We start from the raw sequence: 72,089 nt of genomic DNA on the forward strand, positions 1-72,089 counted from the left end.
TAGATCGGCAAAGAAGGAGTTCTTGGCTGTGTTATAAGGTATCGGTATTGAGTAAGACTCAAGACCTGACCACGGCAGAATAGAGAGAAAGGACGAAGGTCATCCCCTATGCTTTAGACATAGGCTCTACAGTATGCTATGTTGTGTATCGCACCTGAAGTGTGCCAAGCCATGAGTCATTCAAGGGGTACAAGTGTGATCTAGGAATGGATCACAGGACAACGGTCAAGGTTATCCTTCGTAACTAGTGGACTAAGGAATTTTCTCGATTATGGAGGTGGTAAAAGAGTTCATCGTAAAGGGTTACACCGATGCAATCTTTGACACTAATCTCGATGATTCTGAGTAGTAAACCGGATTCGTATAGTAGAACAGTTATTTGGAATAGCTCCAAATAGAGCGTGGTAGATGCATCTACAAGATGACATAGAGATTTGTAAAGCACACACGGATCTGAAAGGTTTAGACCCGTTGACTATAACATCTCTCACAAGCATAACATGATCAAACCCAGAACTCATTGAGTGTTAATCACATGGTAATGTGAACTAGATTATTGACTCTAGTAAACTCTTTGGGTGTTAGTCACATGGGGATGTGACCTTGAGTGTTAATCACATAGCGATGTGAACTGGATTATTGACTCTAATGCAAGTGGGAGACTGTTGAAAATATGCCCTAGAGGCAATAATAAATTAGTTATTATTATATTTCCTTGTTCATGATAATCATTTATTATCCATGCTAGAATTGTATTGATAGGAAACTCAGATACATGTGTGGATACATAGACAACACCATGTCCCTAGTAAGCCTCCAGTTGACTAGCTCGTTGATCAATAGATGGTTACGGTTTCCTGACCATGGACATTGGATGTCGTTGATAACAGGATCACATCATTAGGAGAATGATGTGATGGACAAGACCCAATCCTAAGCCTAGCACAAGATCGTGTAGTTCGTTTGCTAAAGCTTTTCTAATGTCAAGTATCATTTCCTTAGACCATGAGATTGTGCAACTCCCGGATACCATAAGAATGCTTTGGGTGTACCAAACATCACAACGTAACTGGGTGGCTATAAAGGTGCACTGCGGGTATCTCCGAAAGTGTCTGTTGGGTTGGCACGAATCGAGACTGGGATTTGTCACTCCGTGTAACGGAGAGGTATCTCTGGGCCCACTCGATAGGACATCATCATAATGTGCACAATGTGACCAAGGAGTTGATCACGGATGATGTGTTACTGAACGAGTAAAGAGACTTGCCGGTAACGAGATTGAATGAGGTATCGAGATACCGACGATCGAATCTCGGGCAAGTATCGTACCGATAGACAAAGGGAATTGAATACGGGATTGATTGAATCCTCGACATCGTGGTTCATCCAATGAGATCATCCTGGAACATGTGGGAGCCAACATGGGTATCCAGATCCCGCTGTTGGTTATTGACCGGAGAGTCGTCTCGGTCATGTCTGCTTGTCTCCCGAACCCGTAGGGTCTACACACTTAAGGTTCGGTGACGCTAGGGTTGTAGAGATATTAGTATGCGGTAACCCGAAAGTTGTTCGGAGTCCCGGATGAGATCCCGGACATCACGAGGAGTTCCGGAATGGTCCGGAGGTGAAGATTTATATATATATATATATATATATATATATATATATATATATATATATATATATATATATATAGGATGTCCAGTTTCGGCCATCGGGAAAGTTTTGGGGGTAATCGGTATTGTACCGGGACCACCGGAAGGGTCCCGGGGGTCCACCTGGTGGGGCCACCTATACCGGAGGGCCCCATGGACTGAAGTGGGAGGGGAACCAGCCCCTGGTGGGCTGGTGCGCCCCCATGGGCCTCCCCTGCGCCTAGGGTTGGAAACCCTAGGGGTGGGGGGCGCCCCACCTGACTTGGGGGGCAAGTCCCCCCTTGGCCGCCCCCCCTTGGAGATGGGATCTCCTAGGGCCGGCGCCCCCTAGGGGCCCTATATATAGTGGGGGGAGGGAGGGCAGCCACACCTAAGTCCCTGGCGCCTCCCTCTCCCTCTATGACACCTCTCCCTCTCGTTGGTGCTTAGCGAAGCCCTGTCGAGATCCCGCTACTTCCACCACCACGCCGTCGTGCTGCTGGATCTCCATCAACCTCTCATCTCCCCTTGCTGGATCAAGAAGGAGGAGACGTCTCTCCTAACCGTACGTGTGTTTAACGCGGAGGTGCCGTCCGTTCGGCGATAGGATCATCGGTGATTTGGATCACGACGAGTATGACTCCATCAACCCCATTCTCTTGAACGCTTCCGCTTAGCGATCTTCAAGGGTATGAAGATGCACTCCCTCTCTCTCTTCGCTAGTCTCTCCATAGATTGATCTTGGTGACACATAGGAAAATTTTGAATTTCTACTACGTTCCCCAACAAAGAATATATATAGGCAAAAGAAGTAGGTCAGTGGAGCTACGAGGGGCCCACAAGGGTGGGGAGCGTGCCTACCCCCCTGGGCGCGCCCTCCTGCCTCGTGGCTGCCTCGTTGCGTCTCTGACTTCCACTCCAAGTCTCCTGGATGACGTTTGTTCCAAGAAAGATCCTCGCGAAGGTTTCGTTCCATTTGATATTCCTTTTCTGCGAAACAGTGAAATATGCAAGAAACAACAATTTGCACTAGGCCTTTGGTTAATAGGTTAGTCCTAAAAATAATATAAAAGTGCATATTAAATCCCATTAAACATCCAAAACAGAGAATATAATAGCATGGAACAATTAAAAATTATAGATACGTTGGAGACGTATCAGCATCCGTAAGCTTAATTCCCGCTCGTCCTCGAGTAGGTAAATGATAAAAACAGAATTTTTGATGTGGAATGCTACCTAACATAATTTTCAATGTAATTCTCTTTATTGCGGCATGAATGTTTAGATCCAAAAAGATTCTAGACAAAAGTTTAATATTGACATAAAAATAATAATACTTCAAGCATGCTAACCAAGTAATTATGTCTTATCAAAATAACATAGCCAAAGAAAGCTTATCCCTACAAAATCATATAGTTTGGTCATGCTTCATTCTCGTCACATAAAATTCTCCCATCATGCACAACCCCGATGACAAGCCAATCAATTGTTTCATACTTAGCATTTTCAAACTCTTTCAACTTTCATGCAATATATGAGCGCGAGCCATGGACATAACACTATGGGTGGAATAGAATATGATGATGGAGGTTGTGTGAGAATACAAAAAAGGAGAAAGTCTCACATTGACGGGGCTAATCAACGGGCTATGGAGATGCCCATCAATTGATGTCAATGCAAGGAGTAGGGATTGCCATGCAACAGATGCACTAGAGCTATAAATATATGAAATCTCAACAAAAGAAACTAAGTGGGTGTGCATCCAACTTGTTTGCTCATGAAGACCTAGGGCATTTTGAGTAAGCCCATCATTGAAATATACAAGTCAAGTTCTATAATGAAAAATTCCCACTAGTATATGAAAGTGACAAAATAAAAGACTCTTTATCATGAAGATCATGGTGCTACTTTGAAGCACAAGTGTGGAAAATGATAGTAACATTGTCCCTTCTCTCTTTTTCTCTCATTTTTTTATTTGAGCCTTTTCTCTCTTTTTATGGCCTCTTTTTTTCGTCCGGAATCTCATCCCGACTTGTGGGGGAATCATAGTCTCCATCATCCTTTCCTCACATGGGACAATGCTCTAATAATAAAAATCATCACACTTTTATTTACTTACAACTCGATACTTAGAACAAAATATGACTCTATGTGAATGCCTCCGATGGTGTACCGGGATGTGCAATGAATCAAAAGTGACATGTATGAAAGAATTATGAAGGTGGCTTTGCCACAAATACGATGTCAACTTCACGATCATGCAAAGCAATATGACAATTATGGATCATGTCATAATAAACGATACGTTGGAAAGTTGCACGGCAATATATCTCGAAATGGCTATGAAAATGCCATAATAGGTAGGTATGGTGACTGTTTTGAGGAAGATATAAGGAGGCTTATGTGTGATAGATCGTATCATATCACGGGGTTTGGATGCACCGGCGAAGTTTGCACCAACGCTCGAGGTGAGAAAGGGCAATGTGCGGTACCAAAGAGGCTAGTAATGATGGAAGGGTGAGAGTGCGTATAATCCATGGACTCAACATTATTCATAAAGAACTCACATACTTATTGCAAAAATCTACAGTCATCAAAACCAAGCACTACACGCACTCTCCGACCGCCACTCATAAGGAAAGCAATCAAAGAACACCGCATGCTTCAAATTTGTGACACATCGTTTACCATACGTGCATGCTACGGGACTTGCCAACTTCAACACAAGTATTTCTCAATTCCACGATTACTCAACTAGCACAACTCTAATATTACCATCTTTATATCTCAAAACAACTATCAAGTATCAAACTTCTCATAGTATTTAATGCACTCTATATGAATTTTTTCATCATACCCATCTTGGATGCCTATTATATTAGGACTAATTTTATAGCCAAAGCAAATTACCATGCTGTTCTAAAAGACTCTCGAAATAATATAAGTGAAGCATGAGAGATCAATGATTTCTATAAAATAAAACCACCACCGTGCTCTAAAAAGGTATAAGTGAAGCACTAGAGCAAAATTATCTAGCTCAAAAGATATAAGTGAAGCACATAGAGTATTCTAATAAATTCCGATTCATGTGTGTCTCTCCAAAAGGTGTGTACAGAAAGGATGATTGTGGTAAACTAAAAAGCAAAGACTCAAATCATACAAGACGCTTTAAGAAAAACACATATCATGTGGTGAATAAAAATATAGCCTCAAGTAAAGTTACCGATAGACGAAGACGAGAGATGGGATGCCTTCCGGGGCATCCCCAAGCTTAGGCTTTTGGTTGTCCTTGAATTTTACCTTGGGGTGCCTTGGGCATCCCCAATATTAGGCTCTTGCCACTCCTTGTGACAAAATCCATCAAATCTTTACCCAAAAACTTGAAAACTTCACAACACAAAACTCAACAGAAAATCTCATGAGCTCCATTAGTATAAGAAAACAAACCACCACTTTGAAGTACTGTAATGAACTCATTCTTTATTTATATTGGTGTTAAATCTACTGTATTCAAACTTCTTTATGGTTCATACTCCCTGATACTAGCCATAGATTCATCAAAATAATCAAACAACACACGAAAAACAGAATCTGTCAAAAACAGAACAGTCTATAGCAATCTGTAGGTTTTGAATACTTCTGTAACTCCAAAAATTCTGACAAATTATGAAGTCCTAAATAGTTTGTATATTGATCTACTACAGTTGGAATCGTTATTTTATCACTCTCTGGTAAAAAATGAAAATTATTCTCGTGAGTGCATACTTTCTGTTTTTTTCAGCAAGATCAAATAACAATTATCCAAGAAGATCATAAGGGCTTTACTTGGCACAAACACTAATTAAAACATAAAAACACAATAATAACAGATGATAGATGATTTATTTATTACTAAACATGAACAAAAGGCAAGGAACAAAAATAAAATTAGGTTGCCTCCCAACAAACGATATCGTTTAACGCCCCTAGCTAGGCATAAAAACAAGAATAGATCTAGGTATTGTCATCTTTGGTATGCAATCCATAAGTGGCTCTCATAATTGATTCATAAGGCAATTTAATTTTATTTCTAGGAAAGTGTTCCATGCCTTTCCTTAACGGAAATTGGAATATAATATTTCCTTCTTTCATGTCAATAATTGCACCAATCGTTCTAAGAAAAGGTCTACCAAGAATAATAGGATATGTAGGATTGTAATCTATATCAAGAACGATGAAATCTACGGGCACATAATTCCTATTTACAACAATAAGAACATCATTAATCCTTCCCATAGGTTTCTTAATGGTGGAATCCGCAAGGTGCAAATTTAAAGAACAATCATCAAATTCACGGAAACCTAACACATCGCACAAAGTTTTTGGAATCGTGGAAACACTAGCACCCAAATCACATAAAGCATAGCATTCATGATCTATAATCTTAATTTTAATAGTAGGTTCCCACTAATCATAAAGTTTTCTAGGGATAGAAACTTATAATTCAAGTTTTTCTTCATAAGATTGCACTAAAGCATCAACGATATGCTTATTAAAAGCTTTGTTTTGATCATAAGTATGAGGAGAATTTAACACGGATTGCAACAAGAAAATACAATCTATCAAAGAGAAATTATCATAATTAAATTCCTTGAAATCCAAAATAGTGGGTTCATTGCTATGTAAAGTTTTGACCTCTTCAATCCCACTTTTACCAATTTTTGCATCAAGGTCTAAAAACTCCGAATCATTGGGACGCCTTTTAACTAAAGTTGACTCGTCTCTAGTCCCATCTTTATCAAGATTCATATTGGAAAACAAAGATTTAATAGGAGACACATCAATCACTTTTAGATCTTCAACATTATCATTATCTAGATCTTTCGGTTTAGCGGCCATCTTATTAACTAAGGTGGCTTGCTTATCCGAAATTTGGGCTATTGAGTTTTCAAGATGAGCAAACTGAGATTTCAAACCATAAAATTCCTTAGACATATCATCGAGCTCTTTATTCATGTACTCCATAAAAAAATTTGTTCTTTGAGCTCGTTTATGAAGAAATTATTATGCTCAAATTGCAAAGACATAAAGCTTCTAACATTGTTTTCAATTTATTCCAACCTTCTAAGGTGAGGATCAATGCTTTTAGGCAAGGCCATCAGGGCAAATAGGCACAAAAGAGGCAAGCGGAAAGAGGCGGACGGAAAAAGGGTAGATAAAACGGCAAAAGTGAAGTGGGGGAGAGGAAAACGAGAGGCAAATGGCAAATAATGTAATACGAGGCATAAGAGTTTGTGATGGGTACTTGGTATGTCTTGACTTGGCGTAGATCTCCCCGACAACGGTGCCAGAAATCCTTCTTGCTACCTCTTGAGCATGCGTTGGTTTTCTCTTGAAGAGGAAAGGGTGATGCAGCAAAGTAGCGTAAGTATTTCCCTCAGTTTTTGAGAACCAAGGTATCAATTCAGTAGGAGACTACACGCAAATCGCCTAGTACCTGCACAAACAATCGAGAACCTTGCAACCAATGCAATAAAGGGGTTGTCAATCCCTTCACGGCCACTTGCAAAAGTGAGATCTGATAAAGATAATAAGATAAATATTTTTTGGTATTTTTGTTGTATAGATTGAAAAGTAAAGATTGCAAAATAAATAGTAAACTAGAATTATAAATCGGAAACTTATATGATGTAAAGTAGACCCGGGGGCCATAGGTTTCACTAGTGCTTTCTCTCAAGATAGCAATTGATAGAAAAGTGATATGTCTCCAACGTATCTATAATTTTTGATTGTTCCATGCTATTATATTATCTATTTTGGATGTTTATGGGCTTTATTATACACTTTTATATTATTTTTGGGACTAACCTATTAACCTAGAGCCCAGTGACAGTTTCTGTTTTTCCTTGTTTTAAAGTATCACAGAAAAGGAAAATCAAACGGACTCCAATTGACCTGAAACTTCACGGAACTTATTTTTGGACCAGAAGAAGCCCACAGAGTACCGGAGTTGCACGAGGAGAGTCCCGGGCTGCCCACGAGGGTGGAGGGCGCACCCCCCTGACGTCTACTACACAACCTTCTTCTTGTAGACGTTGTTGGGCCTCCAAGTGCAGAGGTTTGTAGAACAGTAGCAAATTTCCCTCAAGTGGATGACCTAAGGTTTATCAATCCGTAGGAGGCGTAGGATGAAGATGGTCTCTCTCAAGCAACCCTGCAACCAAATAACAAAGAGTCTCTTGTGTCCCCAACACACCCAATACAATGGTAAATTGTATAGGTGCACTAGTTCGGCGAAGAGATGGCGATACAAGTGGTATATGGATGGCAGATAAAGGTATTTGTAATCTGAAAATATAAAAACAGGAAGGTAACTAATGGTAAAAGTGAGCGTAAACGATATTGCAATGCTAGGAAACAAGGCATAGGGTTCATACTTTCACTAGTGTAAGTCCTCTCAACAATACTAACATAATTGGATCATAAAACTATCCCTCAACATGCAACAAAGAGTCACTCCAAAGTCACTAATAGCGAAGAATAAAGAGAATTACTTAGAGAAATATGTTAGGTAGCATTCCACATCAAAAATTCTGTTTGTATCATTTACCTACTCGAGGACGAGCAAGAATTAAGCTTGAGGATGCTGATACGTCTCCAACGTATCTATAATTTTTTATTGTTCCATGCTATTATATTATCTGTTTTGGATGTTTATGGGCTTTATTATATACTTTTATATTATTTTTGGGACTAACCTATTAACCTAGAGCCCAGTGTCAGTTTCTGTTTTTCCTTGTTTTAGAGTATCACAGAAAAGGAAAATCAAACGGAGTCCAATTGACCTGAAACTTCACGGAACTTATTTTTGGACTAGAAGAAGCCCACGGAGTACCGGAGTTGCACGAGGAGAGTCCCAGGCTGCCCACGAGGGTGGAGGGCGTGCCCCCCTACCTCGTGGGCAGCCCGGAAGTCCACCGACGTACTTCTTCCTCCCATATATACCCATATACCCTAAAACAATCGGGGAACACAATATATCGGGAGTTCCGCCACCAGAAGCCTCCGTAGCCATAGAAAACCAATCTAGACCCATTCCGGCACCCATCTTCATCATCCCGGTGCTCTCCATGATGAGGAGGGAGTAGTTCTCCCTCGGGGCTGAGGGTATGTACCAGCAGCTATGTGTTTGATCTCTCTCTCTCTCTCTCTCTCGTTTTCTTGAGGTGATACGATCTTGATGTATCGCGAGCTTTGCTATTATAGTTGGATCTTATGATGTTTATCCCCCTCTACTCTCTTGTAATGGATTGAGTTTCCCCTTTGAAGTTATCTTATCGGATTGAGTCTTTAAAGATTTGAGAACACTTGATGTATGTCTTTCCGTGCGTATCTGTGGTGACAATGGGATATCACGTGATTCACTTGATGTATGTTTTGGTGGTCAACTTGTGGGTTCCGCCCATGAACCTATGCATAGGGGCTGGCACACATTTTCATCGTGATTCTCCGATAGAAACTTTGGGGCACTCTTTGAGGTTCTATTTGTTGGTTGAATAGATGAATCTGAGATTGTGTGATGCATATCGTATAATCATACCCATGGATACTTGAGGTGACATTGGAGTATCTAGGTGACATTAGGGTTTTGGTTGATTTGTGTCTTAAGGTGTTATTCTAGTACGAACTCTAGGGCTGTTTGTGACACTTATAGGAGTAGCCCAACGGATTGATTGGAAAGAATAACTTTGAGGTGGTTTCGTACCCTACCATAATCTTTTCGTTTGTTCTCCGCTATTAGTGACTTTGGAGTGACTCTTTGTTGCATGTTGAGGGATAGTTATGTGATCCAATTATGATATTATTGTTGAGAGGACTTGCACTAGTGAAAGTATGAACCCCAGGCCTTGTTTCAACGCATTGCAATACCCTTTATGCTCACTTTTACCATTAGTTACCTTGCTGTTTTTATATTTTCAGATTACAAAAACCTTTATCTACTATCCATATACCACTTGTATCACCATCTCTTCGCCGAACTAGTGCACCTATACAATTTACCATTGTATTGGGTGTGTTGGGGACACAAGAGACTCTTTGTTATTTGGTTGCAGGGTTGCTTGAGAGAGACCATCTTCATCCTACGCCTCCTACGGATTGATAAACCTTAGGTCATCTACTTGAGGGAAATTTGCTACTGTCCTACAAACCTCTGCACTTGGAGGCCCAACAACGTCTACAAGAAGAAGGTTGTGTAGTAGACATCAAAAAGCGCATAGTTATGAGAATATCTAGGCATGATCATGAACATAGGCATCACGTCTGTGTCAAGTAGACCGAAACGATTCTGCATGTACTACTATTACTCCACACATCGACCACTATCCAGCATGCATCTAGAGTATTAAGTTCATAAGAACAGAGTAACACATTATGCAAGATGACATGATGTAGAGGGATAAACTCAAGCAATATGATATGAACCCCATCTTTTTATCCTTGATGGAAACAATACAATACGTGTCGGTTCCCTTTCTGTCACTGGGATCGAGCACCGCAAGATTGAACCCAAAGCTAAGCACCTCTCCCGTTGTAAGAAAGATCAATCTAGTAGGCCAAACTAAACTGATAATTCGAAGAGACTTGCAAAGATATCAAATCATGCATATAAGAATTGAGAGAAGAACAAAATATTGTTCATAGATAAACTTGATCATAAACCAACAATTCATCAGATCTCGGCAAACACACCGCAAAAAGTATTACATCAAATAGATCTCCAAGAACATCGAGGAGAACTTTGTATTGAGAACCAAAGAGAGAGAAGAAGCTATCTAGCTAATAACTATGGACCCGAAGGTCTGTGATAAACTACTCACACATCATTGAAGAGGCTATGGTGTTGATGTAGAAGCCCTCCGTGGTCGAATCCCCCTCCGGCAGATCACCGGAAAAGGCCCCAAGATGGGATCTCACGGGTACAGAAGGTTGCGGCGGTGGAAAAGTGGTTTCGTGGCTCCCCTGGATGTTTTCAGGGTATAAGAGTATATATAGGCGAAAGAAGTAGGTCAGTGGAGCTATGAGGGGCCCATGAGGGTGGGGGCGCGCCCTCCTGCCTCGTGGCCGCCTCGTTGCATCTCTGACTTCCACTCCAAGTCTCCTGGATGACGTTTGTTCCAAGAAAGATCCTCATGAAGGTTTCGTTCTGTTTGGATTCCATTTGATATTTCTTTTCTGCGAAACACTGAAATAGGCAAAAAAATTGCAATTTGCATTGGGCCTTTGGTTAGTAGGTTAGTCCAAAAAAATATGAAAGTGCATATTAAAGCCCATTAAACATCCAAAACGAATAATATAATAGCATAGAACAATTAAAAATTATAGATACATTGCAGATGTATCAGGAGGCAGCTTAAGTTTAACAACTATAAAACCGTAACCCATGTCCTTATGTGGTACGATCTTCTTTGGTGTGCATAGCTCAAAAATTTGGACCGGCGACCAAACTGATTAGCCTATCGGTTCAGATTTTCATTGATGTACCGCCGAATCACCCATTCGATAGGTGCAATTTTCTTCTTAGTAATACGGAGCATTTCCTTCCATTTTTTTGTTTTCATAAAAACAAGCCCTCTTTATTAGGGGGTCTCCGGACAGCCGGACTATATCCTTTGGCCGGACTGTTGGACTATGAAGATACAAGATTGAAGACTTCGTCTCGTGTCCGGATGGGACTCTACTTGGCATGGAAGGCAAGCTAGGCAATACAGATATGTATATCTCATCCTTTGTAACCGGCCTTGTGTAACCCTAGCCCCCTCCGGTGTCTATATAAACCGGAGGGTTTTAGTCCATAGGACAACATGCAATCATACCATAGGCTAGCTTCTAGGGTTTAGCCTCTCCGATCTCGTGGTAGATCAACTCTTGTAATACTCATATCATCAAGAATAAATCAAGCAGGACATAGGGTTTTACCTCCATCAAGAGGGCCCGAACCTGGGTAAAACATCGTGTCCCCTGCCTCCTGTTACCATCCGCCTTAGATGCACAGTTCGGGACCCCCTACCCTAGATCCGCTGGTTTTGACACCGACATTGGTGCTTTCATTGAGAGTTCCTCTATGACGTCGTCGTAAGGAAGGATGCCTCGTCTCATTGTCAAAAGAAACATTACCGCCGGGGGAGCTTTGGCTGTCGGCCAAACTCTCCGGCTAGGCAGTTTCGTCATGACTGCCTGTTCGGCCGCTGCACCGACGATGACTTCTCGGGTCATCAAAAACAGCCTCCACATCAGCTCGGAAGTCACCGAGCAGATGGATCCAATGGAGCTCTCTTCCCTAAACGAACTCTTGGATCGCATCGCCGCCTTGGGAGTCGCTACGGACTATGATCGGATTGGGCTTAAACCCGATCAAAGGGAGATTAACTCTCCATCGGTCACCCATCACGTTGCGGTGGTGGAGGAACAACGCGACAACTCTTCCTCTATTTTGAGGACTAACTATGTCCGGATTCCTGAGCTCTCCGAGCCGGATACCCGCTTACGGGAGGACATCACCCAAGCCCTGAACCTAGAATCAAGCAGCGGGCCAGACTTATCGGACAACACTCCGGAACCCGAACTTCCAAGATTGGAAACTCCGCGGCCCCTGGGTCTCAGATCGGGTAGGGGTTCGGACTCAAATGCACCCACCCACCCAGACATAAACGATCTTTCCCACATCAGGCAAGAGCCCCATGAAACAGTACATCATTATTGGGCCAGATTCCTCCTTGTGATGAACAAGGTTAAGGACTGTCACGAGGAAGATGCAGTCTCACTTTTCTGCGATAATTGCATGGACAAGGGATCCTTAATGACTTAAGTCGCCATGACATATCACGCTTCGCTGACTTGGTGTCCATAGTACGAAAGTACTGTGCGATGGAAAGCGCCTGGAAAACTGAAACGAAATTTTGGGATAATCCGACCTCGAATATACACCCAGTCCGAAGTAAAAGGGTGCACCATCATAAGACACCCGAGCTAGTTGCAAAGAAACAAAAACCCTTTACAGGGCATGGAACCGTACTGGAGGGATGGCTTAACAGACCCTGCAAAATTCATAGTACAGCGGATACAATACCAACGCACAACCTTAGAGCATGTTGGATACTCCGACAGGTGGCCAAAAGTGGTGAGGATCTTCTTATCCCAAACGCCACAGAGCACCATCCCGTGGATAACAATACGGTGTTAACAGTCTTTGAGACCTTCGCGTCAAATAATAGGCGCAAGCGAACACTCCGCAGCATGGCCGAAATCTGCCACGTAGCAGCAATAAATCCATGGAGTAACATGGCTATTACCTTCAATGCCAGTGACGAACCTAAATTCCGAACAGCCCGAGCACCAGCCGCACTGGTCCTCAGTCCAATTGTGGACGGCTTTCGACTCACCAAAGTACTCATGGACGGCGGCAGCGGATTAAACCTCATCTATGATAAAACTCTTCAAAAAATGGAAATAGACTGGAACCGCATTGAGCAAAGTAGCACAACCTTCAGGGGAATCATACCCAGTCGGGAGGCACGATGCGCTGGGAAAATCACACTAGATGTGGTATTCGGTACGCCCGAGAACTATAGGTCCAAAGAAATTACATTTCAAGTGGCCCCGTTCAGCAGTGGATACCACGCCCTTTTAGGACGTGAGGCGTTCATGATCTTCCAAGCCGTACCCCATTATGGGTACATGAAGCTCAAAATTCCCGGGCCCAACGGAATCATCACCCTCGTCAGTGATCCGGACACAGCACTCCGCGCCGAAAACAAAACAGCCGCACTGGCCCTCGAGGCATTATCCGAAGCCCTCTCGGCCGAGGAATTAACCACGCTACGCTCCATAGTGGACAGGGACGACGTTATACTCGATAAGAGATCCAAGTCCACCTCTTTTAAACCAGCGGATGAAATAGTCAAATTCCAAGTCCACCCAACGGACCCTACAAAAACAGCCTCCATCGAGGCACAGTTAAACCCCGCTGGGGACGCCGCACTACGAGAGTTCCTGCGCGAGAATTGGGACATATTCGCCTGGCATCCCTCAGACATGCCAGGAATCCCACGCAGGTTGGCCGAGCATAGCCTCAATATCCTAAAGGGATTCAAGCCGGTCAAGCAAGCTCTTCGGCCTTTCTCCGAACCTAAGAGACAGGCCATGGGAGAGGAACTAGCCAAGTTATTGGAGGCCGGATTCATCAGAGAAATAAAACACCCGGATTGGCTAGCAAACCTGGTGATGGTACCAAAGAAGGATAAATCCTGGCGCCTTTGTGTCGATTTCAAGGACCTCAATAAAGCTTGCCCAAAGGATCCCTTCCCCCTCCCCCGCATCGATCAAATTATCGATGCTACCGCAGGACACGAGTCATTGTGTTTCCTCGACGCATACTCCAGTTACGACCAAATCAAGATGGCGGAGTCCGACCAAGCCGCAACGGCATTCATCACACCATACGGTCCCTTCTGTTTCAACACAATGCCTTTTGGGCTCAAAAACGCCGGCGTAACTTATCAGCGCATGATTCAGACATGTCTGGAGAAACAAATCGGCAAAACAGTAGAGGCATATGTAGACGATGTGGTCGTCAAAACCAAACACGTCGACTCTTTGATAGATGACTTGAGGCTCACATTCGACAACCTCCAAACATACGACATCAAGCTCAATCTAGAAAAATGCGTTTTTGGTGTACCAGCCAGAAAGCTCCTGGGTTTCATTGTCTCCAGTAGAGGTATTGAAGCTAATCCGGCCAAAATCCGAGCTTTGTCACACTTGGCTACCCCAACAGAACTCAAACAAATCCAGAAGTTAACTGGATGCGTGGCGGCTCTAAGCCGCTTTATCTCCTGCTTAGGAGAAAAGGCTTTACCCCTTTATCGCCTCCTTCGGCGCACCGAACACTTTGAGTGGACGGATGCTGCCACAGCCGGATTGGAAGAAATAAAGGCCATTTTGGCAACCAACCCAATCCTGGTCGCGCCAAACATCGGCGAATCAATGTTGTTGTACATTGCGGCAACTCGTCAAGTTGTAAGCGCAGTGCTCGTCGTTGAACGAGAAGCTGACGGACATAAATTCCCTCTTCAAAAGCCGGTATACTATGTATCCACTGTCCTCACTCCATGCAAATCACGGTACTCACATTATCAAAAGATAGCCCATGCGGTATTCATGGCATCCCGGAAGCTGCGACACTACTTTCAAGAGTGTTCGATTACAGTAGCCTCGGAAGTGCCACTTAATGATATTATAAACAACCGCGACGCTACGGGCCAGATTGCTAAATGGGCCATTGAGCTCCTCCCGTTCGACATAACATACAAACCTCGACGAGCCATTAAGTCGCAAGTATTGGCCGACTTTGTCGCCGAATGGACGGAGGCCGAACTCCCTAAAGAGTACGACACATACTCCAATTGGATCATGCACTTCTACGGTTCTAAAATGCTGGCTGGTCTAGGGGCTGGCGTCGTCCTGACGTCCCCAAGCGGAGATATCGTTCAGTATGTACTGCAAATATTGTATACAGACTCCAACAACGCAGCCGAATACAAAACTCCGTTGCATGGTCTTCGGATGGAAGTCTCCATGGGCATTCAACGCCTGGAGGTGCGTGGGGATTCAAACCTTGCAATATCCCAAATAAATGGAGACTTTGACGCCAAGGATCCAAAAATGGCGGCCTACCAAAACGCCGTCCTAAAAATGTCAGCTCGGTTCGAGGGGCTCGAATTTCACCATGTGGCTCGAGAAAACAATCAAGCGCCGGATATCCTCGCCCGCATCGGCACAAAACGCGATGCGCCCCCCCCCCCAACATATTTCTGGAAAGGCTGTTCAAGCCATCCGTAGTATGGGAAGGGGACACCGGTAACAATAGTTCGGACTCGACCAAAATGCCCGATACCGAACACTCTGACACAATCGGAGGCTCCGCCACCGAAATAACACCTTCAACCCACGTAATAATGGCCATCATAGCCCTGTGGACAGAACCATTCCTGGCCTACCTAACTAGGCAGGAACTTCCGGAGGACCAAAATGAGGCACGCTGCATAGTGCGGTGATCTAAGGCCTACAGGGTCTACGAGGGAGAATTGTATAAAAAAAGCACTACCGGAGTCCTTCAAAGGTGCATCTTCGAAGAGGAAGGGCGGAACCTTTTGGCAGAAATCCACGCCGGACTCGACGGTCACCACGCCGCAGCCCGGGCTCTTGTAAGCAAGGCCTTCCGTACATGATTCTATTGGCCAACGGCCCGGGCAGATGCACAGGACTTGGTCCAACGTTGCGCCGGTTGCCAGCTCTTTGCAAATCAAAGCCACATGCCACCCACCGCCCTCCAAACAATTCCCATTACGCGGCCCTTCGCGGTCTGGGGGCTTGACATGGTTGGACCCCTTAAAGGGGGAACCCACAAGAAAAAATACTTACTAGTCATGGTGGATAAATTCACCAAATGGATAGAGGCCAAACCTGTTAAAATAGCCGAATCTGGACCAGTGATAGACTTCATATCTGGGGTCGTACACCGTTATGGTGTCGCCCACAACATCATCACCGACAACGGCACGAACTTCACTGCCGATGAGGTAAAACTCTGGTGCAGCAAAATGGGCATCAAGCTCGATTATGGTTCAGTCTATCACCCACAAACCAATGGCCAAGTCGAGCGAGCAAACAATCTTATAATGAGCGACATTAAACCCAGATTAGTGCGTTTCTTAATGGAGTCTAACACACACTGGGTAGAGGAGCTCGACTCCATACTCTGGGGGCTGCGGACCACGCCGAATCGTACTACCGGATATACACCCTTCTTTATGGTGTACGGCGCAGAGGCAGTCTTGCCCTGTGACATAATTCATGACTCACCTCGAGTGCGCATGTACGAAGAAAGAGAAGACGAGCTCGATTGGCAGGACAGTCTGGACACCCTGGAGGAGGAGCGCGACGTAGCCAAAGCCCGTTCCACATTTTATCAGCAACAGGCTCGCAGATACCAAAGCAGAGAAGTACGGGCCAAAACTTATAACGTTGGCGAACTAGTTCTACGCCTGCCGAATAAGAAAAAGAACAAGCTCGAGCCCAAATGGGAAGGTCCCTTCATTATTGACCAAGTTCTGACCGGTGGAGCGTACCGACTGCGGGATGCATCGACTAGTCGACTCGAGCCGAACCCATGGAACGCGGCCAGGCTCCAAAGATTCTATGCCTAGCGCCGGACTCTATGTTCGTCCCCTCCCTTTGTCCATTTTTGCATATACATTATCTGTCTTTTTTCTTTCTTTCTTTCTTTTATTCTTTCTCTAGGCCTTCAAGGGCCAACTTGTGCCTCGCTTGCACATTATAGATGCGCTAGCCGTGCTCATCATACCTGGGGGCTTCTTTCACAGAAGCTTAATTATTTATCTGGGCCTCAGGCCCCGCACATGTGTCATGCTTCCACATGTACCTTTTTTCCACATTATATGCATCGATATGACTTAAGTTTTGGCCAAGCTGGGTTGCCTGGCTCTTCTATTTATGCCCTACGTTCCCGTTAATTCGGCTAGGGCATAAGGGGAGCACCTCTGCGATTGTTACTGCCGGGTCAGCCGGATGTGTACCTCAGACTGGGTGAAGCCGAAAGCTAGCATTCTTAAGGGAATATTCGGTCGGTGAAGAAAAGATGATTTTTATTTATTGTCTATATCTGCCCCTAGATGTTTTTTTGCGTTTCCTATCGCAGTCCGGACATGCACTTTAGGGCATGCTTACCCAGGGAAAGGTACCCTTAACAGAACTATTCTCCCTGGAAGATGTTTCTTACTACCCATGTAATATAACATAACTAGTTGGGCATTTATCTGCTCAAGCACTAATGACCCCTACGTCTGGTCTCCACGCATACCCCCGTTCTTATATAACTGAGCGGGTATTCGGATACACTCCGGACTATCGGGTCCCGAGGTTTAAGCGAAAAGGTCCGCCAAGACAAATGATCTACAATCCGGCTAGAAGGCATTATACATGCCACTTTAATTACATAGTCATGCAGACTGACTAAATTCCTCTTCTATACCATCCAACAGGCAGTCTAGCTTACAATCCTGTTGGGAATACTTTGCGGCCAATTCTACTTGCCCATAAACTAAGCTAACAGGGATCTCTTTTCCGTCGGGCCTCACAGGTCCGACCTCGGCCATGTGATTTGGGTCTGCCTTGGTATACCGCGTCTTCACCATGGCCCAGGCTTCTCTGGCACCCTGTCAGCAGGCCGATATCTTCCGTAATTGGAAGCACCGCTATGCTCCCTTGAGCTTCTCCGTAAGCTCTGCAACGCCCTCTGGCAGGGAGACGAATGGCCACAAGTCCTGGGCAACACCTTGCATCACCTGCCGAACTTGTTCGTGCAGATGTGAGAGCTCGGATAGAAGATCACCCCCAGACCCGGGCATTTTCTCCGCGGGACGACCCGTCAGCATACCTACAAACATAACGCTGTTAGTCGGCTTCTTCGCCGAACTCCTTTAAAAGGATTCATTCAAGCACTTACTAAAAATGCCGCGCCGAAGCCGCTTATTCTCCTTCTCGGAGTCTGCAAGCTGGGCTCGAACGTCTTTTAGTTCCACGCTCAGCTTGATATTGGCGTCTTGGAGATTGTTTTTCTCCCGCCTAACCTATTGGGGAACGTTGCAGAAAACAAAAAAATTTCCTACGTTTTACCAAGATCAATCTATGGAGTCAACTAGCAACGAGAGGAGAGTGCATCTACATACCCTTGAAGATCGCGAGCGGAAGCGTTCAAGAGAACGGGGATGATGGAGTCGTACTCGCCGTGATCCAAATCACCGATGACCAAGTGCCGAACGGATGGCACCTCCGTGTTCAACACACGTACGGAGTGGATGACGTCTCCTCCTTCTTGATCCAGCAAGGGGGAAGGAGACGTTGATGAAGATCCAGCAGCACGACAGCGTGGTGGTGGATGCAGCAGTGATCGCAGCAGGGCTTCGCCGAGCTTCTGCGAGAGGGAGAGGTGTAGCAGGGGAGAGGGAGGCGCCAAGACTTGAGGTGTGGCTGCCCTCCCCCCTTTATATAGGCCCCCTGGGGGGGCTCCGGCCCTAGGAGATGGGATCTCCTTGGGGGGCGGCCAAGGGGGAGGCTTGCCCCCCAAGGCAAGTGGAGGCACCCCCCACCCTAGGGTTTCCAACCCTAGGCGCAGGGGGGGCCAAGGGGGGGGGGTGCACCAGCCCACTAGGGGCTGGTTCCCTCCCCACTTCAGCCCACGGGGCCCTCCGGGATGGGTGGCCCCACCCGGTGGACCCCCGGGACCTATCCGGTGGTCCCGGTACAATACCGGTGACTCCGAATCCTTCCCGATGGCCGAAACTGCACTTCGTATATATAATTCTTCACCTCCGGACCATTTCGGAACTCCTTGTGACGTCCGAGATCTCATCCGGGACGCCGAACAACTTTCGGGTTGCTGCATACTAATATCTCTACAACCCTAGCGTCACCGAACCTTAAGTGTGTAGACCCTACGGGTTCGGGAGACAAGCAGACATGACCGAGACGACTCTCCGGTCAATAACCAACAGCGGGATCTGGATACCCATGTTGGCTCCCACATGCTCCTCGATGATCTCATCGGATGAACCACGATGTCGAGGACTTAATCAATCCGTATACAATTCCCTTTGTCAATTGGTACGTTACTTGCCCGAGACTCGATCGTCGGTATCCCAATACCTTGTTCAGTCTCGTTACCGGCAAGTCACTTTACTCGTACCATAATGCATGATCCCGTGATCAACCACTTGATCACATTGAGCTCATTATGATGATGCATTACCGAGTGGGCCCAGAGATACCTCTCCGTCATACGGAGTGACAAATCCCAGTCTCGATTCGTGCCAACCCAACAGACACTTTCGGAGACACCTGTAATGTACCTTTATAGTCACCCAGTTACGTTGTGACGTTTGGCACACCCAAGGCACTCCTATGGTATCCGGGAGTTCCACAATCTCATGGTCTAAGGAAATGATAATTGACATTCAGAAAAGCTACAGCAAACGAACTACACGATCTTTGTGCTATGCTTAGGTTTGGGTCTTGTCCATCACATCATTCTCCTAATGATGTGATCCCGTTATCAATGACATCCCCATGTCCATAGCCAGGAAACCATGACTATCTGTTGATCAATGAGCTAGTCAACTAGAGGCTCACTAGGGACACATTGTGGTCTATGTATTCACACATGTATTACGATTTCTGGATAATACAATTATAGCATGAATAATAGACAATTATCATGAACAAGGAAATATAATAATCATTTTATTATTGCCTCTAGGGCATATTTCCAACAGCCTCCCACTTGCACTAGAGTCAATCATCTAGTTACATTGTGATGAATCGAACACCCATGGAATTCTGGTGTTGATCATGTTTTGGTCTAGGGAGAGGTTTAGTCAACGGATCTACTACATTCAGGTCTGTATGTACTTTACAAATCTCTATGTCTCCATTTTGAACACTTTCACGAATGGAGTTGAAGCGACGCTTGATATTCCTGGTCTTCCTGTGAAACCTGGGCTCCTTAGCAAGGGCAATAGCTCCAGTGTTGTCACAGAAGAGAGTCATCGGGCCCGATGCATTGGGCATGACTCCTAGGTCGGTAATGAACTCCTTCACCCAGACTGCTTCGTGTGCTGCCTCCGAGGCTGCCATGTACTCCGCTTCACATGTAGATCCCGCCACAATGCTTTGCTTGCAACTGCACCAGCTTACTGCCCCACCATTCAAAATATACACGTATCCGGTTTGTGACTTAGAGTCATCCAGATCTGTGTTGAAGCTAGCATCGATGTAACCCTTTACGACGAGCTCTTCGTCACCTCCATAAACGAGAAACATTTCCTTGGTCCTTTTCAGGTACTTTAGGATATTCTTGACCGCTGTCCAGTGTTCCATGCTGGGATTACTTTGGTACCTTCCTACCAAACTCATGGCAAGGTTTACGTCAGGTCTGGTACACAGCATAGCATACATGATAGACCCTATGGCCGAGGCATAGGGGACGACACTCATCTTTTCTCTATCTTCTGCCGTGGTCGGGCATTGAGCCAAGCTCAATCTCGTACCTTGCAATACAGGCAAGAACCCCTTCTTTGACTGATCCATTTTGAACTTCTTCAATATCTTGTCAAGGTACGTACTCTGTGAAAGACCAATGAGGCGTCTTGATCTATCTCTATAGATCTTGATGCCTAATATATAAGCAACTTCTCCAAGGTCCTTCATTGAAAAACACTTGTTCAAATAGGCCTTTATGCTTTTCAAGAATTCTATATCATTTCCCATCAACAGTATGTCATCCACATACAATATGAGAAATGCTACAGAGCTCCCACTCACTTTCTTGTAAATGCAGGCTTCTCCATAAGTCTGCATAAACCCAAACTCTTTGATCATCTCATCAAAGCGAATGTTCCAACTCCGAGATGCTTGCACCAACCCATAAATCGAGCGTTGGAGCTTGCACACCTTGTCAGCATTCTTAGGATCAACAAAACCTTCCGGCTGCATCATATACAATTCTTCCTTAAGGAAACCATTAAGGAATGCCGTTTTGATGTCCATTTGCCATATCTCATAATCATAGAATGCGGCAATTGCTAACATGATTCAGACGGACTTCAGCTTCGCTACAGATGAGAAAGTCTCATCATAGTCAACCCCTTGAACTTGTCGATAACCCTTAGCGACAAGCCGAGCTTTATAGATGGTCACATTACCATCCACGTCTGTCTTCTTCTTAAAGATCCATTTATTTTCTATGGCTCGCCGATCAACAGGCAAGTCAGTCAAAGTCCATACTTCGTTTTCATACATGGATCCTATCTCGGATTTCATGGCTTCCAGCCATTTCTCGAAATCCGGGCCCGCCATCGCTTCTTCATAGTTCGAAGGTTCACCGTTGTCTAACAACATGATTTCCAAGACAGGGTTGCCGTACCACTCTGGTGCGGAACGTGTCCTTGTGGACCTACGAAGTTCAGTAGCAACTTGATCTGAAGTTTCATGATCATCATCATCAACTTCCTCTCTAGTCGGTGCAGGCACCTCAGGAACATTTTCTTGAGCTGCGCCACTTACTGGTTCAAGAGGTAATACTTCATCAAGTTCTACCTTCCTCACACTTATTTCTTTCGAGAGAAACTCTTTCTCTAGAAAGGACCCATTCTTGGCAACAAAGATCTTGCCTTTGGATCTGAGGTAGAAGGTATACCCAACAGTTTCTTTAGGGTATCCTATGAAGACACATTTTTCCGACTTGGGTTCGAGCTTTTCAGGTTGAAGTTTCTTGACATAAGCATCGCATCCCCAAACTTTTAGAAACGATAGCTTAGGTTTCTTCCCAAACCATAATTCATACGGTGTCGTCTCAACGGATTTCGACAGAGCCCTATTTAAAGTGAATGCGGCAGTCTCTAAAGTATAGCCCCAAAATGATAGCGGTAAATCGGTAAGAGACATCATAGATCGCACCATATCTAATAGAGTGCGATTACGACGTTCGGACACACCATTACGCTGAGGTGTTCCAGGCAGCGTGAGTTGTGAAACTATTCCACATTTTCTTAAGTGTGTGCTAAATTCGTGACTCAAGTATTCTCCCCCACGATCTGATCGCAAGAACTTGATTTTCCTGTCACGTTGATTCTCAACCTCACTCTAAAATTCCTTAAACTTTTCAAAGGTCTCAGACTTGTGTTTCATTAAGTAGACATACCCATATCTACTCAAGTCATCAGTGAGGGTGAGAACATAATGATAGCCACCGCGAGCCTCAACACTCATTGGACCGCACACATCAGTATGTATGATTTCCAAGAAGTTGGTTGCTCGCTCCACTGTTCCTGAGAATGGAGTCTTGGTCATTTTACCCATGAGGCATGGTTCGCACGTGTCAAATGATTCGTAATCAAGAGACTCTAAAAGTCCATCTGCATGGAGCTTCTTCATGCGTTTGACACCTATGTGACCAAGGCGGCAGTGCCACAAGTATGTGGGACTATCATTATCAACCTTACATCTTTTGGTATTCACACTATGAATATGTGTAGCATTACGCTCGAGATTCATTAAGAATAAACCATTCACCATCGGAGCATAACCATAAAACATATCTCTCATATAAATAGAACAACCATTATTCTCAGATTTAAATGAGTAGCCATCTCGTATTAAACAAGATCCTGATACAATGTTCATGCTCAAAGCTGGCACTAAATAACAATTAGTGAGGTTTAAAACTAATCCCATAGGTAAATGTAGAGGTAGCGTGCCGACGGCGATCACATCGACCTTGGAACCATTCCCGACGCGCATCGTCACCTCGTCCTTCGCCAGTCTCCGCTTATTCCGCAGCTCCTGCTTTGAGTTAAAAATGTGAGCAACCGCACCGGTATCAAATACCCAGGAGCTACTACGAGTACTGGTAAGGTACACATCAATTACATGTATATCACATATACCTTTTTTGATGCCGACCTTCTTGTCTGCTAAGTATTTGGGGCAGTTCCGCTTCCAGTGACCACTTCCCTTGCAATAAAAGCACTCAGTCTCGGGCTTGGGTCCATTCTTTGGCTTCTTCCCGGCAGCTTGCTTACCGGGCACGGCAACTCCCTTGCCGTCCTTCTTGAAGTTCTTCTTACCCTTGCCTTTCTTGAACTTAGTGGTTTTATTCACCATCAACACTTGATGTTCCTTTTTGACTTCTACCTCTGCTGATTTCAACATTGCAAATACTTCAGGAATGGTCTTTTCCATCCCCTGCATATGAAGTTCATCACAAAGCTCTTGTAGCTTGGTGGAAGCGACTGAAGGATTCTGTCAATGACCGCATCATCCGGGAGATTAACTCCCAGCTGAGTCAAGCGGTTATGCAACCCAAACATTTTGAGTATGTGCTCATTGACATAACTATTTTCCTCCATCTTACAGCTGAAGAACTTGTCGAAGACTTCATATCTCTCAACCCGGGCATGAGCTTGGAAAACCATCTTCAGCTCTTCGAACATCTCATATGCTCCGTGTCACTCAAAACGCTTTTGGAGCCCCGGTTCTAAGCTGTAAAGCATGCCGCACTGAACGAGGGAGTAATAATCAGCATGTGTCTGCCAAGCGTCCATAACGTCTTGGTTTTGTGGGACTGGTGCGTCACCTAGCAGTGCTTCTAGGACATAATCTTTCTTGGCAGCTATGAGGATGATCCTCAGGTTCCGGACCCAGTCCGTATAGTTGCTGCCATCGTCTTTCAGCTTGGTTTTCTCTAGGAACGCGTTGAAGTTGAGGACAACGTTGGCCATTTGATCTACAAGACATATTGTAAAGATTTTTAGACTAAGTTCATGATAATTAAGTTCATCTAATCAAATTATTCAATGAACTCCCACTTAGATAGACATCCCTCCAGTCACCTAAGTATAACATGATCCGAGTTGACTAGGCCGTGTCCGATCATCACGTGAGACGGACTAGTCAACATCGGTGAACATCTTCATGTTGATCGTATCTTCTATACGACTCATGCTCGACCTTTCGGTCTTCTGTGTTCCGAGTCCATGTCTATACATGCTAGGCTCGTCAAGTCAACCTAAGTGTATTGCGTGTGTAAATCTGTCTTACACCCGTTGTATGTGAATGTTGGAATCTATCACACCCGATCATCACGTGGTGCTTCGAAACAACGAACTGTCGCAACGGCGCACAGTTAGGGGGAACACTTTCTTGAAATTATTATGAGGGATCATCTTATTTACTACCGTCGTTCTAAGTAAACAAGATGCAAAAAATATGATAAACATCACATGCAATCAAATAATAGTGACATGATATGGCCAATATCATATAGCTCCTTTGATCTCCATCTTGGGGCTCCATGATCATCTTGTCACCGGCATGACACCATGATCTCCATCATCATGATCTCCATCATCGTGTCTCCATGAAGTTGCTCGCCAACTATTACTTCTACTACTATGGCTAACACGTTTAGCAATAAAATAAAGTAATTTACATGGCGTTTCTCAATGACACGCAGGTCATACAAAAAATAAAGACAACTCCTATGGCTCCTGCCGGTTTTCATACTCATCGACATGCAAGTCGTGATTCCTATTACAAGAACATGATCAATCTCATACATCACATATATCATTCATCATTCATCACAACCTTTGGCCATATCACATCACAAAACACTTGCTGCAAAAACAAGTTAGACGTCCTCTAATTGTTGTTACAAGTTTTTAAGTGGCTGCTATAGGTTTCTAGCAAGAACGTTTCTTACCTACTCCAAAACCACAACGTGAATTGCCAATTTCTATTTACCCTTCATAAGGACCCTGTTCATCGAATCCGATCCGATTAAAGTGGGAGAGACACACACCCGCCAGCTACCTTATGCAACTAGTGCATGTCAGTCGGTGGAACCGGTCTCACGTAAGCGTACGTGTAAGGTTGGTCCGGGCCGCTTCATCCCACGATGCCGCCGAATCAATATAAGACTAGTAACGGCAAGCAAACTGACAATATCGACGCCCACAACTACTTTGTGTTCTACTCGTGCATAGTAACTACGCATAGACCTAGCTCATGATGCCACTATTGGGGAATGTTGCAGAAAACAAAAAAAATTCCTATGTTTCACCAAGATCAATCTATGGAGTCAACTAGCAACGAGAGGATAGTGCATCTACATACCCTTGTAGATCACGAGCGGAAGCGTTCAAGAGAACGGGGATGATGGATCGTACTCGCCGTGATCCAAATCACCGATGACCAAGTGCCGAACGGACGGCACCTCCGCGTTCAACACACGTACGGAGCGGATGACGTCTCCTCCTTCTTGATCCAGCAAGGGGGAAGGAGAGGTTGATGAAGATCCAGTAGCACGACGGCATGGTGGTGGATGCAGCAGTGATCGCAGCAGGGCTTCGCCGAGCTTCTGAGAGAGGGAGAGGTGTAGCAGGGGAGAGGGAGGCGCCAAGACTTGAGGTGTGGCTGCCCTCCCCCCTTTATATAGGCCCCCTGGGGGGCGCCGACCCTAGGAGATGGGATCTCCTTGGGGGGGGGGGGCGGCCAAGGGGGAGGCTTGCCCCCCAAGGCAAGTGGAGGCGCCCCCACCCTAGGGTTTCCAACCCTAGGCGCAGGGGGGCCAAGGGGGGGGGGCACCAGCCCACTAGGGGCTGGTTCCCTCCCCACTTCAGCCCACGGGGCCCTCCGGGATGGGTGGCCCCACCCGGTGGACCCCCAGGACCCATCCGGTGGTCCCGGTACAATACCGGTGACTCCGAATCCTTCCCGATGGCCGAAATTGCACTTCCTATATATAATTCTTCACCTCCGGACCATTCTGGAACTCCTCGTGATGTCCGGGATCCCATCCGGGACTCCAAACAACTTTCGGGTTGCTGCATACTAATATCTCTACAACCCTAGCGTCACCGAACCTTAAGCGTGTAGACCCTACGGGTTCGGGAGACAAGCAGACATGACCGAGACGACTCTCCGGTCAATAACCAACAGCGGGATCTGGATACCCATGTTGGCTCCCACATGCTCCTCGATGATCTCATCGAATGAACCACGATGTCGAGGACTTAATCAATCCGTATACAATTCCCTTTGTCAATCGGTACATTACTTGCCCGAGACTCGATCGTCGGTATCCCAATACCTTGTTCAGTCTCATTACCGGCAAGTCACTTTACTCGTACCGTAATGCATGATCCCGTGATCAACCACTTGATCACATTGAGCTCATTATGATGATGCATTACCGAGTGGGCCCAGAGATACCTCTCCGTCATACGGAGTGACAAATCCCAGTCTCGATTCGTGCCAACCCAACAGACACTTTCGGAGACACCTGTAATGTACCTTTATAGTCACCCAGTTACGTTGTGACGTTTGGCACACCCAAGGCACTCCTACGGTACCGGGAGTTCCACAATCTCATGGTCTAAGGAAATGATACTTGACATTCAGAAAAGCTACAGCAAACGAACTACACGATCTTTGTGCTATGCTTAGGTTTGGGTCTTGTCCATCACATCATTCTCCTAATGATGTGATCCCGTTATCAATGACATCCCCATGTCCATAGCTAGGAAACCATGACTATCTGTTGATCAACGAGCTAGTCAACTAGAGGCTCACTAGGGACACATTGTGGTCTATGTATTCACACATGTATTACGATTTACGGATAATACGATTATAGCATGAATAATAGACAATTATCATGAACAAGGAAATATAATAATCATTTTATTATTGCCTCTAGGGCATATTTCCAACATAACCTCAGTCAGCACGCGTTTGCCAGCCTCTAGCTATCGCATAACATGCTGGTCCTCCGGATTTTCTCCGGATTCATCTCCAACATCTATTGTTAAGATCTGCAGCCACGTCGCACACTATATGGTAACCATCATTTTTTAAAGTAAATGTTACCAGAGGGTGACTTTTTTGGTTCTTGCAATGCGGCAACAGCGGCCCGCATTTGGGTCTTGCATTCCTCTAGCTCCTGTGACAGCCTAGTATTCTTCTCTGTAAGAACCTGCACAATAAAGATGATCCTTAAATCAGTTCTGCTAACTGTTTCAAGTCTCAGGGGCCACAGATACATATAAATCGTCAGATTTACTTACCCGTACATCCTTTACATACTGATCCGTGGCTCTGGCTAGACCATCTTGAGCAGCTCAGAGGTACGCCTCTCCAGAATTGAAGGCATCAAATGCCTCTGGTGAGAAACAAGCGTCACGGAGTATGGCCCGGCGGCGCCTATGATTCATGGCGCTTTCCACTTCTGAGTTTGTAGCGGATAATCTATCCGCATCCTCTGTAGGGGGATTATCCGGCGCCCGCCCCATATCGGCTTCCGCCTCTATGTCCGGTCCTGGCACCCGACTGGTGGAAGCGTGATTAGTAACATCGCCAGACATATTTTGGCGAGCGTTTTTTCTGTTAAAGAAACACGGGCGTCATTATATTTCGAGAAAGACGACAACCACAGAGCAGGGTTTTTGTCATACCTTTGCGTCGACGTCTACGTCCTGACCGCCTTCCTTTTTGGCCTACCCGGCCTCGGTGCCTCTTGTTGGCGAGTTGCTGCGGGTTCAGCAGGGCATCCCGAATGCCTTCCCTGTAAAAATGCCATGTGTATATGGTGGGTGAAGTGTCTAAAAGGGGATCCTAGTTTTTGGAGTTGGGATTTTTGGTTTTTCTTACGTGCGATGCAGGGAGCAGTCCGGGATAGTCGGCCGTAATGGCCACCATGGCATCATCGCAGCTTAACTGATAGAACCGCCGGTCTATCAGCTCCACGAATATAACCGGATCTTCTTCAAGTCCGGAGTCGAGGGCCCGGTCAGGATCCTCTGGTTGTGGAGAAGGGCTGCTGACCTCCTTTATGGCTTTTTGCAGTTCCTGCCGCAAAGTGGCAAGGTGAATACCTACGACAAAGAATGTGGGAAAATGGGAGTAGGGAGGTATAACTTACCCAGCTTGGAGGATTGTACATGGAGGATCCATCCCGTGGCTTGATGCGGGTGAACTCCTCTTCCTCACCCTTGAACAATTCAGACAGAATTTTCGCTAAAGCGACAACATTATCCGGACCCTTACGCCCGCAGCGGGTGGCATCATCCGCCCCGTTAAAAAACCACAAGGGGTGCCCACGATATTGAAGTGGTTGCACTCCCCGCATTATACAAATCGACATAACTTCGATTACTGTCAATCCTGATCGAGCCAATGCTTTAATCCGGTTCATCAGATAGAGGACTTCTCCATTGTCTTCCACCTGGGGGCTCCGTGGGTGCCAACTTCGGCGTTTCTTCAGAGGAGCATTGTTGAACTCAGGAAGACCCCGCCGAACAGGGTTCGGAAGGGGAACATCCTCCATATAAAACCATTCTGAAGGCTAGTCTTCGGATGACTTCTTCGGGGTACCGGGCAGGTATCCGGTATCGGTGATGCGCCATATTTTGGCTCCGCCCACTTGATAAAGTGACCCCCTCTGTGTGCGAGGGACGAGGCAAAATAGCCTTTTCCACAGCTCGAAGTGAGCCTCGCAGCCCAGGAACAACTCACAGAGAGCAACATAGTCGGCGATATGTAGGATGGAGGCAGGGGTGAAATTGTGTAATTGGAGGCCGTAGAACTCCAGGAGCCCACGGAGGAACGGATGAATTGGAAATCTGAGTCCCCTTAATAAATAGGGAACAAGGCAGACCCGTTCCCCCATAGAGGGACAGGGAAAGCTCTCCGCTTGCTCCCCGCCATTGTAGGTGGCAAGCCCGGCTCGAACGGGCACCATATACGCCGGAGGGAGAAATCCCTTAGTCTGCAGTTCGACTAATCGACTGTGCAGGACTGAACACCTCTCCCGATCATCGGGCTTAGGGCTACGGGGGCAGGAGGAGGAGTTGCGGAAGTCGGCCATGCTGGAATGGATCTTTCCGAAACGCGCTCTGATGGATTCTCGCTGGGGGAGGATGGTATGGATTGGATCTAAGGATCCCCATCCCTTTAATAGACAATTTATTTATCTGGCTAGGGGGTGAATGTAAAAACACCCTGGCATCTCGTATTCATTCGACGCATGGGAGATAGCCCTTATTGGGCATAGAAGCCAAGAGGTCCAAACATTTATGGGACCGGACACTGCTTTACAAATGTTCGGAAGATCGAGAAGAACCCGCCTTACAATGCCGAAGACAATACTGTGCGCCGGACTCATCGTCATTGAAGCCTGGTTCGGGGGCTACTAAGGGAGTCCTGGATTAGGGGGTCTCCGGACAGCCGGACTATATCCTTTGGCCGGACTGTTGGACTATGAAGATACAAGATTGAAGACTTCGTCTCGTGTCCGGATGGGACTCTACTTGGCATGGAAGGCAAGCTAGGAAATACGGATATGTATATCTCCTCCTTTGTAACCAACCTTGTGTAACCCTAGCCCCCTCCGTGTCTACATAAACCGGAGGGTTTTAGTCTGTAGGACAACATACAATCATACCATAGGCTAGCTTCTGGGGTTTAGCCTCTCCGATCTCATGGTAGATCAACTCTTGTAATACTCATATCATCAAGAATAAATCAAGCAGGACGTAGGGTTTTACCTCCATCAAGAGGGCCCGAACCTGGGTAAAACATCGTGTCCCCTGCCTCCTGTTACCATCCACCTTAGACGCACAGTTCGGGACCCCCTACCCGAGATCCGCCGGTTTTGACACCGACAACTACGTTCCCCAACAGTGGCATCCGAGCCTGGTTTTATGCGTTGATGTAATATGCACGAGTAGAACACAATGTTGAAATAAAACATTGGGAATACCACAAGCAATATGATAGCAGTCATAAAAATGGCTACTGCTTCGCCAGGGGATCGTCCTTCATTGTTCATCACCTCTATTACATCCATGCTATCTGAGTTTACCAGCTTATTGCAACTTAGATTTTATGACAACTAGACCCTAAACTTAAGAGCCCGAGCTTCTGCGGATAGAGCATCAATGCATAAATCTAGTTTACAATTTCCTCCTCCAATGAAGGTTCCGTGTGAGTCCGTAACAATCGCCCCTGCCGAGACCATCATGGATTCATTATCATATGCAGCATCAATATTAAGTTTCACAAACCCCGATGGTGGTCAAGACCATCCACCCTTTTTTATGCTTGCCTTCGAAGATGTTGCAATCACATAGTTTGCAGCGAGGACACAGTCACACAGACTGCATATGCAATTTGAATTGGGGTTTGAGTCCTTTCTCCATGAACAAACTTGCGACGTTCCCACCAGAGATATCAAGCACCAACAGCTACTGTTTCACCAAAGTTTCGAAGTCCCAACACCGCAATATGTATCTTGATAATTAAGTAGGAATTCCAGCGTTGCTTCTCCCACATAGTCTACTGATCGAGCTCTATCAACCATGTCCTCGACACCCAAGGATTGCCACACTTCCTTAGCATTTCCTTCCATTTTAACACACACTAGTGTGGGCTGTAATGGTTAGGCCTTGTATAATGTAAGGTGTTTAGGGTGGTGCTTAGTAAAATAAACCGCTTTTTTTAAACACCAGTGCTTATCCCTATGAGGGGTGTCTAATGAAGCATTTTCCATCTAGAAATAAATACCAATGCTTAATAAAAAATTGATTTATTTCTCTAAGCACCTTGCATTGTACAAGGTCTTAGTGGGCATGGTTTAACTCCTTTAGCTCGTAACCGGGATGGATTCCCACTGAATGCATTATGTTTTCCAGGCTAAGGAGTGTATGTCTCAAAACATTTGACATTTACGAAGAGTAAAAATATATCTAGTACAATTTCTTTATTATAAACCTATATACTTTCATGCGTTTAAAAAAGTCAAACGGTTGTACTCCTTATAGCTTTCTTACCCAAGGGTGATTAACATACTTGTTAGTTAGGGACAATTTCATTTCCACCCTGAACTCAAATCCATTGTTCAAATGTACCGTTTACTTTTCAAAGTGCTTAAATCTACCCCTCTTCCTTCAAGCCTCCTTACAGAAAGACCCTTCCATGATGGTTCAGTCCGGTCAAAGGCCTTGACCGTCCATGGATGTTTCCTTTACAATTGTGCCCATGTCTCCTTATGTCGCTTAAATGTGGGATCCTCCCCAAGAGAATAAAAATAAAAATAAAACTATCTCTAATCCCTCTATCTATTCTTTACATGTGGTACCAACTGAAGTGTTTCAATTGTGGGCACGTATTGATCGAAGAGCTACTTGGATTGATACGTTAGTTATTCACTAAGCGAAATATTTGTTGCATACTGCAAACCTTACTTCTCAGGACCCCATGTGATATTTACCAAGCATAAAAACTAGCTGGGGATGTGAGTATCAGGGGGCATGTCGTGAGCGGCATTGATACAGGGCATTACGTTTGATGCGCCAATGTGAAGAGCCTCCATCGAGGAGGGAGTTGCATCGATGAGGGCATGGGGTGGTGCAGTTCATGACCTTGGGTTGGGAACCTAGCCCATGGGCTTGTTTTTTTCTTTCTTGGATGACCATAGACGACCCTAGCTTACCCGACATAGGCTTTTTTATCTCCACGGACGAGCGCCCAACTCACTTGTGGTGAAGGTTAAGTGTCCGTAGGTGATAGTGTTTTCTAAAATACTGTGGGTGCGGTGGTTGGATAAAAGCCTTGATGGCGTGAGTGACGATGACATCCTCAGGAATCATTTTCCTCTTCGAGGGAGGGCACCATGTGATATACCTTTCACCATCAAGGCCTTACATATTCACTTGGAAAATTGACTCGAGCTTACCCAATCGGGCGACGATGGGTTCTTTATTGCCACCACCTTCTAAGATTGTCGCTTTGGAATGCGTTTGAAGTCTATTTTAAACCTTGAATTTATACGGCCAATCGGAATTAAACCCTAACATCTCAATCCCTGAAATAGACACCCCTATACTCATTAATCACGATCAATCTAAACTCTAGACCCATTTGGTGCACCGGGAAAAGATCCATCCTGCTCGAGATCACAGTATACTCTCGGTGGCATACATGCCCCACATGTCATATCCATCCCGCATCCTCTGTCCCCAATCCTTTTCCATCTCCTAAGATTAGTGTTGGATCATCATCTCCCTCATCCACCTCCTCCTTAACTGCCCACCGTGACTGCAGCTGGAGTGCCTTGATGCCGCCAATGCAACGCCCAAGAATGATGCCAAACATGCTATTGGACAATATCTTAAGACAGTATAGGCATCATAGCTTCCCGAGCGAGAATGGGATCCCGTCAAAGAGCGCCTTACGCGGGAGGAGGAGCATAGGATCAGCGAGAGGTCCATGATGGGGCCATAGATCATTGAAGTTGAGCACATGGAGGCAGCGTTCTGGAGTTATTTTCTTCCACGTAAATAGGGTGGTGTTGTTCACCAACAAGATTATGTCCCTCTAGAATAAATAATATGATTTTATTTAAATAGGCACAGAAGCAACATAATGAAAACAATAACAACATAGAAAGCAATAAAAAAATCTAACAAGCATGCTACTGGAAAGAGCATTTCAATACAAAACCAATAGAGAAGAAGTAATTCATTTGAAGTTAAAATTAGCAAGATATAGTTAGTCAAAGTTTGATCAAATGTAACCAGTTAAATTTTAAAAGAAAACTAAGCAGGCTAGGGGGCATCAAAGGCGTAAAACCATAGTACCACTGACGGTAAGCCCGCGCGGGTTACTCAACCGTAGGTCGCTGCAAGTGGGGCCAGTCTTGCTTAAGCAAAGGGTTATCCCTAACCAGAAAATAGAACAATGGCGGGAGCTTGCTAGCCAGTGGTCACGACGGTGCTCAGGGAGGTGTTATGCGTGTCAGGGTGAGAATATCTACCAAACGGCGAGTCGCACGGTGGTGGGGCTCGATGGAAGGGATCAACCGCTTCGTCTCCGGTGTTGGTGATGGAAAAACTTTAAAACATCCCTCCATGCACAAAGCAATAGCAAGGGGTCAGCCCCACATAAGGTTCAACATGCTAAGAGGGGCTCAAGACCGGGAAGAACTGAAACATAAGGCGTCAAAGCGGTGACTACCGGTGAGGGTCGGAACACCCTTGTTGAGCTACTCTAGCTCAATGTGATGGAACACAACACTCTCCTTCACTTGATGCAACGATTAAGTGTAACAAGAGGAGTTGGGTGAGTTATGTGTCCGCGAGGCGCCATCTTTTATGCTCGACGCCATGGTCATGGATGACCGCCTGTGTGGGTTGTGCATTCAAGGCGACGGGGTTGCTCCAAGGTGCAATGGTAGGCAAGGTAGAGGCTAGGTAGGTAAGTAGGGCTGCGGCCAGTGAACATGGCCTGGGAAATGGCTCAGGGTTTGTTGTCCAGATGCATTTCCGTTGCGGCAGTCACATCATCAACGAGGATGACAAGCTAGGTGTGTGACCGGGAGGAGAGTGTGAGTGGGGGTGCTTGGGGTGGCTCACGTTGTTGAGTGATCATGATGGAGTGGCTACATGTAATAAATGTAAGCACTGTGGTGTCGAACCGTCATGTCTGCAATGGTGCTGCTATGGTCGAACGGTGTCACCATGCCATCATTGACATGAGGTCGTGGGGTTCTCTCTGGGTCATGGCTTGGTCCAAACTTTGGTATGGTTGCATCACTAGGGATCCTTGACATTCTTGGAAAGTTTGAGAGCAAAAATGGACAATGTCCGCTTCACTGACATGGTGCAACTTTTATACTATTCATAAATGGAAATGAATTTCTAAGTGGTTCAAATGGTCAAGGTTGTGCTAGCAAAAATATGGTAGCTTCTCTAAGAGGTATAGCGAGCCCCCAAAAATTTTCAGCACAAGGGGCTACCTAGAAAATCACAAAACATTTTGTGGGATGTTCTGGTCAGAAAGTTTGACCACTTTGCAAGGCAAAATATGGAACTAAGGCACCTCATGTTTTTTCACATTGAAACATACACGAGCATGAGATACTACCATAGTTTTCTTGGCAGAAAATAAGTTGGCTGAAAAGGGAATACTTCACAAAGGTTTTATCAATGGGAATTTATTTACAAATAAAAATAAATATTGAATCAACAAGGCTGGGATTAGGAAGAACATATGTGAAGGGTAATAGGTAGGGGAAGATTTACTAGTTGGGCTCATGCTCATTTGGCACCTAGAAAATGGTGAAATCATTTTATGTAATTAAATGAGAGCGGGAAATCTAGAAAATAGCGAGGAGGTCAAATTTGAGAAATTTGGTTTGCGACAACTTGACGTGTATATTCAAAAGTGCATCGAATCCCCATGGTGGATTTTGGTAATTCATGCGAACGCATCTCAAAGAATTAATGGTGCTTCAAAGTATATTTTAGGAGAAGTTCTTTTAGGTACAACATTGAATGGAAGGTGACCCCTAAAATGGCATAAAGACAAGTGTTGGACAGGTCAAAGGATTCTACATCTTCATTTTAGTGATCCAAGATCACATCGAGTCCATAGGCATGCGATACTATCAAAAGGGCACAAGAATGCGAAATGAGCCTTTTGCTCCATGTATAAAGATCAAACTCCAAAACTCCTCAAGATCCTTTAATATTTCCACTATATGTACCTAGCTCAATTCCATTCGGTGTTACCAAAGCACTTCCACTTGGAACCACCGAAACATCCAAATATAGTTAGATTTCCAAACCCATGTTCAACCGGAGCTCCAACATTCCAGTCGGAGCCACAGAAGCAACATGGCAAACCTTGTGTTTTCATGTCAGAACTTCTGAGCAAAACCAGTTGAAACTTCTGAAGTGCCAACAGTAAGTGTACTAGTGCCAAGGTAGTCATCTCAAAGCCACCAATTGAAACCATTCAGACCTACCAATGCATCTAAAAGATGACATTTTTGTTCACTTTAGATCCACCGAGCAAAACCAGCCAGAGCCTCCGAAGTGTGCATAAAGGTGTGTAACGAGTAGATTTTTTGTCTTGCCTATATATAACCCACCTATCCCACTAGTACTCGAAGCAAACTCCACTCTCTTCATTTTTTCCGAGAGAGAACTCCACCTCCTTGTGCTAATTTCAAAGGGCAACCCACTCCAACCATCCAATCAAGCCCTTTGAGATCCAATCCCCTCTTTCCCACCATTTCTACCTTCTCCAAATCCATAGCCAGATCTTGAGAGAGTTTGAGTGTTGAGGAGATTAACTTTTAAAGCACAAGAGTAAGGGGTTCATTGTCAAGCAACCTATATCTTGTTACTTTTGGAGGATGTGCGCCTCCTGGATCTGCTAGGTGTGCTTGGAAGTCTTTAGGTTTGTGAAGAATCCAAGAAGTTTGTACGGACTTAGAGCTCGCCTACTTTGTGAAGATCAACCCTAGTGAGTATAGTCCTTCATGGGCGCAAGACATGTGGAATGGGTGTGGTTGCTTCTTTGTGGACCCTTCGTGGTTGAGTGTCCTTTTGTGGGCCATTAGGAATCTTGCAATCGAGATCCTTGTGATCTTAGACCCTTCGTTGAACATAGCCTCCATCAACTTGGATGTAAGATATTGCCAACTATCTTAACCATAGGGAAAAATCTTCACCAAGCCAATTGTGCTTGCGATTCTCTAAACTCTACTCCTTTACTTTCACTTGCATGTCTTTACTTTCCACTACCTATTTTTCTAGACTTCCATGTGTAGGGCGTTCTATAGATTGCTGGAAAAGCCTAAATTCTGCCAAAAATCTAAACTTTGGAAAAGAGGCCATTATTGTGATTAGTAGTCTATTAACCCTCCTATAGACATAATTATCAATCCTAGAATATTCCAATGATGAGCCTCCTCAAATGAACTCTAGGTCTTCATGAGAAGCAAGTTTATGGACCCCCACTAGTCCATAAGAGAACTTTCATTCATACATAAATCTATGTGCATCCTTGTTGCATGACAACCCTATTCCTTGCATTTATATCGATTATAAGGTCTTCCTCTTAATCTAATGATCAACTGCATTGGTGCAAGATTTTTTTGATTTCTTTCAATCCCCAACATTATCTTCTCCTGCCAATGAATATGTCATAGGGCCTAACACGTGTGTGTGTGTGTGTCATGTTGATGGGGACAAAGCCACCTGTGAAATCTCTGGGATATCGTGTTATGCCAAAACACCAACGATGGCAGATCAGTCGATAGAGGAGGCGCCACCAAGTTGCAAGAATGGCACCTTCGAGCCATAGAGAAGGAGAACAATCGGGTCATTAATAAGTGCATCACTGACCACATTCACTTGATCGCTTCACCCTATGCCATGTTCTTGCTTTGACAATAGGCCCACTACATCGTCGACAAGTAGGGTCATTGATGGGCATTTAGGCTTTTGGTTCTGAAGACCCTTAGTTTCCCATGTTGGAGAGGCATGGATGGAAGATGTTGACACGTTTTTATGTGTACTATGTCGTGGAGAGTACATGCGATGTCAGTTATGGTGATTCAAAGACACACTGAAGTGTACAACAAATATCATATTCTTTCATGAAACACAAGTTTAGACACAACCTCAATAGCTAGCCATTGGATGTAAACTTGAGCACGGGTAATATGGGGTCCAAAAGCACGTCATCTGAGCTAGTTCTTGGGATCCACTTTTCCATCCGGAGCCCAACCCAAAATGTTCTAAAATTATGTTTTATTTACGAAATCACTAGTTAAGGGGTACACTTTACAAAGGTCACTTCTCATCTCTGCTGGTGGCGACAAGTTGTACACCGCAAGTGCGCCACTTGTCGACATCCAGAAATTTTGGTGGGATACCCCCTACAGGAGGAGACGGATGAGTGGTGTTCGTGTGTTTTTGTAGATCCACTTTTTTAAACATCTTTTTCTCAAACCACACGTCTAAATTACGAACCGTTTTCACTATTGTGTTTTTTACGTTGACATCTTCGAAACTAGATACCATGTTGATAGCTTTCATCAAACTTTTTTAGGCAAAATTTGTGCTCCCAACTACACTAACATGTGCTCCTAACTGAAATAACAGTTCTCCCTACTATTACTAATATGTGCCCCCCAAGCTGTAGTTCCAACTATGAATATTCATTTCTGAGCTCAGGCTCATATGCTCCTGGTGAACTGTAAAGTAAAAAACACTAGAAAAGTCCAGAAAAATTGTTTTTTTTCATGAAAGATGTTTGAGTGCGTAATGTCCATGTCAAATTTTGTCATGTTTGGACATCTGAGCAGCTCTTAGTAAAAAAGAAAAAAAATTGAGTATATATCCAAACATGATGAAATTTGACACGGACATCACGCACTCGAATATCTTTCATTATTTTTTCTAGTAGTTTCTTATGTTACTGTTTACCCTTGGGTGCAGATGCACCCAAGAGCCGAAATGCCGCGTCCTTCCAACTAGCACTAATCTGCATGCCTCCAATATATGCTCCAAACCAACACTAATATGTGCTCTCTAAGTGAACTAACCTATAAGTAGGAGCAACATGTACTTCTCACGTGCATGTGCTCTCAAGTCTCAACTAGCATTGACCTGTGCTTCTTACGTGAACTAATCTATGCTCCCAAATGACACTAACCCGGGCTCCCTATGTGAATTAAACTTTGCTCCAAACTTGCACCAACGCGTGCTTCCTATGTGTATGTGCTCCAAACTAGCACACTATTGTGCTTCCTACATGAACAAACGCGAATTAATATACACTCCTCCACTGCAACCTACATGTGCTCTAAAAACAGGAAAACCCGAGAAAATAAAAGGTAAGAGAAATCCCAAAAAACCCTAAAAAAATTGAGACAGCTCGGAAAAATGAGCAAATCCCAAAAATCTATTTATTTTATAGAAAAAAACCAAACAAAACCTAAAAAAACAGGCTCGTGTGTGGAGGTGCGTCCACATGCGACATATGACGAAATTGGGACGCAACACTTGAAGCGCTTCCACACCCAGGGAAAATGCCCTCATAGGGGACGACACTCCTGACTAATTTTTTAAAAATATATAGGTATTTTTAATAATAGCCAAGAGATCAAATTAAATAATTTTTTGTGGTGAATCAAATTAAATAAATAAAGCATTGTTCAAGTACTTCGGGCCAGGTTCGGGCTTGGTGTTTTCATACTGGGCTTTCCAAAGCCTAGCCCAAAACCTGGGCAGCCCAGAGTATGATTCGTTCGTCCCCTAGTAGATCCTCACCAAACGTCCAATGCAGTGAAATCCCAAAAGGTTAGGTGCAAAATGAGAAAAAGGCCCGCATCGTCAACACGGCAGCGTAAACGGCTGCCAAACCTGCTGCACTCCCTCCATTCTGGAGAAGCGCGCCGCCGCCGGGCTACAATCATCGCTAAGACCGAAATTAGAAGATTCCGAGGGATCTAGCCACAAAAGGCTAAGCGCCATCCCAGAGGAGGAAGAGTATGAGAGCGCGGCACCTACAGCCAGGAAATCCCAGAATCCACCAACAGCAAGCTTGCAAGGCGGCCAAACGCGCACCAAATCGGCGCCCGCCTGCTTCACGGGATCGATCCCGGTCGATTTCTATGGCGTCCCGTGGGATTCGCGGCGCTTCCTTCTCCCGTTCTTGATCAGGTACTGTTCTTCCGACAGGAAGAGATCTACTTGCTGGCAGCGCTCTGTTTAGCCCCGTCCTGGGCGTGAATTTTGCCGATTTTGGATGCCTGTTGCAGGAATGGTCGGTTTTTGAGTTAGAATTGTCGAAATAATCGTTTCTAGAGTTCAAGAGATGGCATCTTTGCTTCACCCAGTTATCCAGCTTTGGCGGATGCTCTTGTTTGTTCTGTACCATCTCAGTTTGATAGACAACATTGGGGTGTCACCCAAGATTTTGCCTTAATGTCCACAAAGGCCACAGAATTTGTGTTTTTTCATTAGAGCTCGTAATCCCACCCTGCATTACATGTATCCGTTATGATTTAATCTGATCTTCTGGCTGGCAGTTGTTCACCGGAAGAAGACTTGGGAATGCAGAAAGATGTGCTGGCGTAACAGCAAACACTTACTTTGTGCAAACAAGATCAGAGCTTCGTTCAAGCTCATGCTGTGGGGCTCTCATGATAATGTGCTGCATACTGGTACTGTTGCTCCTCTCTGTGGTGTGAAGCACAGTATACCGAAGGGGTCAGTATTTGTTGATAATCACATTTGTGAAGACAGTTGACATCTGCTCCATTCATGAGGTATACAGTCTAGATACTGCTATATAAGCGGTGTGTGTGGTGTTCGTTTGTTTTACTCCGTTCAGATAGCTTGATATGATGGATGAGAGGAGGACTATCTTGATGGGCCGTTATGAAATCGGGAAGCAATTGGGACAAGGAACTTTTGCGAAGGTGTATTATGCCCGAAATCTTGCAACTGGCCAAGCTGTTGCTATAAAGATGATCAATAAAGATAAGGTTACCAAGGTTGGACTTATCGAGCAGATAAAGAGGGAGATTTCAGTAATGAGATTGGTGAAGCACCCAAATGTCCTGCAGCTTTTTGAGGTAATGGCTACCAAGAGCAAGATTTATTTTGTATTGGAGTATGCTAAAGGTGGTGAGCTTTTCAACAAAATAGTAAAGGAGGGGAAGCTTAATGAGGATGCTGCTAGGAGGTATTTCCACCAATTGATCAGTGCTATTGACTATTGCCACAGCAGGGGTGTTTATCACCGTGATCTGAAGCCTGAAAATCTACTCCTGGATGAGAATGAAAACCTAAAAGTCTCAGATTTTGGTTTGAGTGCCCTGGCTGATTGCGCGAGGCAGGATGGTCTCCTGCACACCACATGTGGAACTCCAGCTTATGTTGCCCCTGAAGTGCTTAGCAGGAAAGGCTATGATGGTGCAAAAGCAGATGTATGGTCCAGTGGAGTAATTCTGTTTGTGCTTGTGGCTGGTTACCTTCCTTTTCATGAGGCAAATCTGATAGAGATGTACAGAAGGATTTCCAAAGCGGACTTCAAATGCCCTCGGTATTTTTCCGCTGAGCTGAAGGAGCTATTACATAAAATCCTTGATCCAGATCCCAGTACTAGGATTACAATCTCTAGGATAAAGAGAAGTGCTTGGTACAGAAGACCAGTTGAGGTAAATGCAAAGAAAACCGAGCCTGAAGCAAAGCACAACACCTTTTCAGCTGAAGCTGCGTCGCCAGGCTCGACAGGATGCAGCACTTCTGAGGGAAATCAAGGGTCATTAAGCCTCCCAAACCTGAATGCATTTGACATCATCTCTCTGTCAACAGGGTTCAATCTATCTGGGTTTTTTGAGGATGAGTATGGTCGCAGGGAAGAACGGTTTACCACTAGGCAGCCTGTAACAATAGTACTTACAAAGTTGAAGGAACTGGCCAAACGCTTGAAGCTAAAAATTAAGAAGAAAGAAAATGGAGTCCTGAAGTTGGCTGCTCCAAAGGAAGGAAAGAAGGGGTTTCTCGAGCTTGATGCCGAGATTTTCGAGGTAGCCCCTTCTTTTCTCCTAGTTGAGTTGAAAAAGACTAATGGAGACACTATGGAGTATCAAAAGCTGGTGAAAGAGGAAGTAAGGCCAGCACTCAAGGATATTGTATGGGTATGGCAAGGTGATCAGCACCATCGGTCAGAGCCGATTCTGCAAGGGGAGCAACATCAGTCACCGTCGCCAACACAGCAGCCACATGATGAGTTGCAACCACCATTGCAACAGCAAGAGGGACAGGATCAGTTGCACCCACCTTTACAACCACAGGAGCAGCAGGACTTGCAGGAACAACCACCATTGCCACCACAGAATGGCTTCAAACACCAAGATTGACATGATAGCAGTACCGGATGAAAGTACCTCGTGTGTGTTTCCCTGTACTTCTAATTCCATACTCTTTGCAACCATGATTTATAGACAGTCTTTTTTCCTCTTGAATTGTAAAGCTTGTGTGTATAACATAAGTGAATGTATAGTTTCAGTTTTGCATACTATAGGGGGAAATGAACTCTTGATTCCGTTTTTGAACCTTCTTGAAATAAAATGACTGTTGACCAGCACCATCTAGTTCTTGGAGTTTCTAACTATTGTAATTTGTTTTCCAAGGAGAGTGAACCTATGTAATGATAGAAATCAAAGTTGGTAATGGTCAAAGAACACATTTCTGGGAGGATGGTTTGGAGGTATTGTGCTTTGTAAAAATTCAATCGCCTCTATAATCTAACCTTCAGGAAGAATGTCAGTTTCAACTGTATTTGAGGTGGGTTGGGAATGTTTAAATTTCAGATCGCGACTTGGTGGGGGAGCTAACTGTTATCATCTGGCAGGAATTACATAATTTCTTTGTAGATTTTGAGCTGGGGGAAGAGGAGGATAAATGTGTTTGCTTGGTTAAAGTGGCAGCTGGTTTTTTTTTTAGCAGACGTCGAGGTTGGGCGCGGATGTAGAAGGATCGACAAGACACCAGCAAAAAGGATGGGAAAAAGAACAAGGAGGAGCTACGCCGAGATGAAAGTTCCCGATTAGTCTTGTTTTGATGTTTCTGAGTTACCGCTACTGTCTGGTAGTGATAAGCTCTGCTGTTTTTTGCTGGCTTTGGTAGCTGGAGTTTGCTGCTGCGTTAGTTCCGATTACGATTACCCCCCGAGTGGGTGTCGTCGAGACTGGTTTTCTTGTGGGTTCGTGACAGGAACTGAACGTGAGGCCGGCTTGTCTGTTGTTTTATCAGTTTTCAGAGATGAAAACTGGGTGCGATGCTCCTTGATTCGAGAAGTCTTATGACTGATCTAATCGGTTCTGACTTTTGATTCAGGACCCATGCTAACTACTCCCTCCATCCTATAATATAAGAACGTTTTTGACACTACACTAGTGTAAAAAACGTTCTTATATTATAGGACAGAGGGGGTAGAACTAAGCCTTCTTGGGGATAATTGTAACTAGCTCGTGAGTTTGCCACTTGAACAGATGAATGTATGGCATCCGAGGCGCAGAGTGAACAACAGCAACGGAGAAGACAGTGAAGCATGCCATGATGCTTTCACAGATCATATTGGCTACCGCATTTGTGATTCTCATGACAGCCGCATGTCCTAGTGGCTTGCTGTTGCTTCCCGATCAATGAAATAAAATTATTTTACTTTTGCCATGGAATGGCAATTGTGATCATTGTCAAAAGCTAAGAGTGGCACCAGTGAAATGTCAAAATCTAGAGTAACATAACAAAAATTGGTAAAATCTAGAGTGCCAAGAACAAGATTTTCCCTTTCGCGTTGGGACTGCAGCGACTCAGACGAAAGGGAACGATATATTCCTTATTACTGTTTATAGCCGGTTTTTTAGTTGCGCTTTTGTTTGGTTTTCTATTTTTTATTTTTAAAAGCTAATTAAAAACATTTTTAAAGAACACGACTTTTGAAATGATTATGGATTTTTTAATCTGAACATGAACATTTTTTATTTTTCTGGAACTATGTGACACTTTTTAAAAACTCTTTTTTTCTAAAACATTTTTCTAGAAAATTAAATATTTTTATTTTTCAAGAAAAATTTTAGAGAAAAAAAAGAAAAGAAGAAACAAAACAAGTAAAAAAAAAGTAGCTCCCTGTGTGAATGGTCGACAAAGCTAAAAATCTCTACTACTTAAAAAGAACGTAAAGTTCACATTTCACCTCTCTTTCGTCCAACCTTCCTTATATACGTTCCATTCTTTCTTTCTCCTCTTTGATTTTTTTCTCACATCTCTGATTTTTTTCCCATGCATTTTTTTAGAACGAAGGCTCGCAATGAGCCCGACAACACAACATCAAGCACATCGGCCGAACGATACAAGGGAGCACCCTAGAAAGCTTTCAACTCAATGCAGTATACTAGCTCAAAACATAAAGAAGAGGAAGCCCAAGCTAGTACACGCCACAGACCGCAGCAAACACGAACCAAGGATTGCGAGCAGCATGAGCACGACGAGGACCTGCAGAAACAGAGTGGAGCTGTGGACATGACTGAGTCCAAGGTTGTAGACATCTCTGATTTTTCTCCCATACATTATCTCTAACTAGTAAATTGTACATGCTCTGCATGTCATTTGAATATGTATGCAAATTTCAATTCATGGATACACGGCTTGCTCCCTTCAAACATGGTACCTTCGCACGTAAAGCCTCATCGAGTTCATTATTGTAGCCATTCTTAGTATCAGTATCTCGTACTAAGCTTACTTTGAAACTTCTTGAAAACTTCCAACTTCTCCCTGACGCAATTAGTGTGCGCGTTGCGGACACTCTGCCGGTGTATGTACCTTGACCAGTTACATGCATGAATGGATAACCTTAGGCAAGTGAAACTTTTCCTACATTGGTATATAGTGATGGTTCTAGAAATCAGTGGTACGTTCACTGGTACTGTAGTTCGTACTGTAGCTGCGAATCCCACAATTTTCAGCCATCTGATTGACTCTATCAGCGGCTCACATTGCTTTTTGGTTTTGAGACCCAAACATTTAAAACTCGTACACTATAGAGTAGTGTAGATATAGATATAGAAATAGAATTAATTGTCTCATGTTTTATTAACTTACTAAAATAAAAACATATTTTGTTTGGTAAGTCATTAAATTCTTACCAAATAAGTGCTTAACAATAAAATAGCAGATAAATCATGGCGATTGCATACAAGAACTTGCTATGATTTTACCGCATCAATATAATAATGGACGTGCAATCTAGAATGTTTATACTCCCGTTGCAACGCAGGGCAATTATCTAGTAATTTAAAAAAAATAGTGCTACACGCTACCCAAAATTTGGTATACGCTAGAGTGCTAAAACTGGTCGGCCCAGATCCCTAGTTCCCCATGTGAATGACTAACAAATCACCAAAAAAGAGCTGTAAATAGGAATATCCGACATAATAAGGGGCAAAACTATGTATTGTTTCATGTGAGACCGAACAAGGTCTAGCCTGAAGAAGCGCCCACGGAATCGCTAGTATTGGGCTGACCCAACTTCCTAGTTACTTAATTTCTCTTTTATGTTTATTCATTAATTTCTTTTTGTGTTTTATATTTGTTTATATTTTTGAAAAACTCTAAATACATACATTCAAAACTGAATGCTCTTTCAATAATTCAAAAACCTCAAATATGAAAATGTTAACATAGTTTAATTTTTTTGTTTACCGTATTTGTTTTCAAAACGTTGATAGCTTTAAAAAAGATGGTGGTGAAAACATGTTAACTGTTTCAACAATATACGTAGCATTTTGAGAAAATATTTATAAAAGGTAAAAAAATGTCGTCTAATTCAAAATCAATTCACCATTCAAACCAATTGTACATTACATTTTAAAAATGTTCATGGGTTTCAAAAAATATGTTTGTGACATTTTAAAAAATGCTTATATATAAGTACTACTTAAAAAGAACATAAGGTTCTCATTTCAGGAAAAAAATTATATGAGATCAGGTCTCACGGGCTAGCAGGTGAGACCCACCTTGATGAATGACATGTGACATTCACAAATCATAAAGCATATAATCTCTCTCCCCCCTGATTTCAAGTGAGGGGTGGGGTTGATGCTTTGTGATTTGTAAATGACACATGTCATCCATCAAGGTGGGTCTCACATGCTAGCCCGTGAGACCTGGTCTCATATAATTCTTTTCCCCCATTTCACCTCTCTTTCGTTCAACCTTCCTTATATACGTTCCACTCTTTCTATCTCCTCTTTGATTTTTTTCTCACATTTCTAATTTTTCTCCCATACATTATCCCTAAAATAGAATTAATTATCTCATGTTTTATTAACTTACAAAAATAAAAATAAATTTTGTTTGAAAAGTCATTAAATTCTTACCAAATAAGTGCTTAACAATAAAATAGCAGGTAAATCATGGCGATTGCATACAAGAATTTGCTATGATTTTAGCGCATCGATATAATAATGGACGTGCAATCTAGAATGTTTATACTTCCGTTGCAACGCATGTGCAATTATCTAGTAATTTAAAAAAATTAGTGCTACACGCTACCCAAAATCTGATATACGCTAGAGTGCTAAAACTGGTCGGCCCAGATCCCTAGCTCCCCATGTGAACGACTGACAAATCGCCAAATCAAGTGGATCAAAGGCAAAAAAATGATAGTTTTCCCTCAAGTTAGGGTTTTCCTCCTCCCGGAGGCGATTTTCGCCGCCGTCGAGAAGTTTTCTTCCCTCTCGCCGATCTAGCCAGGAAACGACTGAGGAGTGATCAAGGGGTGATCATTGGGACCGCTACCCACTCCTGGTCCGCTCCCTGGTTGTTCGACGGCGCGCTAGGGTTTCCACCAAAGGCCCGATCCATCTACATCGGGTTAGTGATCTCCATGGATTCGACCGGGGCCTCGGGGTCATCTGCGGTTAGCGATGTTGAAGCAATGATGAAGGAGCTGGGGCTGCGTGAAGAGGATTTGGACGACGTTGTGTTTGATGAGAAGGAGGTGCCACAGGAGGCGGCGAGATGGGTCGCCCTTGCTAGGGTTAATACCAATAAAACCTACAGCAAGACTTGGTTCTATCGCAACATGAGAGCTGCCTGGGATATTGCGCAAGAATCAAAGTTCAGACCTTTAGAGGATAATCTGTATACTGTGCAATTTACATGTTTAGGAGATTGGGAACGGGTCATGCAAGATGGACCTTGGAACTTCTGAGGTGACGCAGTGATCCTAGTGCCATATGACGGAGTCACCAAGCCGTCCCTGATCAAGCTTGACTATGTGGACATCTGGGCTCAGATACATGATGTGCCTGACCTCTATGCGCATCTAGTCGGCCCACTTGCTTCAAAGGTGGGAGAGGTACTGCATGTGGAGCAGCCATCACATGATTTCACGGGGAATTTTTACCGCGTCTGGGTTCGTATCAAGGTAGATAAAACTCTCAAGAATGCAGTTTCGATGATTAGAGATGGCAAGCGCCAAATCTACAGAATTAAGTACGAGAGGTTGCCGGACTGGTGCGCGGTCTGTGGCATGTTGGGACACCTTTTCAAGGAGCATGGTGATGTCATACATCCTCCCTCGGCGCTGGTATTTAAAGATCTGAGAGCTAGCTGGTACCTGCGATCTGGAAAGGGACCTGGAGAAGGTAGAGGATGCCGGGGGGTCACCGTGGTGGCCGATCCGGTGGTCGCACAAAGTCCTATGAGATGAGCAATGAGCATGATGGTAATGAATACACAGGGGAGGCTGGTGATGCTGGCGAGGATATGGCTTTTGAAGAGAATAGAAAAAAGAGATCGATTACGACAGAGCATGCAGTTAAGGCTACCACCGATGGCATGAGAGGAGAGGCGGCAAGCTCAGATGCTAATCAGCTGGCGCTCATACTGCATAGTGATGCCCCGCTGAGCCCTCCCCCGAAGAGGGATTCGAAGCGCAACAAGGTCTCAGAAGGCAAAGATGGTGTTGGCAACACAAAAAACCCGTTGGCGGGCTCCTTCGAGGGGCGCCGCCGGGGATAATGAGTGCCCTAGTGTGGAACTGCCGTGGAGCGGGTAATGCCGTGACAGTTCATGAAATTCGCGATCTCGCGAAGAAGTTTACCCCTACCCTTCTGTGTATCATTGAAACTCAAATAGATGGTGTTAGGGTAGAAGCATTAGCAGGAACTTTAGGCTTTGACTGTGCTTATGCGGTTGATAGCCAGGGTAGAAGTGGAGGCATTGGTTTGTTTTGGAATAAAGAAATAAAGATTGAAGTTTTGGGTTACTCCGTGTATCATTTAGATGTCTCTATGAAGGAACCGGGAAAGGAAAAATGGCGCATGACAAGTGTGTATGGTGAAGCTTAGACCAACCTGAGACACCAGACTTGGGATGTTTTGAAAAATATAAGCACGTTAAGTACGCTGCTGTGGCTCTGTATAGGGGACTTTAATGAAGTGTTACGCTTGGAAGAGCACGAAGGAGTTGGGAGACGCAGTAACGCTCAGATGCAAGCCTTTCGGGAGGCCACAGACGTATGCGGTTTGCTTGATCTTGGATACAGAGGCCGTTTTTGGACGTTTGAAAAGAAGGTTGCAGGAGGTACATTTACGAGGTGCAGGCTAGATCGTGCGCTATCCAATGCGCAATGGTCTGCTATGTTTCCTCTGGCCAGCGTTGAACACTTGGAAGTTGCAACATCTGATCACATCCTGATTCTGTTGCAATGGGCCGGATCGGATAGAATAACGACTAAACATAGCTTCCGCTATGAAGTGATGTGGGAGACGCACGAAGGACTGAAAGATACGATATCCAGTGGGTGGTCGGGGCCGCCATGCATGACCGTACACGAGATGAGACAGAAGCTAACTGCCATGTCAAAGAACCTCCAAGTGTGGAGTCGTGATACATTCAGTAGTGTCCGCAAAGAAATAAAACTGATGCAACAGGAGCTGAAGCGGCTACGAGATGATCCGGTGAGGACGGGCCCGAATCACTTGCAGCTCAAAATTAATGAGAAACTAGTCGAGTTGTATCACCACGAGGAGATCATGTGGAGGCAAAGGGCAAGAGTACAATGGCTTGCGGCTGGAGACAAGAACACGAGATTCTTCCACTTGCGGGCTAGTCTAAGACGAAAAAAGAACATGATAAGGGCCCTACAGAATTCTTTGGGAGTTTTAGTGGAGGATCCGGTTGAGTTGAAAGTGTTGGCAAATGAGTTCTACCAAGATCTCTATACTTCAGAGGGCGTGCATGATATGGAGCTGTTCTACAACATGTACCGAGGAAGGTGATGGCTGGCATGAATGCTAATCTTTGTGCCCCATATACTAGTGATGAGGTAAAAACGACGCTTTTCCAAATGTTCCCAACTAAGGCACCAGGGCCTGACGGCTTCCCAGCTCATTTTTTATCAACGTCATTGGGACATATGTGGAGAAGAAGTGACCAGAGTGGTGCTCAGGATTGTTAGGGGGGAAGAAAGCCCCGAGAGCATCAATGACACAGTTTTGGTTCTTATCCCAAAAGTCACTAATCCCTCCCTCCTGTCACAGTTCAGGCCTATCAGTTTATGTAATGTATTATACAAGATTGCCTTTAAGGTTGTGGCCAACAGGTTGAAGCTAATCCTGCTGGATATTATATCAAGGGAGCAATCTGCTTTCGTTCCTGGAAGGTTAATCACGGATAATATCATTTGTGCATATGAGTGTCTACACTTCATGAAGAGGACCAAGTCTAAGAATAACAATTTTTGTGCTTTGAAGTTGGATATGATGAAGGCGTATGACAGACTTGAATGGCTCTACCTGCAAGCCATCATGGGCAAGTTGGGTTTTGAGCAGCAATGGATATATATTGTGATGGGCATGGTATCCTCAGTTTCCTTTCAGTTATGTTCAACGGAGAGAAGCTTGACAGTTTTCAGCCTACTAGAGGAATCAGGCAGGGAGACCCAATCTCCCCCTACCTATTTTTGATTGCAGCAGAGGGCCTTCCGTGCCTCCTGAAATCCAGTTTTGAGTCATCAACTTTGGTCGGTGTGAAAGTGGCTCCTACAACGCCATCTATTAATCACCTTCTGTTTGCAGATGATAGCCTGTTGCTTTTCAAATCTAGCGTGGAGGGAGCCAATGCAGTGTCAAACCTACTGGAATCTTACTGTAGTGCTTCGGGGCAGAGGATTAATCATGACAAATCCTCAATTTTCTTCAGCAGGAGATGCAGTCAACCCTTGAGGGACAGCATGAAGAACATCTTACAGGTCCAGAACGAGTCATTGACATACATGTATTTGGGGATGCCTACTGATGTGGGTCATTCCAAGAATGGGACTTTCAAATATCTCGTGGACAGGGTTTGGGACAAGGTAAAAGGCCGGATGGAGAAACTTCTGTCAGTGGGTGGTAAAGAAGTTTTGATCAAGTCAGTTGCTCAAGCTATTCCAGTTTACTCCATGTCATGTTTCAGATTGCCTCGTGGACTTTGTGACAAGATCACCTCCATCATACGCCAGTTTTGGTGGGGTAGCAAGAGAGGTAAAAGAAAACCTAGCTGGGTTGCTTGGGATGTGATGACCCGGCCTAAGCATGTGGGAGGTTTGGGTTTCCGTGATATTGAGATTTTTAACTTAGCACTTTTGGCTAGGCAGGCTTGGAGAGTACTCGATGACCCTGACTCTTTAAGTGCTCAAGTCCTGAAAGCGGCATACTTTCCAGGTTCAGATTTACTCGGGGCTGAGTTGGGCTCTCATCCTTCACAAATTTGGCGTGCAATTCTGGATGGTCGTGACATCCTAGCTCAAGGGATTATTAGAAGGATTGGGGATGGGGAGACAACAATGATTTGGGAGCAGAACTGGATTCCTCGGGACGGTGTCAAGCGTCCAATTACTTCTTTAATCCAACATCCGCCGATTCGAGTGGCAGAACTCATTGACAGCAGCTCCGCTGTATGGAGAGAGGAGGTTGTACGGAACACTTTTATACATTTTGATGCAGAAGCAATACTCAGAATACCACTTTGCCATAGAAGAGTACAGGACTTCTGGGCCTGGAATGAGGAAAAACGAGGAATTTTCACAGTACGTTCTGCATACCGCATGATAGTGAGGATCAAGTTGGAGAGGGAAGCATGGCTGGAGGAGAGTGAAAGCACGTCTCATACACCAGCAAGACAGGGAGGTTGGGATGATATCTGGTCGCTGCAGGTACCGACCAAGCTAAAAATATTCTTGTGGCGTTTAGCACAACACTCCATGCCTTCACAAGATCTCCTTCATCATAGAAATATGGCCACAACGCCGGCTTGTATTTTATGTGGAGCACATGATAGTTGGAAACATGCCCTATTGAGCTGCCCTGTGTCAAGGTGTACATGGGCCTTGTCGTCGGAATCAGTGCTTGAGCTGATCAGCACAAATCAGGAGGAGAATGCTAGAAGCTGGATATTTACCATGAGCGAAGCACTGGATACTGAGGCCTTCCAGCGGTTATCTGTCTCACTTTGGGCAATATGGAGTGCCAGGCGGAAAGCTATCCATGAGGGTATTTTTCAGAGTCCACATGCGATCAACGGGTTCATCAACTCTTACTTGGCAGAGCTGCGGTCACTTGAAACATCTCCAAGAACAGGCACATCAAGGGCTCATCCGGCAGCCAAGGTCTGGGTGCCACCACCGAAGAATCATGCTAAGGTGAACATTGACGCAGCCGTTAGCCGCAGCGGTCGTCATGGGGCAGTCGCGACCATCAGCCGTAGCGGAGATGGGACCTTTCAGGGGGCGTCAATGGTCGTATTCCCCACGGTGATCGACCCTGCTACTTTGGAGACCATGGCGATAAGGGAAGGGATTGCCCTCTCAATGGACTTGAACAATCAGAACGTTCACATAGCTTCAGATTGCAAGAATGTGGTACAAGAGATCAAGGAAGGGAGCAGATCAAGCTATGGTGCTATAATCCACGATATTAGTCTAGGTCTTAATGCCTTTATTTCATGTAATATAGTTTACGAAAGTAGGAGCTCGAATTTCGAGGCTCACAATCTAGCGAAGCATGCTTTACAGTTGGGACCGGGCCGCCATGTATGGCTAGCTCACCCGGGAAACCTTCCGTCCGTCCGTGTAAATGTGGTGACGAATTAAGAAAGCTTCATGTGATTGTCTCAAAAAAAAAGACAAATCGCCAAAAAGAGCTGTAAATAGGAATATCCGACATAATAAGGGGCAAATCTGTGTATGGTTTCATGCGAGACTGAACAAGGTCTAGCCTGAAGAAGAGCCCACACAATCGCTAGTATTGGGCTGACCCAACTTCCTAGTTAGTTAATTTCTCTTTTATGTTTATTCATTCATTTCTTTTTGTATTTTATATTTGTTTATATTTTTGAAAAACTCTAAATACATACATTCAAAACTGAATGCTCTTTCAAAAATTCAAGAATATGAAAATGTTAACATAGTTTAATTTTTTTTGTTTACTGTATTTTTTTCAAAATGTTGATAGCTTTAAAAAAGATCGTGGTGAAAACATGTTAACTGTTTCAACAATATACATAGCATTTTGAGAAAATGTTTATAAAAGGTAAAAAAATCGTCTAATTCAAAATCAATTGACCATTCAAACCAATTGTACATTATATTTTAAAAATGTTCATGGGTTTCAAAAAATATGTTTGTGACATTTTAAAAAAATGCTTATATAACATAAAACACTGTACATGTTGTTTAGAGAAATGCTTCAATCTCTATTTGAAAAAAATAATCTTTAACACATATTCAAAATACAGTTCAATGCATGTGTTAGAAAGAATGTTAATCATGTATTTGGAAAATATTAAACTTATATACAAAAATGTTTTCGATTTATATAAAAAAGTTGATCATGTGTTTTGAAAATATAAAATGTGTATGAAACTTTTTGACATGTTTTGCAAAAAAATAAAAAGGAAAAAAACAACCCAAAGTAAACTAGTAGGACTAAAGAAATAAACAAAGAAAACCAATCAAAAATAAATAGGAAAAATTAGACCTTAGAAAATCCAAAATAACCCTAAGAAAATCAAAGAATAACAGTGAGAACCCAATAAAAATCGAACGAAAAACGAAAACTCGCGCGCAATTAGAGAATTGGGCTTGCCGAGTAGAACTGCGCTATAGGCAAGACGTATTAGGAATATATATAGCCTTAAAAAATGTTAGGAATATATACGGCGGATACCACGCCTCAAATTTCGCGTGTACCGCGGTGGATAGCTAGGCAGCGCGTACCCTCCTGCCACCGCACACAACGGGTTTCTTTCAATTTTTGTGTATCTTGTTGGTTTTCTTTAGTGTTTTATTTTTCCTTTTGTTTTATTTATTTATTTTTACTTTCAGGAACATTGTTTTCCAATTCATGAACATTTTTTATTTTTTATAAATTTTTAAATACGAGCACAATTTTTTTGAATATTTACAAATAATTTTTAAATTCACAAACAATTTTTAAATGACAAAAAAAATTCGAAACAGGAATAAAAAAATTGAATTTCCGTAATATTTGTGAAATAGTTTTTTGAATCAATGTTTTTTAATTTGGAAACATTTTTCTAAATTCATGAACATTCTTTGAATTCATAAACATTTCTGTTGTACCTGCGAACATTTTCCTGAAATTCATGATTTTTTTATTCCTCGAACATTTAAGAATTACACCAACAATTTTTAAAATCTGAGAACATTTTGTAACTTGGGCCTTTTTTTAGTTCTGATTTTTTTAAAAGAGCAAGAAGAAACAAGATTAGAAAAGAAAAATAGAAAAAACAAAAAAAATGCCCCCGCCCCAGAAATGGTTACCTACATGTTAGTTTATTTTTCTTCTCTGTTTTTTCATTCGTTATTTTGTTTATATACATTTTGGCAAACGTTAGTGTGTATAAACCTAAATTTACTGAAAATTTTAACACATTTTTTTGATAGTGAAGTTTTACAAATAGCATTCAATTTTTTGTGACATTTCAGAAATGGTCAAGCGCTTATTAATTATTATACAATGTAAGAATATGTCAGTGTAATTAGAAAAAATGTTTCATACCATTCAAAAAAAAAGTTTTTAACATCCGAAACAGCGACATATCCTACGTGACTTCCTCTCGTTCTCCTCCCTAACCCTAGGTGGCAAGGTCAAACTCTCCCCTCCAGGCTTCACCAACGAGCCCGTTGATTCGCCCCCCCCCCCCCTTGCCTGCCGCTCTAACGGTTGTTGGCGGAGAGGGGAATTCCGGTGCCTTCTCTCAGATTAGTAGTTTAGGTTAGGTTTAGTTTATTCGGTGCTCATGCGGATGGTTGCGCTTCTTCTTCGAGTTTATCTTTTGGGCTTTGATTCTCCTCGAGTTCGTCCGTTTGGGCATAGTCGATGGAGCTTCGACACATATTTCTGTCGTCTCCCTTGGGGCTGTGAGGTTAGGGTTTCTCATCATGTGGTGACTATTTTTGTGTTAGGTGCTACAGATCTATGCAAGAATTTGGCGGTGACGACAACAGCTCCAGCGCGTTGGTCCTTAGGGGCACGTGCACAAAGCCTTCCCAACTCTCACTGATAAGGTCAAGCTGGGAGAGGCGACAAATGCCAGTCGGTGGCTAGTGCTGGCGGCAATAGTGGTCTTTAAGTAGTCTTGGAAATTCGATGTAAATTTTATTATGTTTGATACTTCGGGTGAACTTTTATAATATCTGATCCTTTTTCACAAAAAAAACATTTTATTTTTAAAATGTTCACATATTTCAAAAATATGTTTGTGACATTTTAATAAACTGTTTATAGAATGTACAAAAAAATGTGAAGTTAAAATGAAATGTTCAATGAGCATTTGAGAAATGCTTGACATGTATTTGAAAAAAAATCAAAAATCAAAATTCGGAAAAAATGTTTTCATGAATTTGATGTATACATATACAATTCTCTGATGTATACAAAAAATTACAGTGTGTATTAAAAAAGTAGACATCAAAAAATATATTTATCAAATATTACACATGTATAAAAATTGTTCCTAATGTATATAATATTTTGTAACGCGTATGAAAATAGTAGACATGCGTTAATAAAAGCAAAATAATTGAAGGAAACCGGTGAAAGCCAAAGTAGGAAAGAAAGAAAACTGAAGAAAGAAAGAAAAAGAATAAGTAAAAATAAAAACCAAGGAAAACTATAGAGAAAATGAAGAGAACCATAAGGAAACCCAGTGACGGAGCCAGGATTCGAGTATAGGGGAGGCCGAGTACGTATATTGATCGAATCTTGTTGATAATTACTAGTTGCTTCTACTAAAATTGTTGATCATTGGGGGGGGAGGGGGGGCAGGCCCCTGCTCATCCCCCTGGCTCCGCCCCTGAGGAAACCAATGCAAACAGTGAAACCCCATTAAAGAAAACTATAAAGAATTAAAAGTCGGGCGATAACTACAGTACTTTCGGCGGGCTCAGTATTGCCACGCCAGAGGCAAGACCGAGTTAAGCCTTGCAGCGTGCGAGAAGTAGTCCTACAAAGGGTTCCTTTGAGTCAAATAATTTTCATAGAATTTCTATTTACTGTTAAAAAGGGGATTTTCATAGAATTTTGAAGGATTAGTTTCCTTGGGTTTTTATTGATCCTTTGATTAATAGTACTGAATCCTATAGAATTTTTCCTACAGACTTCTTTGTATTACACTACGTAGGAATTTTAGCATCCATTTTGGGAGGTCCGCTATGCCAAAAGCGAGAAAAACTCCACCCCTTTTCTTTTGACATTCCCATGCCGCCACACGGGGGATAATAAGCTCATGCGCTTGGTTTTACTTCATCCTAAGCGAAAGAAGACTTCCATGTCCAAGTTTAGCTCAGACGTAGCTATCTTCTTTTTGAGCGTGAAGAAGTGTCAAACCAAAATACCCAATAAGCATAAGCATTAGCTCTCCCTGAAACTCCGAGTCAAACATTTGTTTTTTCTGCAATGCAATCAAACAAATCAAAATCTTGTAGGATTGAGATAAGCATGGGATTTCAATCCTATGTTTTTCTTATCGCCCTTGCTTTTAGAATCCTGCGAATCAAAGAAACCCTAAAAGTTTGGTCAACACAAAACTTCTTAGCAAATACTCGAACTGAACTTTCTCCACCCAAAATAATAATACAAAGCTTGCTCGGAAATACTGGAGTGGAACCTTCGTCGCCCCCAAATAAAATCAGAAAAATGCCATGTTTGTTGCGCGGTGCAGGGGGGGAATGAAAAGGACCAAGAACGTGCATTAACTTCTCATCCGGCATTCCCGTTTCCTTCTTGCAAGCAGTGTCAGTGCGCCATCTACGTCGGGAACTCGTCAAGCAATGATGAACAATCACAGTGATCGTTTTCGAACGAGCAGGTCCATGGCGCAACAAAGGAAATAAGCATGACAGGAGTACTACTTAACACCAAAGTTCCAATCGGCGGCAGGCTGGCAGCTATATAATTTGTCCAATGCAATTTCAAAATAAATTCAAATGCTCTACTTATACTCCAGGGTGGTTCTGGCGAAGGCTGGCCACTATACAATGCGATTTTGAAACAGCCGCAGAGCAAACAATGATATCCCACCTGCAGTTCCATCAAATGTTTTTTGTGGGACAAGCAGGCTAACCGACACATTGTTCGTCAATGTAATTACTAAGTAGCCAAGATTAATGCACGTAAAAAATTAAGTTGCTGAACCTGTTGCATGGTTCGGTTTGGCTGTCGGTTTCATCTATTCTCCAAGATATACAAACGGTAAGCAAATTCATCATTGTGCCATGACATGTCAATTTAAGCGTGCAGCTAGTCGCGTGTGTAACTTGGCTAATTTGGAAGTGCAGTTTTGTCCCGCCATGGCCGCTTAAGATTCTCACACAAATGGCCGCCACATGATCTCCCGTTGCATTTCCGTTCCTTTTCCAATCGTGAACCGTGCAACGGCCGTCGGACACCAACATCTTTCATTTATATCTGATAAACGAGTGACCTAACTAGTGTTTTTTATGACTTTGTAGCAATGTGTGGGCATCATGCTAGGTACAATGCTTAGCTCGGCTTGAACAAAGCTCAAACTCGAGTTATAGAACAAGCAACGTCTACTCATACGAAAGCATAGGGTTTCTTCAAGGGCAGCTCAGCTCAGCTTGATAAAATTTCCAAAATCATGTTCAAGAGCAAGACTTTTGACGGCATGGTATGGTACATATGTACTTAGGCATGGTAGTACTAACCGTTAGCGAACGGGGCCGGAGTCCATGGAGCAAGTACGGTTGGTCCACCGTGCAGTTCTGTGGACAAGTGGCGCTGGATTTCAATAGCAAGCGTACGTGCGTAAGTACGAGACTGACCGGCAACCAAACCACCAAGCGAGTCTCGTCCGTTTATATAACACGCCGCGTCGCTTCCGGCTACATGTGTACCATCCTTCACTCCAAGCTACTACAGAGCCACTACACCGGTGCACTACGGTCGACCGGCCTCCAGCCCGGTCGGTCTCTCTCTGGCTCCGGAGAGACGAGCCAGTCACACACAGAGAGCGATGCCTCCGAGCGCCGGCGAGGTGGCGCGGCCGCAGAGCCCGCTCCGCGCCATGATGCCGCAGAGCCCGCTCCGGATCAAGCAGGGCGGCAAGTTCTACGAGCGGCTGCTCACCAAGGAGAGCTCGGGGGCCAACCCGTCGTTCCGGTACTACGGGTCGGAGCCGGGCTCGGTGCCGTTCGTCTGGGAGTCGGAGCCCGGCACGCCCAGGGACGCCTCGCGCATGGTCGGCGGCGCGCTCCCGGCCATCACCCCGCCCCCGTCCTACCTGCTCCGCCAGCACGGCGGCATCAACGTGTCCCGCCGCGGCACGGCCAAGGGCAGGAAGAAGCGGTACAGGCTCAAGCGGGCGATCAAGGTCGGCTTCATCGCCGACATGTTCCGCAGGCTCGCCGTCGGCAAGGCCTGCTGGTCGCGGCCGGGGCCGTCGCCGGCCCAGGTGTCGTCGTCCAGCCGGTGGCTCGTGGCGTCGGAGAAGCCGCCCGAGCAGCATCAGCACGGACGCCACGACGATCAGGTTCCCGCGGCGAAGAGCAGCGCCGTGGTGTGCTCCGGGGCGCGCCAGATGAGCCCGTGCTGGATGCTGCCGTTTCGCGGCACGGGCAACCGGAACCGCGACCGCGACTAGGCGTAGATCGGCCTCGGCGTGTCAGGTGCGGCGGAGCCATCAAAGGGGATTAAGCACACGATATAACTGCGGTTTGTTAGTATTACTACTATACTACTTTTGTTGTTATGATGATTGTGAAAGGTGTCAGCAGAATATGAGTTCTCTGCAGACTTGTTTACAGTTCTGTCATCAGCAGGCCGACCGACTGTTGTTGCCTAGTCTTAGGGAGCTTGTCATTACTGGGTTAATTTGTGCTTGGAACTAGTAAGGGTTTGCTTATAATTATGCACGAGTGACGTTTTCAAAAGGGAAGATCCAATTTATCCAGGCACTGCTTGGTTCACTTTGTATTCCCACGCTCCTCCACTGAAAACGTGCAATCACGTCCTCCCGTCCAAATCATCTGGTGATTAAGTACTCACCGCCATGACAAGAATTATGGAACGGGGGCATTCAATAGGAGAGAAGTATGAGCTTGTTAACCATCACTTTTGCATTTAAATGCATACATAATCACAGATACTAGTACTATAACACTACTCATATACGAAATCACATGGCGGGTATGATCGATGTGACGAGACGAGAGTGACTCGCGTGTTGCATGTAATAAACACACTTTAGCTAATTCTTGGATGCTGAAACTTTGGTAAATTTCATTCACCTAAAATTTGCACACCAATTAACTTGAAAATCGAATATTCATAGTGAGGTTAGGGCTTGTGTTGGTGAACATCAAAGAAAAGGGTTTGCTTTGATGAACATCACAGAAAAAAGTTGCTCTTCTTTCATACAATTTTTTCTTCTTCTAAAAATACCGAACTCAATAGTTGCATAACAGTTCATACCATCTTTTATGTTTATGAGCAAAAGTTCTAGCACATCAAAGTCAAACTATCTGTTATATGTTGTAATACTCAGATTTAAATAATAAATTCATATTATAATTAGATAAATGCCAAGGACCAACTGCAAGATTTTCTTAGACATGTAAAATTTAATCAATTCTTTGCACCCATGTCAGTCCAAACATGCATGCTATTTGAAATGGAAGCTTTCATTTGATTCGTTGCATCGTAACAATCGATACTACAAGTGAACAAGTTAATTCTAGATTTCCACATTTTTAAGACTTCCCCCAATGCTTTAAGATGGCACCATTCTCACATGGTTCAATACAAAGATCATTGAGTATAATCATTGTAACCACAGAGCAAATAGCCAAATGTGTGGAATTCCAACAATGTTAACTAAACAAATCAACAAGCACATTCAAAAATCAAAGAGAATGGTGACTTTCTCTCCATAATCCAAACTTAATCTCCTCTCCAAGTGAATACTAAAGATGACCCAACTGACGTGTAGTGGAGGAGCCAGGAACCAAAGATCTTGGACGCCGGCCAGATGAGTTAAACTTTGGATAACAGGGGCGGAATAACAAAACTAATACCTGTTTCATTTTCTAAAACATGAGAGGTTAAGTGCATAAAACAACACATATATGCACAAATGTGGGATCATGGCCGAACATGGATCCTGCCAGTCCCTGCCTACGCCACAACTGACATGTCCTCAACAATTTGACGCAGAGACTTAATAGAACAAAGCACAATGTTCACATGCATATGTCAAACAAAAATACAAATAAATGCATAGCCATGCATATGATTAATACAATTGAATAACATAACCAAGAAATATCTCACCCCAAGTCCTTTTTTCGTCAACCTATGCATCGAGAATTGCACACATCCTTATTTACTACTCCCTCCGTCCCAAAATAAGTGACTTAACATTGCACTAACTTTAGTACAAAGTTAGTACAAAGCCGAGTCACTTATTTTGGGATGGAGGGAGTACAAAGCATGTAATTCTTACTACAAGTAAAAAAAGGTAAACATTAAATGGCTAAAACAACAACACAAAAGATTACATGTTACAACAGATGTATCCCAAATCCTATTGCTCGACTGCCAACCATATTGGTTGAACATAACAAAGCTACCATCTCCAAGTGCATATGTTCAACCGATATGGTTGGCGATCTATCAATCAGATTAATGATACACTATATTGTGCCAGTATTGCATGTCCACGTAAGGCATGTCAGCCATAAGTTCAAAGGCATACATTTTTTATGCTCTATATGCCATTTTTAGGAAATTAAACAACAAGTGGAATGTAACACACACATATACCACCACCGCATGAAGACACTCACATACCACCAAGTGAAATGTTGTAAGATGACAGAGTCACCATTCATGGCTGGCTACAAGAAAACAAAAATGAAATATTATATAGTATTGTGGATAAGATAGAAATGATGAAGGTACGTACGTGGAAAATGGCAAGGGACTCAGAAGTGCGAGACATGCATTAAGGTTATGTTTTATAGTGGTGGAAGGGCTACTGCAGATGGGCCAGCTTTACATTCATCTGCAATGACTTATCAAATGCACGTAAGAACTCATCAAATTTTATGCATTACTTTCTATTATCTCACGCGGGTCATTTCTAACCCATTCACAATGTGTCATCACATATGCGCTCCATTTCACCCGTCGGCAGTGGCTACACACGACAAATGGGTTTTCACCCTAAGCCTGTTGCAAATGGATTTTTCATATGTCCGGTCTAAGATAGTCTTGATTATTAACATAAAATAAATCCATATGTGATCTGTGATCATTCATATCCCATTATATATATTAGTGATTGGAATTTTTGTCCTTTATGGTTTTTTGTTAGTTTTATGTGTTGTGTTTTGATCTCAAATTTGTGGTATGCTAGATTATATTGCAATCTATCTATACATCATTTTTTTACTATTTATTGGTAGCTCTACGGTGCATTGGTAATGTGGTAGCACCCCGAGGCAAATAACTTAGTAGCTCCACTACTACTCTCACAGTGAACAAAACATCCCATCCCCACATCGCCTCCCATGCGGATCATGCAGAGCCCTAATCCTGCTGCCAACCCTCCATGTTCTCCTCCACTCGCTCACCACTGCCGAATGCTGTCGCGGGGCTAAGACTATGCAAAGTAAGGCGATGACGAGGTTGTCTCGGCTCGCGATGGCATGGGCGGTGTTTTAGGCTAAGGGCGGCAACCCTTGTTTCGCGGCAATGGTGACCCTTGTGGAAGTTGGTGCATCATGGTGGTGGGCCCTGGTTTTTACCATGGAGGCACTCGACGCGGGTTCTCTTGGCGCATTGGGGTCCTTAAGATCTCGACACATGACAACATTCTGGCAGGTTCTTCGGCTGCTCTTGGATGGCCAACGCGAATAGGGGGTTCAATGTGGTAGTGGTGAATGACAAGGTGGCTAGACCCGGTCCCACAAACAAAGGTTTGTTGTAGCTTGATTTGTCACACCCTTTAGGTGTGGACGATAGTGATGACCTAGTACCCCTTCACCTGGCATGGCAAATGCAACTTGGTGGTGGGTTTTGGGTTGTTTCGACCTTTGTGGGGGAGTGGGATTCTTTCCTTCCTTAGAATAATGTTCTGCTCCCGCTTGTGGTTGGAGCCGGTTATGGCAACACATGTGGGCGTTGTTTCCTCGCCTAGGGCATCCGTCTTGCGTCTCTCTCCCTTGGCTTTGAGGGAAACCTTGAACCCCTTAAGCGGGCGATGGCGGTGCTATTCATTGCTCCTTTCTCGAAGATATCGTCTAGGAGCCGGTGTGGATGACAAGATCGGTTCTGGATCATTTTTTGTGTTTATGAGGGCAACTACTCTTCTTTCGGTGGTGCTAGTTTGTCAACGATAATGGTTGCGAGATGAGCTTGGTCGCAACATGGCTTTGCTAGTCGGCTCTTTCTGGAGTATCCGACATGTTTCCTCTTTTGTCTCGTGTTGTTGTGAGCGCAGAGCTACCTTGGAGGAGCCTAGGTGGTGACTATGACAGATGTTTGGTGGTGTCCGTGGAGGTCTTAGTCCATGCGAGCCATGCACATTTCTTCTGGAGATGTTCATCGTCAAAGTCGAAACTATCTTGTCCTGTTATTAGGGGTTGGCTGATTTTCATGGGTTGATGCAAACTTCGTGTAGCTGTTGCGTCTTGGGCTTCAATGGTGGTTGTTCGCGGTGAAGTTGGAGTTATTGAATCGAGGAGGACCGACGACGATGACACCTGCAGGCAACCTTGACGTTGGTCCTCTTCTCGGCAGCATGTGTAATTTTTGTTGTTAATAGCCAGTTCCATAGGTGGTGCTCCATAAGGTCATGTTTTCACGATGGTGGTTATGGGTATTTGTAAAGATTTTTGCTCAGTTTTCAGTAGATTAGGCAATTATATTTTTTAAATGCCTTTGTTTTTGTAGAAAAAATCTTCTCTATAGAGTTGACGGTATAAATCAAACCCTAATGACATCAGGGAGAGAAGAAAGCGTGTCCATCAACTGTTAAATGCAGACACATCACATATATAATGTTCCTTCCATATACGAAAATAAGGCGTATAAATTTTGTTAGAAGTCAAACGATGCAAACTTCGATAAAGTTTGTAGAAAAAAAGCCAAGAACCCTGATAGCAAATTAATATCACTAAATACACAATAAAACACACTTTCATATCCTATATACCTAAATAGTTTATCCCCGCTACGAAAAGTGCAAATGGAGGACGGGAGCATTGGTGGACTTTACAAAAAAATTGCGAAATAAATCAATTATTTTACATACGCAAATACATATATAATATGTTCATGAAAAATTTCATAACAATATACTTTCATACATGGCGTAGGCAAAAAAACAAATACATGGAAATGGGCCATTTTCTTTTTATTGTTCTGCTGGATTTTTTTTTGCAGCTTGCAAATCACAATATTTTTGAACAAAATTTTACAGATCCGTTGCAAATATGTATAACTTTTCACATTTTTTGTTTTTAAACTTGGTAATATCGTTTTTGAATCATTTGAAATAGAGTCCTCCGATGCCCCCGTCCACACAAACTTCGCACTCATCCCCACTACCTCTATTATCTTAGCATGTACACATGCCACATCATTAGAGACCCACTACAACATGCATGAGAATTATTTTTCATTTTATTAGTTGTTTCCCACCAATTCTATTTATTTCAACATGCACAAGTAAGACATGCACACATGTCACCTCATCAAAGTTCATTATAGTGTACTACCTATATTCAATAAATATTTCGTGACTATACAATAATCCAATACAATATATAATATGTATTTATAGTTTTCTTATATGTTATTGATCCAAATGTTTCATACGACCAAATCTTATTGAAAATTGCAGGGTATCATCTAGTTATATATGTTTGTAGGGAGTATTTATGAATGGAGTAGAAGTAGATATTTCCGGTAAGTTCTTCTCCGTACACAGGGCAGTAGGTTCGTTTATATTCAGCCGTGACATGCACCCACGTAGGTTTTTTCCATGCAGAATGGCTGCAAAACGGTCCCGCGTTTGTGCAACGAATTAATCCCATCACATCGATCGTGCAGTGCTGGTCCAACTCGGTAGCTCTTCCCATTGAATAAAAGTAGCTTTCTAGTCCCAGACACTGCCCCTGCATGTTACTGTAGATCATTATATAAGCGACAATGCGGCCTACAAGCCTGTACTAGTGAAAGACTCTTTCACATCAATTTTCGGCTAGTGATTGCACGTGTACGAGCTTAGCCCATACCATGTCCCCGCCGCAACCAGTAGCCTTGACAGCGCCCCGCCAGAAAACTTGTCTTCGAAATTTACTTATTTCGCGAACAGAGCCGCAGAGGTACATATGTACTCTTTTCGTTCGGAATTACTTGTTTCGGAAATGAATGTATCTAGAACTTACATTCATTTCCGAGACAAGTAATTCCGAACGGAGGGAGTAACTTGCTTCCGAATTTTATTTATCTAGACAAGAGTTCTTTTTTTTTTGCCGAAACGGACCAGCTAGACAAGACCTCTTGCCGTTGCATTACAAGAAAAAAATGTTAGTAAATTTAAGAAAACCCACACAACAGACAACACAGCGCTACCTAGCACTGATCAAGAAGTCAAGATCGTCGTCTGTTCACGATTGAGGCAGCACAGGCAAGCACACACCCACTAATATATCTTCACGTCGATCTGATGGCATGTTCTTATCCTTCCATTCCGATGGAGCACAGTAGGCGGCAGTAAATCTAAACATCGTATCGTGTCTCTTCCCTAGTTGCAATCTTGCATACACTGTCTGATACACGCCCTGTTTACCTAGGCGACAAGTACGCTGTACGCACTCAAAGTTCAGACCAGGCAAACCAGTAGAGCATCGTTCTCCGGTCTACGTACGTACTGTAGACACGTGGGCCCCGGTGAAGATTTGGCGCGAACTGGAATCTGCGTACATAAATGGGAAACCAACGGCCAAATCATTGAAGAGTTCGCCGCGACGTCGCCATGGGGCATGGGCAACTTGAAGCTCTCTCCGGCTTGGGATCGTTCGGCAGAAGGGAACGCCCCGTACGTGCTGCCACCGACGGATATGCCATCGAAATCACAAACAGCAATGGCGCTAGTGAAGTTGTCTGTGATTCCTCAACAAAATCATGTCGTAGTACGTCCTACTTGTTCCGTTGCTCGTAAGTTTCTCAAGTCAGACACCCTTCCGGACAAATTTGGTAGGTGCAGTAGATGGCTAGTCGATTGATGAATCATTACAGTTCATTTGCTTGTGGCCCAAGGGTCAAGTAGCTAGCTTTAGCGCTCGGTTTACTGGCCTTGGCTGAGTTGACTAGTGACAATCGTACGTTAAGATTGATAGATCTACCCACTGGTCACGGATCACCTTGACCTGCTAGGGAGTTGGGTACCAGCTAGATAGGCGATGCTTTGTCGCGTTTCGTTGCTGAGCTTAACTGAATGTAACTTCACACACTAGGCGACAGTGGTTGAAGCCCTTCCGTCAGGAACGGGACTTGTGTTAAGGTGTGCATGGGAGGTGAATGTACTAGTGCTGCTTTTGCATGCACGCCTTCAGATTCACGTTTTGCCTCGAATCGGTCTGTAGGCCACATCCGACGCCAGTGGCCAGTTGGGTGCGGGCATGAAGTATCTGTCCTCGATCCGTGCCTTATGTGCTGTGAGTATATCAGTGACTAGTGGTACCACTGTGCCGCTAAACCAGACAGTATAGTACGAAGCTTAAGCAGTAAGAACACCGCAAAGTCAGACGATTCACTGTTACACTCCTACTTTGGCTTGTTAGATGGTCCGACAACCACCAACCTGTAGATATACTACAGGAGCATGGCAATTACTTCGATCTGAGTAGCAGCACACTTTAGTTCAGTATAAAGAGCACGGCTCTATAGTGGGCGGGACGTCAAATTATTAACCTTTTTTGTTAGGAAAAAGGAGTTACCGCTATGTACACATCAACATCAGTTGTTGTCTGCTGCCCCGGACTGTGAGCCAACAGAACTAGAGGTTTCGTACCCAAAGTGTAACAGCGAGCCAGGTTCCTTTGATTTTTTATTTATTTTTTTAGGCATGTCAGTTTCCTTTGATGGTAATTGTGAATATGTGTGACTGGTGCCATAAATTTTAGTCACTGGGTTACATTTACTTGAGTACCCCAGTTTATTCTCCCTATTCAATCCACCGCTCTGATTGACGATGATCCAAAGGCTGTATTGGACCATACGCAAGTAGGAAACAGAACATATGGCCCAAAATAAAATGATTGTCGAAATAATACAACTTGATCAATCCGCCCAGTACCCCCCTTCAAACAATCACAGCCCACTACCCTTCGCAAAATAAAACAAAAACAAATCTCATTTTACTTTTCTCATTGCGGCAAATGGTATTTCACATCCGTGTTGTATCTTAAGTTTTTGTTCCATGACGACATTGACGAGATGGTGGTGGCGATGACGTGTTGGAATAAGGTCTCTCTGGTCTCTCCCTACCTCGACGACGTTCGCCCCGACACTGACGAAGAGCCTGTAAGAGTTCGTATCCATAGATCTGTTGGCTCTTTTCAAATCTTGGTAGTTCGTGTGTATTTCAACAAGAGCTATTGGCTGGCTATTGGTGCGGCGACTTCAACATCTTCTTCCATTTTATTTTGCGCCATCGTCCGGTTTCTCTAACCCTATGGAGTGGTGGTGATGAATTGTAAGCTTGTACTACGTGGGGTGATGTAACGACCAATGTTGCATTAGTGATTCTATATCTTGTCTCAACGGGCAAGTGCCTAATGTGACCTTCAAAGCCTGGTATGATAAGGGCGTTTGTAGTTATTGTTGATTCAGTGCAATTTTAATCTTCGACAGGCGACGAACAATCGGAAGAAGAAGGATGTTAGTATGATTTTTAATGTAATTTTATTTTTTTTACTTGGGTTGTGCATCCAATTGCCTTTTCATTGCGTTGATTATATCTTTTATATATGTTTATCAAATATAATATGTCTTTTAAGTGTCCTTTCTAAAGGAAAATACGGTCCATTTGACATAAGAGTGCACCTCTCCCGCTAGCATTGTTCGTATGGTAGATTGGCCTCGGTTGACGCACTTTTTCTATAGTATAATAGATGCATAGTTACCTGTTGAGGACATTTTTCTAAAAGAAAAACTGTTAAGGACTCCCCACCTGGTTTTCTGAACGTTCCAGAAGTTTTTCTTTGCTTTTTTACTGCTTTACTTTTCATTTTTGATTATATTTCTCCTCTTTTCTTTTTAAATTTGGTGATCATTTTTCAAAGCCATGAATATTTTTATTTATTTTTGAACATGTTATAAAGACAAGAATAGTAAATTCCCAATTTTCATGAATATTTAATTCGTCAACATTGTAATAATTTGCAAATATAATCTAATGACTGTTTTTTCAAAATCTGTGATTTTTAAAAACAATTTATGATTTTGTTTACTAATGTTGGAAACATTTTCTGAATTCATGATCCCTTTTTCAATTGCTAAATTCATCAACATACTTTGATTTCATGAATCTCTTTTCTAATCTATGAGAAAACCGATAACCGGTTTTGTTAGACAGGTCTAGGTTTTTTCAAATAGTCAAATCATGAACATGTTTTGGAAATATGCGAACATTTTGTGAAATCATGAACATGTTTTACAGATTCATGAACATTTTTATAAATCATGAATATGCTTTGAATCGACAACATTTTATAAATTTTGGGAAAACCTTTTGAGAGTCATGAACTTTTTTTTTCTGTTTTCAATAAAACATTTTTTAAATGCATGAACATTTTTTGAATTAGTATTTTTTTTGAATTGGTGAACTTCTTTTGAAATTTGGGAACATTTTCTGAAATTTGCACACATTTTAATTCTTTTTTGCATATTTTATAAAAAAACACTAACATTTCTAAAATTCGAGAACATTGTTTCAGATTCATGAATATATTTTGAATATGTGATTTTTGTTTTAAAATCAAGGACATTTTTTATTTGATAAATGCTAGTTGATGCGAACAATATTCACGAATTTGATACATATTTGTGAAATTAATTTAAGTCCAAAATTTCAAATAATATTTGTGAATTCTGAATATATCTGGTAACAAAAAAAGCATTATCATGAATACAAATGATGTCTATGAACTAAAATTGTTCAATAAATAAAAAATCTCAAATTAAAAAAATTTCACAAAATTCTAAACAAGTTCATTAATGCAAATAATGGTCTTGGTTTTTCTTAAGTTATGGACTCAAATAATGTCCGCCCAATTCTAAAATTCACAAATTTGAAAAGCAAAGAATGAAAGAAAACGAAGACAGGAAAAAAGAAAGCAGAAACTAAAAGCAAAATAATTCGCAAAGAGAAAAAACAACAAGAGAAACCCAGACCATAAGCTTCCCAAAATCGGATAAAAAACTCTGAACCTTTATACAACCTTCGCACGAGAACGCTCACTAGTAGCTATACTAGCCGACCTCTCAGATCGAGAGCCACTAAATAAGGGGTACCTCTAGTGGGGGCCCCACAAAGGCCACTTTGGTGGGCTGAGAGTGTGCCAAGTAGTTCGTCTAGCCGGCACCACATGTCGTGTGCTGGATGCTCCCTTAGGATTTTTTTAATTTTTCTGTACGTGTTTTTGGTTTTTGCCCGGTTTTTATAGGTTTGGAGATTTATTTTGACAATTTATCTTTCTACAAAAAAAATTATATTTCCACAAGAAGAACAAATTTGTTTCTCGTGGAGGCACATATTTGCTTCCGTGAGAAGCATATATGTGCCTCTTGGAAAGAGAAAACATGTATTTTTTTCATGAACGACACAAATTTGCTTTTCGTGAAGGCACATATTTACTTCCGCGAGAAGCACAATTGTGCCTATTGAAAAGGGAAAACACGTTTTTTTTTGCTTTCACGAGAGACATAGGTTTGCTTCTCCTGTAAGCACAGATTTGCTTCAGCGAAAAGCACAACTTTGCCTCTTGAAAAAGAAAATAAAATGTGTTTTTTTTACTTTCATGAGAGGTATAAATTTGCTTCTCGTGGATGCACAGATTTGTTTCCGCGAGAAGCACAACTATGCATCTTGGAAAGGAAAAAAAACTTGTTTTTTTGCTTCCACAAAAGGCACATATATGCTTCTGCGAGAAGTGCCTATTGGAAATCCTAAAAAACACATTTTTTTTTCTTCCACAAGAGGCATATATTTGTTTCTCGTGGAGGCACACATTTGCTTTTGTGAGAAGCATAGCCGTGTCACTTCGAAAGGAAAAAAAATATTTTTTGCTTCCTTGAGAGGCACAGATTTGCTTTGCTTTTTGGAAAGGGAGAAAAATGAAAGAATAAAAAGCATGCTTCCGGCTTTGGATTTTTCTCTATCGTTTTTTTCATGATTTTTTTGTCGACCTATTAACTAGTATCGAAGATCTCGACGAGGGAAATCCAATGGTGAAAATAATTTCTAATTTGGACGCACGGTTCAAGAAATAAACGTTTTGAACCAACGAATCTACCAAAAAAGGAAAACTCCCAAGCATGTGCGCCACTTGTTAGTGTCTGAGAAGGTGAGAGTGATCTTTATATATCGCTTCACGCCTGCGGACATACTCGTACCCATTTGCTAGCGCGAGTGCAAGGCAACTAGGTTTTCTAGCCTCCTGTGGGCGGCGCCACAGATCTACCTTTGTCTCCTACGGCCTTAGGCCATGGAGCCGTGGTGGACCTAAGTAGTTGCTGACGGGAGGGCCTCCTCTATTTTTTAGATGTCTTTTGTTTCTGTTTATGGTTTGCGTCCTGCTCAAGAAGACGAGGTGGTGGCGGCTTCATGAAGATGGGATAAGCTTGTCCCCGCCTAGCCCCCGTCCAAGCATCGTCGAAGAGCACGTGGAGGTATGTTTCTAGCGGATCTTGCAGGATTCGTCTATGTTTGTGTATCTTTAAGTTGAATCTTTCTGATGTACACTTCACTTCATTGACGACGGTTGCAATTCTGTTGCTCTGGTCCTATAGGGCTTTAGCGCGACAACTTACCAACTATCTACTACTACAAGTTTTGTCCGGCTCCAGCGAGGGAGGAGTGATGACATCAGTGCGCCTTCGGCTTGCTTAAGTCCTCGTAGTCGTCGCTAGATAGTCTACAGATCTGGATGTAATTTTTATTAGTTTTAGTGTTTGTTGTACTGTCATAATTGATAATGAATAGATAAAAAATCATGTAAAAAAGTGTAGCCTTAATTAGTTACTAGCTAAATGTCTGTGTGTTGCAACGGAAAACAGCAATTATATGATGTTATTGTTATTTTAAACGACGTAGTTGATTCTATTTTACTGAAAAGATAAATTCATTATTCTTCTTTGTCCGTCATCCACTATAATACGTGTGCGTTGCGATGAACTAAAAAATTTAAATTATTCAATATGTCATATAACTTTCATGCTCCAACACGATCGTTGATTTTGTATTGGCAGTCCGCTAAGCCAGAAGTCGAGAACAATTGATTAAGGCTGGTACAGAGCTGGCTCCACAATGGCAAACAATTTTTTTTATAGGAAACACATAGACGAAGTTATGTGGAAACTTTACTCTCCTATTTGTAAACCAAAGGATTAGTGCCATAGTCTAATTACAGAAGAAGTGATGGCATCACAATTAGCGTTAGGACTGCATGTGATGGTGAAAGTCTAATAAGAAGGTGCAGCACTGCATTCTTTTGGTCAACATTGTTCATATTTTTGCAACTCATCTATCCGTAAAGCACTTGCATTGTTAAGTGATTTGCGGTTTTAATATTTGATAAAGAAATTCCGAAGAAAAACTCTTCTATAGATTTTAAATCTTGGCACATTACAATTAATCAAACACTTGAATGCATTGCCGGATAGCAAGAAACAAGGAGCATTCAGAGTCGCATAAGAAAGTGGAATGATTGAACCTGAGAGAATGGTCTTTTTAGCTGGATAGAGTACTGCTCACTGTCGATGTTGTTGATGGATATGCTCAGGTCCGGTCAAATCCGTAGGGCATTTGCATGGCGTGTATGTCTGGCCGTGTCCATCTCTTGCATTGCATACTCATAAAATAAATCATTCATACTTAAAAACACACAATTAATGATCAGCGGCAATGTAATAGTGTTGATGGTGATCATCAGGCATAAAAAAGCTGATATTTCTGCCTTTCACCTTCTGAAGGGATCTTGTATTTATCTCAAGCCCTACACATAGTAAAAACAAACAAATATATGCACTCCGCTTTCTTATAAAAGATTGGAAACGAATAGATGAAACTCCGGTTGCACATCACCCTCGGCCTCCCCGACCCGCAGCAGCGGCCGAGCGTGCGGGAGATGGAGGTGGCGGCAACCATGGTGACACTGTTCTTCGAAGGGATGGTGGTGACGACCTACATCGTCGGCTGGGAGTGCCGGGGATGGAGGCGCCGGCAACCAGTGAGGGGATGTGCTTCAGAGCCAAGGAGACGTGTGTCAATCAGTGGTGAATCTCGTGCGTGGGGCCATGGAGCCGAGGAGTGAAGGGCTGGACGAAAGAAGGCATAGACGTGATTACCAAATAGCCTTTTCTGTATTGATTTGGTATTAATTATGGTAGGAACGAAGTATGTCTCCAGAGGTGGAGGGTGAATGAGAGTTTTAAATTTTCTTTGAAAAACTTAAATCTCTCAAAAAACCAGCAGCAGAATGAATGAAAAACAAACTATGATGAACTAAAAAAAGAGTACCGAAAGGAAACTAAAGCATGCATTGATGTAAATCATACGAATGAAAATGCATTGAAGGTAAACATGAGTGATAGAGATAACCGAAGATGCTCAATGGCGACAAGGTATTTGTTCGACCAGTTCGTCCTTTTGCACAAGGACTACGTCTGGTTAGAGGGGTTGTGACTTAACACAGAAGATAAACTATCTTCACCCTATTCTCCTCAACAATCGATTTGTCAACTGATGACGATCACTCATGGTAGATACTTAAGGCGATCTCCGAACCTTTACTGTTGGGGAACGCAGTAATTTCAAATTTTTCTACGCACATGCAAGATCTATCTAGGTGTTGCATAGCAACGAGAGGGGGGAGTGTTGTCCATGTACCCTCGTGACCGTAAGCGGAAGCGTTATGACAACGCGGTTGATGTAGTCGTACGTCTTCACGATCCGATCGATCCTAGCACCGAAGGTACGGCACCTCCGCGATCTGCACACATTCAGCTCGGTGACGTCCCGCGAACTCTAGACCTAGTTGAGTGTCGAGGGAGAGTTTCGTCAGCACGACGACGTGATGACGGTGATGATGAAGCTACCGGCGCAGGACTTCGCCTAAGCACTGCAACGATATGACCGAGGTGGATTATGGTGGAGGGGGGCACCGCACACGGCTAAACAATGTCAACTTGTGTGTCCTAGGGTGCCCCCTGCCCCCGTATATAAAGGAGCAAGGGGAGGGGGCCGGCGGCCTCATAGGGTGCGTCCTAAGGGGGGAATCCTACTCCTACTAGGAGTAGGTTCCCCCTTTCCTAGTCCAACTAGGAGGGAAAGGAAAGATGAGGAGGGGAGAAGGAAAGAGGGGGCCGCCCCCCAAGCCCTAAACCAATTCGGTTTGGACCTAGGGGGCGCGCCCACAGCTCCCTTGCTGCACTCTATTTCCACTAAGGCCCATGAAGGCCCATTGACCCCCGGGGGGTTCCGGTAACTCCCCGGTACATATTTATCCGATGACCCCCGGTACCTTTCCGGTGTCCGAGTATAACCTTCCAATATATCAATCTTTATGTCTCGACCATTTCGAAACTCCTTGTCATGTCCGTGATCTCATCCGGGACTCCGAACAACCTTCAGTATATCAAAACACATAAACTCATAATATCGATCGTCATCGAACGTTAAGCGTGGAGACCCTACTGGTTCGAGAACTATGTAGACATGACCGAGACTCATATCCGGTCAATAACCAATAGCGGAACCTAGATGCTCATATTGGCTCCTACATATTCTACGAAGATCTTTATCGGTCAAACCACATAACAACATACATTCTTCCCTTTGTCATCGGTATGTTACTTGCTCGAGATTTGATCGTCGGTATCTCAATACCTAGTTCAATCTCGTTACCGGCAAGTCTCTTTACTCGTTCCGTAATGCAACATCCCGTAACTAACTCATTAGTCACATTGCTTGCAAGGCTTATAGTGATGTGCATTACCGAGAGGGCCCAGAGATACCTCTCCGATACACGGTCTCAGTCTATACCAACTCAACAAACACCATCAGAGACACTTGTATAGCATCTTTATAGTCACCCAGTTACGTTGTGACGTTTGATAGCACACTAAGTGTTCCTCCGGTATCCGGGAGTTGCATAATCTCAGAGTCATAGGAACATGTATAAGTTATGAAGAAAGCAATAGCAACAAACTAAATGATCATCGTGCTAAGCTAACAGATGGGTCAAGTCAATCACATCATTCTCTAATGATGTGATCCCGTTCATCAAATGACAACTCTTGTCCATGGCTAGGAAACTTAACCATCTTTGATTAACGAGCTAGTCAAGTAGAGGCATACTAGTGACACTCAGTTTGTCTATGTATTCACACATGTACTAAGTTTTCGGTTAATACAATTCTAGCATGAATAATAAACATTTATCATGATATAAGGAAATAAATAATAACTTTATTATTGCCTCAAGGGAATATTTCCTTCATTTATAGACTTCTTCTTTGAGAACCACAATCACTCTTGGTCTCTGAAGAAATTGACACATAACTCCTAGAGAGTTTGCAGCTCTCAA

At 43.5% G+C, this 72,089-nt stretch overlaps 2 protein-coding genes across 2 annotated transcripts; both read left to right on the forward strand.

The window, feature by feature from the left end:
- The first annotated feature begins 38,515 nt into the window (after positions 1 to 38,515).
- LOC119269434 (CBL-interacting protein kinase 11-like) lies at positions 38,516 to 41,261 on the forward strand. Its single transcript, XM_037551260.1, has 2 exons — positions 38,516 to 38,827; positions 39,196 to 41,261. The coding sequence occupies exon 2, from the start codon at positions 39,511 to 39,513 to the stop codon at positions 41,032 to 41,034; it is 1,524 nt and encodes a 507-aa protein (XP_037407157.1). The 5' UTR covers positions 38,516 to 38,827; positions 39,196 to 39,510; the 3' UTR covers positions 41,035 to 41,261.
- A 14,854-nt stretch (positions 41,262 to 56,115) lies between these two features.
- Positions 56,116 to 57,138, forward strand: LOC119272246. Its single transcript, XM_037553769.1, has one exon. It carries the CDS (start codon positions 56,225 to 56,227, stop codon positions 56,849 to 56,851), a length of 627 nt encoding a protein of 208 aa, XP_037409666.1. The 5' UTR covers positions 56,116 to 56,224; the 3' UTR covers positions 56,852 to 57,138.
- Positions 57,139 to 72,089: the final 14,951 nt, after the last annotated feature.

The sequence above is a fragment of the Triticum dicoccoides genome, chromosome 3A (assembly GCF_002162155.2).
Source record: "Triticum dicoccoides isolate Atlit2015 ecotype Zavitan chromosome 3A, WEW_v2.0, whole genome shotgun sequence".
Lineage (NCBI taxonomy): Eukaryota > Viridiplantae > Streptophyta > Magnoliopsida > Poales > Poaceae > Triticum > Triticum dicoccoides.

Coding starts and splice junctions, on each gene's coding strand:
- LOC119269434 (XM_037551260.1), top strand. CDS start 39,511: ATGATGGATGAGAGGAGGACTATCTTGATGGGCCGTTATGAAATCGGG.
- LOC119272246 (XM_037553769.1), top strand. CDS start 56,225: ATGCCTCCGAGCGCCGGCGAGGTGGCGCGGCCGCAGAGCCCGCTCCGC.